The sequence below is a fragment of the Fringilla coelebs genome (assembly GCF_963513975.1).
Source record: "Fringilla coelebs genome assembly, chromosome: 6".
NCBI lineage: Eukaryota > Metazoa > Chordata > Aves > Passeriformes > Fringillidae > Fringilla > Fringilla coelebs.
In genome coordinates, this window is record NC_140034.1 from 43,873,956 (window position 1) to 43,934,903 (window position 60,948).

The window sequence follows — 60,948 nt, forward strand, 5'->3', positions numbered from 1 at the left end:
GATGGAGCACTTTGCCACTTCTTTCTTCATTGCTTCCCTTGGAAAATAACATCTGCACCAGCCTTTTAAGAAATGTGTGTGGGTCTTACACACAGAGATTCTTCAAACAGGTAGGGCAAAAGCCACTTGGTCCCTATTACAAAACGTGCTTTTTCCATTTGAATTGGTGAGAAGCTTATTATGTCTTTGAAAAACTGTTTGCAGTAGTAAAAACTGTGCCTGCAATGCTTTGACTATGTGAAAGCCCCACTGAAATCTGTGGGAGTCACAATGTTCCAGGAAAAGTCAAGTCTCTTCCTGACTCTGTGAAGTTATAAGACATTTCACAATCCCATCCTAGGGAATAGTCTTTGTCTGCTATTTATAATGAAGTTCATTCTCACATGGAAAAGATTTCTGCCAAGATACTTCTTTTATACCTAATTGTTTCAGTGCTGCAAGTCCAGCACTGAATTTAAACTCAGCACAAAAATAAGGATCACTCTCATTACAAATTTTTCTCATGTTTTTTTCTGTGATATAGGTGATCACCATTTCTTTCTCAAAGCACATGGAATTCTAGACTTTATGCCACTTTTAAAAGTAGGAGTAATATAGATTTCTAATTTGTGTTTTCCACCACTCCCAGGGCCACTAGTTTTCTGGCAGTAGACACGCAGAAGAGTAGACTGTTAATCTGAGAAGCTGAGGCATCAGCACATGAACAGATTTATTCTAGTGACTTGCCTGGATTTTCTTTGCTTCCTCGCCTTCCCTTGTGTTATTGCAGCCTTGTTGTAGCAACACAGGAGCAGTCGCACAAATCCCCATAACTATGGGCAATATTGAACCTCCCCCTCTAACATTCACTTCTCTTTCTGTCTTTAAAAAGACTCTGAGCTTTAGTACTGGGCTCAGAAGATTCCTTTTGTGGGCACGTCAAGGTATAACTGTTTCTCATCTCTTTAATTTCCATTCAGCTCTTTTTATTGCTGCATTTGAATTAATTTACAGAAGGATAAATAAGGGCACTTTATAAAAACGTACTGTAATATTATTCTGTTATGAGCCTGAAGACTATCTTGATTTTATTACTGTGACTTTAAAGGCCACAACTAAGATATTTTTCATATTAGCCATTATGATAGGTGCATAGTCGATTGGGAGAGTTCACCTCATCTATAATTCACCATATGAGATTATGTAGAAGCACCTGTTCCCAGCAGAAAGCATTCTTCTCTTATTTTTTTCACTCCAACAATATTGGTGACTTTGAAGGGAAAAGATTTACCCAGTTTCCTTTGCCTAAAGAATGGTTTAGAGAGTGTAGTTTCAAGTACTAAAAAGAACAAAGGATTTACAGTAGTGAAATGTCAAAGAAGGCAGTCGAGCTGCAAATTACTTGTTCAGCTTTGCCATGCTGTTTTTGAAAACGTTGTGTTTTTGCTCATGATTTTCCTGAAGCAATGTATTTGGTGCATATTCCTTCCAAAGTCATCAGTCTTTCTTCCCCCATGGGCACCAAGGCTGTGTCTCCCCCCAGACAACGCACAGACCCGAGGCAGGACTCCTGGGGAAGCTCCCAGTGCCTGCTGCAGGCTCCACAGTGGGTGCCTCCCTCCGTTTTTCCTCCTGGTCACACTTTATGTTCGGTGGAAATCTGCTGCTATGAATGAGTCAAACGCTGCTGATGTCCAGGTCCTGGTAATTCTTTTACTTCTCTCTGAGTGGCCTCCCTGGCACAAGGTTCCAAGGAACTGTCCCTCACAGGTGCCCCATCCCAGAGACATCTCCTCCTGTTTAGGGGAAACCCAGTGACTCCCCACTCACGGCTGATACAAACCTAACAGATAAAGTGGTTATGCAGTTGCAACTAGGAGTCCTGCAAAAAAGCCAGGTTACAAACATTGGAAAAGCCTAGAGCACATGACTGAGCCACTGAGTAGGTCTCTACTAGTCCAGGATGGAAATAACCAACAGCCTAGTGCAAGATTTGGGGAGACAAGAAGGCTTGTGAGGTTTCTCCCTTAACCCAACCTTTGATCTCCTTTCACTTCTAACTCCATCCTGCTGCAGAGCTGATGATCAATGCTAGAGCATCCAGTCCTTCTAGTCTTGTACTCACCATTCAGGAGTCCTGCAGCTGTTTTTAGTGATGCTCTGTGGCACACACCATTGCACAAAGGGAAGCTGTCACAGGCAGCATCACACAACCTGGATTGTCTCGTACCTGTACATTGCTTTGTACATAAATAGTGTAGTCTGCTGGAATTTTTGTATCATTCTATCCCATTAATATTTTCTACAGTTTTTCAAAGACTGTAAGCAAACTGTGCTTGCATATTGATTGTGCAGTCAGTATTGTAGATTATAGCAGTTCCATGTTGGCATTTTGTATGGACTTGTGAGTTCTTGTGTACTACAGGTTGTTCTTCCTACTTAAAGACAACTGCATACACTTCCATCCAATATATCCTGCTCCTTTCTTAAATATATCCGATTTCCTATGATCCAGTATGAGCTCTTGCTTGTAGAATGCATCAGAAAAAGCTGAATATGTATGTATAGTGTTAAATATTGTGTGCTCAACACTGATTTACTTAAGAATAATACAGGTTTTAGGGGTTTATACTTGTTCTCTGGAAACTACAGTGTAGATTGAATTAAATTACCTAGTATCTGTAATTTACAGACACACAAATATTTTCTTAGAATGTTTTGTATGGGATCATATTAGGCAGGGAAATAATCCTTTAAAGGTGATCTATACCTTAGAACAAAAACAGTTTTCTTATGACATTTAGGATCAATGAAATATTTTTGTGTTATGTTTGGTGATGAATTATAGACAAAGCACAAAATGCAAGACACATATAGGAATTTCAAGATGTCCTTAAATGCTGCAGTTCATCATGGAACAATACTATAATAATCTGAGCAATCTTCTAGATTGACTGTCTTGGGCAATCGTCCCTCACTTTTATAATTTTTCCTGATGTTACCTTTGCCAAATCCTGCAGTTCTTCCTTAGGACCTGTTGATGTATAACTGACTGGCTCAGAGTGCAGTTTATAGAAAATAGATCTGGGTAGGCAAAAAAATATGTTGTCAGGCCCCATCCATCTTGCTACAATACAGTGTGTGTGAGTTCAGCCTGTGGAAAAAGTTCAGGATTTTGCCACCTAATTTTGCCTTCTTGGAAAAGGACCAACAGAACCACCATGGGACCAATGTAACTGGGTAGCATCCATAGAAATACCTCCTGTGTTCTTAAGTATTTTTAAGAGAATAACCACTATATTTTTCAACCCAAATGACAGTTACTTCTCATTTTGGTAATTTCTTCCCATTAGGCAAATACCTGTTGGCATTAAGGTCATGGCTATAATAATTTCAACTCAATTAATAAAGAACTGGAGGAATAAAAATAAAATAATTTAAATATTCATAACAACTATGTAACAAACAAACAAAAAAATCTTCTATGGCCTACTAGCTCTTTGACTGTAATTCAAAACAAAAAAAATATTGAATAGGAAGGACTGCTGTCCCAGTGTGACTGATACTGGGTATCTCTTCAGCTATTCAGAAATTGTGGGGCCATGTTATTCTGCTGAGGTTTTGGAGCCTACGTTTCTAGTAGATATATATGTAGGAAGTGTGTTGATATACCCTTGTATTTTGATCTATATCGTATTTTAAATCAGATGTAACAGGTATTAACTTAATAGGAATTGCAGGTAGAATAGTGCCGAGTTACTAATAGGTGTAAAACCTTATTGATACCAGTTTTGACATTTTGTTGAAGCATGATGTCCAGTGCCTCTCTGCACTTAGTGTAGATAATGTAGCTATCAACATGTAATTTCAGTGAAATGGTGTATACAGTATGTGTAGCTGTGCTTTAAATTAATTTAATTGGTTTCTGTGTGTTGAGCCATAGTAGAAAATTAGACTGTGTTTTAAAATTTTGTTCGACTTTCTGTTTTTCATTTGTATCTGGGTTTGTTTCTTTTTGACCATTCAACTGATTAGATTCCACAGCTTAGTAACTACTTTATCTGTCTCTTATGGAGTACCCAGTTTAAGTAACATTCAGGATCGTGTATGCAGCCAGCTCATTGTAAATATGTTAATTTTAGTTTTCAATATCTAACCAGTATGGTGTGTATTAGAAGCTGCATGTGTGTAGTTCCCTGGCAGTGAGTGAAAGTGATCCCAGCATAGATTTGCTGCCTGGTGAATACACTTGTGATGACATAAAGAATTAATGTTCACCTGGAATGATAAGTTTCTGTTCTATTTTCTTCTGGTTTGCTTCAAATGTTTGGACTCTTTATCACCAGAAGCTTAGTAAGTCACCGTTTAAATTGGCACAGTGAATCGGGGAAAGTCCATCTAACAGCATTCCTGCTGGGTGCCTGGGCTGCTCTTGGCTCTGTGCATCATTCAGCCCTTAGTCACCTCACAGCATCACAGGATCCCTCTGAGGCACTTCCAGTCACTCCTTGAGCACAGATGCCAGGAAAGCAGTGCAGTCCCACGGCTGTGCCTGGGCAAGCCTGCAGGCAGCAAGGGGCTGCCCCTTCTCTCCAGAGTGCCTGAGGAGGAACCTCTGCTTCACCCCCCTAGCAGGAACAGTCTCAGAAAGATGAACACACTCATGGGCAATGGGGCTCTGTTTCTTTCATTTACAAAAGTATGTCTGATCATAAAAACAGACACATCAACCATACAATCAGTGGCAAAAATCTTCTGATATCAAAGCTACAGTTCAGATCTATGAGAAAGTAGAGCCCTGCAGCATCAAGAAGCTGATTCATTCCTAGATTCTCTGGACCTGAGTCTTATTAATAGAATCATCCCCTCTAGGCAGAAAGAAATAAAAATTAGGCCCCAAAGCACAGAAACTATCCTGCTTGGTGAGTCCCATTATGAATTGCACACTGGAGTATTCTGTGCTGCCTGCTCATCATCCCTTGCCCCTTCTTTAAGGTGACCAGGCATGAACTGGAATGTTTTGCGATGTTCTATTGTAAAAAGGATTAAAAAGAAGAGGGATAAAGTTGGTCTTTACTCTCAGAAAGTTCTGAGATTTTGAAATTACATACTGTACAGTATCTATAGCACAGTTTGTTTAGAAATTAATAAATGCAGATGGTAAAATTTCTCCCAACCCTGGGCTCTGTTCTTGTATATTGTAGTTGGAATGCCCTGTAGACTGACTCTATTTTTGTAGTTCAGATCCTTTCCTCTTTACAAGGATTGTTAGTCATTTGCTTTTAATGCATTCTTACAGAGTGAACTGATTCCTGTAACTTTCATGTATAAAACAAACTAGACATTCTTTCTATACTGGAAATAGTCATGAATATAATATTTCACTAAGTGTTGTACCTCTTATGTACATATCATCAATAAATGTTGATTCATAATTTTCACAGCTTACATCTGCGACTTTTCATTTCAGCCTGGGCTCAATATGGGAATGCTTTAGGAGTTTGGATAAAGCAGTCTGATGAGAGAGGCTGCCTGTTCTGAGAACTACATGCAGGGTAGAAGATGGACCTGACTTTGCCAAAGAGTTAAAAATCTCACCCCTCACTTTATCCTCCAAATATTTCAGGATGCTGGCTGCAAATGAGCTCATTTTCCACAAAGGCCAGGATTCACTAACTTCAGTTCTTGGCAAGAAAAGAAGTGAAAAGACGTTAGAAGAGTAGGAGGACGCAAATCAATGGCTGCAGTTGCTTTAGAAACCTACTTCCCTCCCCTGGCTGCTAAAAAATAAATCTTTTATTCATAGCCTTTCTAAAAAAAATAATAAACAAAGCCTGTAGCGGAACTTCTGGAGTTCTTTATAAAGAAATCAACAGTATTTAACACATAAATTGAGAGATCTCACGGAGTGAACCGTGGCCCTGTGGAGTGGCAGTTGCCAAGTATGGAGAGAAAGCTCCAAGGCTGCTGCATGCTCGGAATAGCAGGCGCTACGGAAATCGCGCGGCTACCGGTGTGTGATAAAGGCACCGCCGAAACCTCGGCTGCGAGCACCAACAGTCTGCACAACCCTGGGCTTTTTTCTTCTTAATCATCCACTTGAGAAGCTTCCAAAGAAATTCAGGCATGGCAGGAAGTGGCTTTGGCAGTGCCTCAGCTGGCAGTCTGCCCTCTGAGTCAGTAACGAACCAAGTCCTGATGTGGTGCTGGGAGGATCTTTGGGCAAAAAGTAAATCTGAGTTACTGAAAAAGTAAATCTATCTGCTGCCACTTTGATACCAGAGCAAAAGTGTCCTGATCTGGCCTCATCAAGTGTTGTTAATAAATGCATTCTGCTAATGTAAAATTCCTCTCTTGAGTTTTTCCAGGATGCCCATCCCTCACATAGTTCATGTGCACTCTGTACATCCAAATTCCTTCCATAAAAGGAATCTGTCTGCTCTTCTGTTACACATCAGAAGAAAAGTTTAAAATTAAAGGCTCGACACCAACCTGTGTACGTTGCTTTTTTCAAAGCAATGTTTCTGCCAAATTACTTAAAATAACCAACCCATGCAGGAGCCAGTACTGCAATTATATGAAGCTGACCTTTCTGAAAATACACACCCCAAAGGCTGATTCTCTAAGCTCTTGCAAGCTCCTTGTACCCTGTTTCTCCAGGTCCAAGATTATTTCAGGAGTGTGTTTGTGTCTGGAATGTGTTCCTATCTACAGGAAAGAATCTGCTAAAAGGGGATATAAAAACCAGTGAGTTATGAATCATAGACCCGTACTAAGAGATATTTCTGAATCTCCTCTAAGGCATGAAAGAACAACTGAGATAATACTTCGGAGTTGTTAGATAGGAAACAATCTTCTCCTTTGTATTAGATAGTACAGGTGAACAGGACAAGGCTATGAAAGAAACAGGTGGCCCCAACGTACAGCGCTTTAGGAGGAAAACAGCATTAAAAATTACACCCGGTTGGGCTGGGTTATTTGCAGCAAGCACCTGCACTGCAATAATGTACACATACCCCAGCAGGGCTTGGAGCCATTTTGCTTCCAAAGCTGTGCAGAGCCCTGTGCAGGCTCCCAAAGCTGAGGCAGCTTCCCAGGGTGTGCAGGTGATTGCCTGCTCTCACTGTGCAGCCTGCAGTGGAGGCAGGCAGGAAAACAGATTGCCTGCGAGATAAGGGCTTGTGGTCGTGGTGGTTGGGGCAGGCACATTCTGTGGTGATAAACAAGATGTGTCTGTGTGCACAGATAAGTGACAAAACTGACTGCTGCCCTTCAAAACTACAGGAACAAGGTCTGGAGGAGCAAGGCCTCACACTCTTGGTAGGGCTCCTGAAGTACAGGGATGAGCACTTAGAAAAGGAACACAGGGTCTGTTTCACACGGTGCTGTGCTCTTCATTCTCATTTCTGACTGAACTAAAAGTGTTGGCTTTCCATGTGGTCACTTGTAAAACAGATCAATCTCCCATTTGGCGAGTTCTTTCAGTGGGGTGCCTGAAGAGGCTGCATGGATCCCTCCCTCTCCCGTGGTCCCTGGACACCACTCGAGAAATGCTGCTGAGCAGATGTGCGAGGGAGAAAAGGCAGCTGACTCCCAGGGCAGTGAAGGGACAAGAAGGGACCAAGCCAGGAAATGCACTCAAGAATCATTTCAGTGTTTCACTCAGGTTACTGGTGTTATCTAAATTGACTGGATCATTTCAGCTTTGTTTCTGAACAAGGCTTCTCCCATTTTTGACTGGCCAGTAAACAATGGGCAGGTTTGATACCTGTCCTCTTCATGGGTGGAGGGGGGAAGTCAGCCTTCTGAACAAAGGGTAAGTTTGTTTTTAAATCACTGGCTGAACAAACAAACATCCCTACCTTGAGTTCATTTCAGACTCTCACTTGATTAATGAAAGAAAGATTAACTAGAAAATAAACCACCAAAGAACTGCAGGGAAATACCCAAGAACTATAAAGCTAGTGAATCTGAAGACCTACTGCTGGAAAACAAAACCTGCTGAACTGAGGAGGTGTTTGTGAAACAATTTTACAGGAAGACAAACTCCATGTACTTGCACACTAGGTTACAGATGCACAGGCAATGCTTGAACAAAGTGGATCCAAAGAGTAAAAGGAGCCAAAAATTTGAGGATTATATCGCTGGTGGCTGTAGTCCACAGCATGTGCAAGAGCATTCTTCTCTCCCTTGGTGTGCAGTTGTCAGCTGAGATCACTGTGTCTCATGTATGGGGCTCAGCTGTCAGGGACCCACCTTAGATAAACTCAGCTGCACTCTCTCCCATAAACTCTCTCCCTAAGCTAGCTCTGGTAAGGAGCTGCTAGCAATCTGCAGCAGCAGCCCTGAACAGGATGCTTGCTTTTAAAAAAAGTACTTTGATAAAATCTAAATCTAAATCTAAGTATAAATATAAACATAAATATAAATAATATAAATATAGACTCAGACTTTAACCACATTATGGGGCAGAACAGTTTATTACTGTTTCTTATAAGAAAAAATGGAAGTGTGGAATCTCAATTCATGCAAGGGAAAATGTGGTCACTGAAAATTATCTAAGGGGTCTTTTTTTAGATTTATCCAGGAAAGAAAAGCCTTCTGTCCTGCCAGAAGCTAGATGATGCACACAAGTAAATTTAAAGCTAAAACTCAGCTGTACCAATGCCATTTGGTAACAAACATTACCAAACAATTTATACACTTCCACATGAGACTGGCAGTATGGGTGTTAAATCAGACTCCATCCTACCACAACGGCCCAAGGCAAGGCTTTCAGACTCCAGGTACAAAATTTAGAGCCTTCAGACAAGTGGAAAATGCCTTTTGCATCCTCCTCTGGGTTGTTCTGAGAGTCACAAGGACTTCAGGACAAACTCAGCAAACCTAAAAGTTTCTGGATGTAGAGAGTCTCCACTGCCCATGAGCCATGTGCTGATTTACCCCTGCCAGCCTAGGTACCCCTCATCTCAGCTGGGCCTCAGCTTCAGCACCAGCAGAAAGATGCTGCTGACCTAAATTCTAAGTGGGTGCTTGACTGAGCCTTTTCTTTAATTAAAAAAAAAAAATGCTGGAAGCTTTTCTGGTAAATGGACTTAAATTTATCACATCTTGACTTAAACAATCCTGTTTTGATGTAAATTTGCATATCTTTTTTTCCAGTGGGACCATAAATTACTTCTAAGAATTTCATTTTATTACAAAGGGAAAGCTATACTATTAGACACGGAGAATCTTCCCCCACCAAAAAAAAAACCCAACCCAAAACCCACAAAAAAACCACAAAAAAACCCCCAACCAACCAACCAACCAACCAACCAACCAACCAACAGAAAACCCAAAACAAACAAACAAACAAACAAACAAACAAACAAAACCCAAACCAATAAAAACCCCCAAAACATAACAAAAATAAAAAAGGAAATTTGTACAGCTGCATCTTCTATCTGGAATATTAAAACTAACTGAAACAATGTCAGTTTCTGAGAAAGAAAGTAATCTTCTTTTTTGACGGTTTTTGTGGACTTTTTTTGATCCAAAACTTCATAATTTTTAAAATTTTCTTTTAAAGAAAAACTAGAGAAATTCACATCAGTGTTCAGTGCACACCTTTTTGTGGCAGAGAACGTATAAAGGTGGGTCTCATTCCCCCACTTTTTCATCCAAGACACTTTTTCCTGTAGAGTAGGAATAAATAAATTCCTTTTAATAAAAAAAATTTTAAATAAAAAAGTCTGAGACTCCATGAAGGCGTCACTCAGACAAAACCTTTCCATTGGTTGCTGGAACCATCCACACAAAATTGAAAGTCTGTGTTTAAAGCATAGGTAAAGCTTTCACTGCCCGTGCTTTACCTGCACTTTAACAATAATCAACTGTCCTGAGGTCAGGAGAGCTGCTTTGATGGTGGATTCTCTTCTAGAGTTTTCACTTTTAAAAACCCCTCTGCAGCAGCTCACTTGACCAATGTGAGGATCTGTCTCAGTCTTGCCCTTTCAAAACAGGAAGATAAGCAAGGAGCAGAATTGTCCCATCCCACTGAAAGAGGAGTCAGGGAGGATTCCTTGTGATAGATTCCTTGGATGAAAATGATGCTCAAGCAGCAAATACCCCAGAACCATTTATTGATAGAGAAAGGATATGGTTCTGACCAGAGTATGTTAGAAAAGAGACCAGAGAGAGGAAAAGGGAGATGGAGAGAGTCACTGCTTTTGTCTGCCAGAGCTGCTCCCACAGCTCCATTTCCCAGGCATTTTTTCCCAGGCATCCTTGACACCTGGCATGTGCCAGGGCTTTAGCACCTGCAGTGTCCCTGCAGTAATTTTTCACCACATGTGTAATATGTGTTAAGGCACAAATAAACATCAAATCAGTCCCTCTCAGGAATGTTTTTGAAACCTTGCCTTTACTAACCTTACTCCAAAGGGGTGAGACAGAGAAGACAAAAACTGCTCTCTGTGCTGTACAGAACACTGTTACTCATCTTGCCTAAATCTGCCTCTCCTCGTTGCCACAGCTGCTTGTCCCCAGCATGGGGGATGCCACATGCAGCAGGGCATAGCAACAGTGAGAAATAAGCTACCAGGGGAAAATTCAAAATCAGTTTGCAAATGAGGTGGTAGGTGTAGAGGATGACTTGGAGGTGGGGAGGTTCACAGGAAAAGGCTCTTTTTTCCTACTCAGAGTTGTGAAATATTTGAGTGGCACAGTGCTGGGGGTGTTGAAGGTACTTTCCCAGCTGTAGCACAGAAATTTCACTCTCCCTTTACATCCTTTCCCAGAAATTGTGCTCTCCCTTCGTCCTGAACCCCCCAGATTCATGCCCAAAACACCTTTGCACAATTTTTTCCACCCTTAAGGAACAGGAATTTTGTCATCCACTCCCACACAGCTGGAACCACACCCCAAAGAAAAGCCCTTTCCCTGCTACCTTTTGTCCTTTTCCCCTCCACAGAGAAGAAGTAGTCAGAGCCTGTGGTTACCAAAAGGGCTGGTATTTCACTAATCAGAGCTCTTGCAGAGACTCAGAGGCATTAGACCCTTGAACTGTTTAATAAAGCTTAAGAAATAATTATTGTCTAATGGCCTAATATAGCTTAAAATAAACCCATTAACTGCTGACTTATAAAATACCCTGGTGTCTCTGCATGTGGAGGCAGAACACAGTTGTCAGAGGATTTATTTTCTTCATCTACAGAAAGAATAATTAGCACCAGCCCTAACCAGAATGATATGTGCTAAAGAGGCACTTGGCAATTGTCTCCTAAAAATATTCCAGGCAAAATGCTTCAAACTAATTAGTACAGAGGCTGTTGTTGTTGACAAGGGACGCACAAAAAACATCCCTATCATACGAAAAACTGCAAAAGTACAATTTTGGAACTGGTATTGTGGAAGGAGTTTCACATCCACAAAGGTAGACATGACAGCTGCACATCCTTTCTCTGCTTTAATCAAATATTCCTTTTCAGAACTTCAAGGCAATCCAGATGAAACAATCAGCCTGCATTGCTTCATGAAAATATTACATTCCCATAAAACATACAGAGACTCTCTTAAATATGCTTGCTGTTCTAGACAGTATTTCCACTGGTCTGGATCACATTTATTTGTAACTTTTCAAGACAAAGGAATAACAGAAGCTGGTCACAGGCTCCTTAGCATTTTTAGGAGAGATCCTCATTCTTCTCAGGCACCAAGCAAGGACAGACCCAGACACAGTGAGATTTGTCAGTCACAGCTGATTTGTCTGTCAGCACCCATAAGGAAGGGCTGGGTCTTGCTGGGTGCTACACTTTTCAAATCTTGGTTCAGTGAGCCAGGAACAGTCATCAAAATCTTTCTGGGTTGATCTTAAATGGAAGCAAGTTGTTGTAGCTGTTGTCTGCTTCTGGCGTAGAGCTGAGCTCCTCCATCTCCCAGAGGCTCACACAGCATTCACCTCAGCCTGGCTTGGAATTTGCAAGCAGAAAAAATCACAGCATTCAACATGACTATCCAGCTGAAGGCTTCTCTCCCACTAACAGCTGGACTTACATTTCATCCTCAGTGTGGAAGCAGGTTTATTTTGAAAGCTTACTTTAAAGTCCGATGTGTTTTTAGCAATACTATTTCTAGTTACAATTTAGAGATGGCATTTTCTTTAATTCTGATTAATCTGTTAAATAAATATGCAAATATATCAAGTGCTCTATATAAAAATAGATACACACAACAAACAACCCCTCATGATAAAAGCAAGATTAATAAAAATATGTACTGTATTATACATATGAAATGGCCATCTAGTTTCAAAACTATAATGAAACAATTACACATAAGTCACAGGACATAATCTAAAAAGAATCAGCATATATAAAATAATGGCATTGCCTCTTGAGCATCTCTCATTTAAAAATATACAAAGAACCCAACCAGTGTTGCCTGTGCTTTTATATCTACTGACTATAAGATAAATTACGAAGAAGTTTGCGGATTTCTTCATTCAGTATCTGAACAGGGAGATTAATAACGTGCCACAGATGTTTTTGGTTTTTTTTAAAGAGAATTTTAGCCTCCAAGACAGTGAAATACATCCTTCTCACTGAGACCTATATTCAGTTAGGATTTAAAGATTTTTAGTTCTTACTCTGGATCTCCATACTTCGTGGAATGAGTACCTAACACCAGTTTAAACACAGCCTTCAGCAGATCTTTCTGATTTCTCATGACAAATAGAAAAGTGTGCTCAGAAACATTAAACAAAAATCAATGCACTGTTCACAGATGAAGTATCTGACCTGCATAAAGTCAGAAAACATCCTGTGTGTATTTTAAAACATCACCTTGCCTCGGGACTTTTTGCCCAGGTGTAAATTGCCCTGAGCAGATCTGCCAGCAGATACCAGGGCACTTGAGCATTTCCATGAAGCACATGGGAAACTGCTGGAGGGCTGTGACTCAGAAATAGAATCAACAGTCTTGTGCTTTATGTTCCAGTAAGATCAGTGCTAGCTAAAGCCAATATTTAGCCAGCTGAATATTCATCCTCCAAACTGCTTCAGATGGAGAACAAAATATAGCATGCTTCAGCAGAACAGTTTCAAAGACAGGGCTATGGTCACTGAACAGAACTCCTGAACAGCCCTGCTACAGACCATCCCCATCCCACAGCCAGCACAGACCAACATTTCTCCCTGCATTTCCTGGGGGGAGTCCAATTAAAGTTACAATTCTCCCTCCATTCCAATAAGCTTTCATAAAAATGGCACAGACCACTGGTAGTAAATAATTGTTTTCCTGACAATTCAAATCAATATAATGCACAGCATCATAGCTTAATACAAATACTTTACATAACAGACACAAAAGGACACAACAAAAGCATGTAACAATGCAGCTCAGCTACTCTACTATATTACATGGCTGGGAAGAGTTTCCTTTCCATTGCTTTGATCTTTTCTGTAGAAATTGAACTTCTGGTACCAAAAAGCAAGAAAAGTTTCTTTTTGGTGTTTTTAAAATCTGATGGAAAAAATGTAGATTAAACAGAATTCAGAGGAAATGAGCGAGATCATAGAAAAACAGCTTTCAAAATATCAGTAATCTTGGATAATATAATAGTTATAGGGGAAAAAATTCAATAGGCTCAGCATCTCTTTGGTAAAATGGAGCACAATATGGAGACCTATTTTCAGGAATAAAATACTGTCAGCTTGCCTAGTGATCTCAACTGCTTGATTTGTGCATATATGATAGAGCTGGGGTCATTTCCTTTTATTAGTTATCTTAACTAACAGACTCATTAAAAACATGCACAAACTGGGACCAATGAATGAGGTGGGGAGAAGAGCAATGAACACCTCAAAAACCAAAGGATAATTGTACAGGTTGCTAGGATAATAAAGAATAGAAGTTTATTATATTTCAGCTCATATTTTCATGCCTTTATTACCCCTCCTGAGAAGACTTGCTGTATGTCCATAGATATTTAAAAATAGAGATAAATAAATTTTGTCCTTCTGGGTTTCCTTCGTTGCAGACCAAGCCACACATAATTATAAAACGTCACTTTTTGTTTATACTGGCAGATTTTGAATGTACCCACAGCTATGCCTGGCTGGAAGGCATTTCTGAAGGATTCTGCTGTTGCAGACATTGGAGAAGATGCCTTTTGGGTTTAAACTTGATTTTTTTACTCTTGACATTTTTCCTCACTTATTTCTCTACCATGACATGTTTAATACTTTAAATATCTGTAAGATGGAGTGGCTGGATACTTCTTTATGTTCACACAGTGAAGACCTTCCATCTGGGGAATAATGATGTAAACTTGTATGCCTCCTAACACCCGGGACACAGTGAGAGTCCTCTGTGAAGGGACTGGGAACTGAAACATGGCACAAGTCTTGGGGGTGTACTTCAGAAATGTCAAATTTTAAACTCAGACATCATTGCAAAGTGATTAAAAAGAAATAGAACTTATGCTTATGTTCAAAAGACATCAGTAGCACAGTGCATCTGTGAATTCCTGTTCAAGTTCCACATGATTTTGGTTTTCCCAGCCCTGATCTGCTTGGCAGTGTGGTGCCATTACACTCCAGTCTTCATGTCAAACTCGTGATGATTTTGTGTTTCATTAACAGTCAGGAATTCATCACATGCTTGTGTTCGGTCATTTGACTGTTCTTTATGAACCAAGTGCACCATTTCTTGTGATTTACTGATATCTCCATTTAATTCACTTGTCTTCCTGTCCTCCACTGCCCCTTTGCCATTGTTAATCACTAGCTTTTTCTTCTGCCCACATCTAGAAAGAAATAAAAATAAAGTATTATAAATAGAGTATAACAAAAATAATAAAAAACTGAAGGTCAGTATTTAGGAAAAGGTGATTGGAAATTAAACTTGTGTTTAATGCTGACTTATATCATACAAAGCGTACAGTTTCTCCATGTTGCATATTTTATTTTTGAAAGCATCCACCATTATATGCATAAAAATTATCAGGAGCTCACTTATCTAATTTATACTTACTGTTACTTCATGTAGCAATAACATTCATTACTGAAGGCTAGAAGTTTTTTTCTGCCATTTGAATTTATCCACATTTATGAACTTTGTAAATATCCCCACTATGAGGACACATTCCAAATCCAGGCTTGGGACCACGGCTTTGAAAATTCACAAATTCTTAAGCAAGCAGAAAATCTGGATCAAGCTCTCACCTCATTGAACAAGGCAACTGTTTTTTCCTTTGTATTAGCATGCCAAGCTTAGAAGCCAACCAGCAGTAAGGAAATATGGAGAACTATTCTAGCTGCTGTCTGCAGCAGAGCTCCTGGGGATGTTCAGGCAGGAAATAGGTACTGTGCTTTGAAAGGTACACTTGCTGCAGGGCTGCCCAATAAACTTTATATGTAGCTCTGAATCAAACCACACACACACACACACACAATCTCTAAAGAGTCACCAGTCCAAAGCTGCTGCACACTGGTTACCATGGCCTGGGTTTCATTCAGTGCAGTAAAACATCACTACTTACACAGCTGTCAGATTTACTGTTTGGATGGCTCCCTGGCTACACATCCTACTTGTCCACAAACAGCCTTGTGTACAGTGAATATGCAGAGCCCAGCATGCCTAAGAGGGACAATGTGTCTCTGAAGTTGGACTTTTAAGTCCTTTCTTGTTAAATAAAGCATATTTATTCCTGAGGGACTGATTTGGCTGTTCAATTTTACTGAGATGTTTCTGAAATAGCATTTTTTTCATGCCTACTGACTCATAGATGAGGGTTATTTTATCTGAAGTAGCTCAGTTCACTCTGCTAATGTTTCACATACCCTTGGGAATGATTTCCTGCTTTGCAGCCATAAAATGCCAAAAGACACCAGCAAGGAGCTGTGGAGCTCCACAGCCTCTTAAAAGAGCAGCTCAGAGTGTTCTGCAACCAAGAGACTAGGAAAAAATGTGCTCACTGCTTCCTGCACAAAAATCTCCAGATATGATATGATCATTCTGATGAAAAAGGAGTTAAAACCCAACGTTCAAGTAGCAAATAGTTACTCTGTTAAAAAGCTCAATTTTAGCATTCAAGTAGCAAAAAGCTGTTGAAGATAATTGGGAAGACAGACCCTCACAGTGCACACAGACAATTCTTTAATGGTGGAGGATTATTCCTGGCTCATCCTGTGGTTGTTACTGTCTATGTTCATATCACAATTTCCACTCTCTGTGAACACGATTTTCCCATCAATAACTAATAGACAGAGGGTCATCAATTTTCTGTATACAGAAAATTGTACAGTTTCTATATCCAGTTAACTTCCATTTCCAAGACCAGATGGTTCATGGAGCTGCTGACTTCATGTGAGTGGTCCCAGGTGAGTGTGAAGGCTGATGTGTGACCCGTGCAGGACATGGTGACCTGGGTCCCCGCACCACAAGCCACAGAGCTTTGCAGAGGATGCTCTTTCCTGTGGTTTGCTACTCTGCTCCTCTTTGAGAAAGCTTTGGGAGGAGAGAAGTGAGGCAGTGTGTTTTGGAAATGTGAAGGGGTGGCCTTACCTTCTGCGACTGTTGACAGCAATGCACACTGCCAGGATCAATGCGAGCACCACGAGAGCAGCCACAATGATCAGCCAGTCTGCAGGGACAGATGAGGGAGGGTAAGAGAGCGTGTGAATGTATCTCATGGGGTTCTGCCACTCCACAGAACTGCAGAGACACAATCTCTTCTACTTCCTATAAGCTGTCACATTCTTTCCCCAGCTTCCATGAACGTTTGTTTGGTGTACAAAGTCCTTCAGTGCAAATCAAACACATTTTCATCACTCAGCTATGCACAGCCCAGCTCAGATTAAATACCCCATCACTGTTGTCACCTGCAAGCACTTTGGTGGGCATAGGTGAAGAGGAGCTGTTTCACTGATTTACTCCAATGGCAAAAGAAAAAGTTTAGCATGACACACCTACAATCTCAGAAGCAGGATGAGTTTTAGCACATTTTTAGCAAAGCAGGTTTCACAACCTTCCCAGCAGCCTACTTTCTACTACCATTATAGCTCTGCTGCCATTAGACATGGGGGTCCTCTCCCAGGAGCTATGTCCTGTATTTTTATTTTCTTTGTTTGAAACAATCATTCCTTGTTTAACAAGACCCGCACATTTAATTTGCAGCAAATTACCTCTTTTAATCAGTTAATTATTAGTACTCCATGGTGTAAAACTGATAGGCATTCTTTTCGTAGCATGCTTTTCTTATATCTCCCTTCAGCTTTCCCTGCAAATGATGAGTTCTTCAAAAGATGCTTCAAAGGTTACCTTCCCAAAATGTTCTGTGTGCTCTTCTCCATTTTTTTCCTGTGACTAATGCAATGCCTTGAACTGAACACAGAGTTTCACCTCTGGACTTGCTTGGCCTAAGTACAGTGGGATAATTACTTTCTCTGTTCTAAAAACGACTTTACCACTAATAAGTCCCAGAATATATTTGCATTCTTTTGCAGCTGTATCATGGTGTTGGCTTCTTTTTCTTCTGTTTTAGTCTGCACACTCTCTTCTGGAGAGCTTGTTTCAGCTGTTATTTTCACTGAACATTCTCATGGATATGATGCTATGCATATAACTTTACCAAGTTTTACTTGATTTAATTTCAGTTTATAAAAGTTAATTGAATCTTAATCCCATTCCCCAAATGCATGGTTTCTCTCATCTTAATATTGCTGAAAAACTATATGAGTTACAATATGCTCCATCTTTGAAATGCTGAATATTATCTGATCCAGAACAAAGCCTGAACAACTGCATTTGACCTTTATTTTCACCTCTTACTTCAGTTCATATGAAGAGAATTCTGTCCTAGGATTTTTAAAACATTTGACTCGAAAAACCCACCTGGTACACGGGCCGACCTTGGCTGTGAATCTATTGTTGTTGTGGCGGTCTCTCCAGGGGAAGTGGTGGATTCATAATGTCCCTTGTGTGGTCCTTCGTTACCATATCCACTAGAGGTAGAGCCTAAAGAGCAAAAAACCCCAGCCATGAGGCCAAATATGCTGGATGGAAATTTAACAGCAATATACAAAGACTGCAACTTAAACTTAAAATGCAAAAGTCATGCTCTGGAATGTCCATGCTGAAGCAGTTGATGAGTGTTTATACTGAAAGCTATCACACAGACTGTAAGCATGACACTCATCTGAACTATGGCTACCTTTAATATTTTGAGAAGCAAAACTTGGCTTTCCTCTCTTGTCTCCCTCATAGGTTTCAATTCTATTCTGACACAGGATAAAACTGAACACTTAAAACTCCAATGCTGTCATAAAATTGAACAATAGTTCTCTGAATGCTCGTGACTTTGGCAGCTCTAGAGTGGGACTCTAAAAATTAAAAGTATTCTTTCCATAATATAAAAGTGTTTTCTGCAAACTTAGATGTCGATCCTCTTGTCCTTTTCAAAAAGTTGTGTAATTTGGTTCCAAGATGGTATAAGATCTTAAATCAGTCTCTTATATTTTCTAAGCTGGCCATACTGCTTAAAATTTTAGGCAATTACATTCCTGGCCCATGCTATTACCATAAGGGTATCCCAAGTCTAAAATTATCAGCAGACTATAGATACAGTAATTTCATTTGGGACTGCTGCTTCATTATCACTACAAAAAATATATTTCAGATCTCCACCTCTCTGAATTCTTCCAGACTCTAAGAAATCAAACACTAATTCTAATCAGCTGTAAAGTTCTTTTTCTTTATCCCACATTACTACTAATTTCTGTCCAGTATTTCTGATCTCATTTCCTAGTAACAGCTGGGAAATACAAAACTGAGAAGCATGTTTTATTCCCTCTGTGAAGCACAGCCAGCAAGCAGCTCATGAATTTTCCAGATGTTTTTATTATTTTTATTAACTAGAAACTTATTGACTGGTGTGTTGTTTGGTGCTATCTCAAAACAAAGGACAGAGCACAAATGAAGAATCTTGATCTAGCAGCAAAGAAAGCTGACCAAGAGGGACCTACTAACTTGTCTACACTAGGTCTCAGCAGATTTTTGAGCTTTTCCTCCATTTGTGCTCTGTCCTCCACAAAACCCCTTAGAATTCAGACATTTATTAAGATTTGTGTGTTTAGAAACCTGCTGCATTTGCTGCTCCTCTGAGCACTGAGAAGAAGCAGCAAGGGTCAGCTACATTCCCTGCTGTTCTGGCTCTGGGGAGGTGCTTGCAAGTGGCAGGGAGGGAACCTCAAAAGCCCTCTACATTTCATTTTGGTACCATAGCAGATGTTTTTCTTAACAGACAGTTATTTTTTGTGTCCCTTCAGTGGACTGACTCGTTATGCTGTGGACACTTGTACAATTTGTGTGGTCTGACCACAGCTTAAACATTCCTGTAGAAGAACAGCGAGTGAAAAAAAGTGGTACAGTACGTCAAACCATTCATCTGATCAGAGAAGGCTTTAACAATACATTCATGAATCTTTTCCATTCCACTTCACCTGCACTGGGCAGCCTTACAAATGAATGCACCCTTCAATAATCTTTCTGATAACAATGGTGGTGTCTTAGTAATTCCCGTAAACCGTGTTCCTAAAATGCACCAAGAGAAGGTGAATGAAAAGAGGAAGAGTTTGGAGAAAATGGCCTTCTGAGCCTTTGGCCAGGGTACTGACAATATTCCCACTGAGAAAGATATTCCCACTGGAAAAGATTCCAACCTGTTCTTACAGGTTTTATGTGCTCAAAACAGAAAGGTAGCAAACATTTTTTCATAGTGTGTAATGTCTGCACATAAAATTAAGAAGGCAGCTTCAATTAATTGGGTGAATAGGGCCTCTGAAATGAAAGAAATGTGTTTTAGTAGGAAGACATTATTTAAAACAGATTTCCAGTAAAATTCTGACGAATACATAATTTCCATCTATAGTGCTATGTCTATGTCAAAATACTATAACCAGGCAATTTTGTTGGAGTTGAATTTACTGGTTGATACAAAATTATTGAAAAAATAATTAGCCCAAGTTCTACCTCACAATATATTAATTATATTAATGAATTATTAAAACATTTAGCTTTCAAGTGTTTTCTGTATAATGCTGTAAAAATATAGGTACATTATCTTGTTTCTATGCAGTGAATGTCCACAGATTATTGGCGAAATTCTGCTCTGGAATGGTTCCACTAACTTCCAAGAAAATGCATGAAAACAGTGTTTGGATTAGCTGAATTGGGAAAAAATCCCCTTACTGCTAGGATGGTTATTTGTGTGGAAGCTACATTTGGGAATATGGAAAAGTCCCTTCATTTCCCATGTTATTAGCATGTGACCACACATTAAAAAAAAACAAATACCAAAGGCTGTATGTAGTATAATAGGCAAACACTGTTAACTGCACTAACTTCATCAGAAGAATAACCCTTTGAAAAGCAAAGCTGTTCACAAATGAAATGTCAGCTATGGCCCAGTAACAGCTACAACTAATCACTGGAAAGATACCAACAGAACATATAGCTAGGGAAAAAATGGTGTCATAGAGAATTACCTTTCTTTTTTACTTATTCAGCTAATTTAAAAGGTTACAAATGGTGAAAAAGTGACAGATAGCTAAGGGTTACACAGCTGTCATTGGTGCCCAGCAAAACAAAGAAAGACAAAGGCTATCACAAATGTATGGGCAAGAGCAGAAAGTTTTCACTTCTTCATTTCAATACTTGTGTTACCACATTCTGATAACAGAATATAAGAAAAGCTTATTTGCAAAACACTATTTTCAGCCTTTACCTAGTGTTTTTACTAGAAAGAGATACAATTCATGACACTTTATCAGTGGGTTAAAACCAATAACAAAACCCAGAAAGGAAATCATAATATGACAACCATTTACAATTATGCTTAGTACACATTTTTGGACAATAGCCATTGTCCACAATAACAACTTACTGATGGATAAATGAAAATGGTTATAATTCACTATTCTTACTGGTAGTAAGAGGAGTCTGCAAGGGAATAAAACGGTCCTCAATGTCTGAAAAAACTCCAGGTATCCCATGGACATGGAAACCATCTGTGGTGCTTGCTGGTTCCCCTTCCCTTCCAGGTGCAGTGCCAGGTGCCAGTGGCTCCTTGGTCGCTTTCTCTTGGTCAGCATCATCCACGGACTCTGTGACTGCCATGATGGTGGCATGATCAGGGAGAACTCACAAAAACCACCGCCCACATCATTTCCTGGGCCACAGCAAATCTATTACAGATCTCCACCTCCACCAGAAAGCACCTTCACCTTCTTCATGCAAAGCACAGAAGGAGGGGAAAAGACACGAAGCCTCTCCTTCTCCTTCCACACTGTCACTGGCTTCTGAGAGACCCTTAAGCCCCACATCTATGCTCAGCATGTTGGAGCAGGATGCTGGTGGCTACGCAGATCCCAGTGACAGAGGGAAAGGGGAGGCCTTTAGAAGAAGAGACTTGAGCAGCAAGAACCTGACCCTGTAACTCAGGAGTGAGTGGCCTCACCTCTGTCGGTCTGGCCCAGCCATACACAGGGGAAGAGAAGTAAGAAACTGATGGCAGAATTTAAGGGATGTAATTCTTCTGTGAATGCACTGCCCTCACCACTGGGACACCACTGCCCAGTGATAGTGCCACTGCTGAGTTGCAGGATCAAGTCATCTGATTATCCTGCCAGAGCACCTCCACCACACCAGTCATGGTGCCAAAGCATAGGCAGCCTAATTCACTGATGCACAAGAAAGGAAGATGGAGCTGGGGATTCAGAATCACCAAAGTGCATGTCTCGCAGAACATTTGGGAGATCATCCAAAAGCATGCTTCAGCAAAGGTCAGAAACCACCAAGCACACCAGCAGGGAGTCCCTTAGGCCTCGTTCACAGGTCCTATGACAGATTTTTCACTGCAAGTCCACACTAAGAATGAAGATCCCCAGGATGAGAAAGACAGTGAAAGGAGTCATCTTCAGCAGAGATAATGTCTCATTTCACACCAGACATGAGAAATGAGAATGATCCATTATTCTTGCTGGTACCCATCAGAAGAGAGTCATTACCAGCTTTGGTCACGCTGGCTGTGGTCCTGTGGAGGACTTCATCTCCGGGCGTATCCGTGGGATTTGTGATGCCCTCAGTGCCCTGTCCTGGTTCAGCATCTGAAGGCAGAGGTGTTGGAGCTGGCTCTTGGTGGTGGGCACCCTCAGGAGAGGAAGCAGATGTTACCACAAGGCGAGGTGCCCACGCTTCCTGGGTTATATCTTCTGGTGCCAGAGTGCCAGTGGAGGCTGTGACTGTTGTGATGACGGCCAAGTTAACTTCAAAAACATTTTAAAAATGTACCTTACATATTACTCTCTCTTTATTTTTAGTAAACTCTACCTTTTTAATTTATTTGCCTATGTAGACTATGCAGTGAGAAGAAAAACAAAAGAAAACAAAACAAAGCCATAAGCAAAGAATATCCTCTGCATATGACACACTCCTTTTGACTTGTCTCTTCCTTCACTAATATTCACAGTGCAGCCTAAAATACTGGTTTTGAAAATACCTAGTGAACACTGTTTAGAAGTAAGAAAACAGCAATATTATTTTCAGAGTGACTCTAAGAATTCCTGTTGTTACACAGGAATCAGATTAGAATGACTTAATAAATAACATCTGAAAAAATTCCAAAATTTGGGTTTTCGTATTTGCAACTGACCTGTCAAACCTCATAAAGCTTGAAAACAGTGAACTGGGAAACTTTACAGAATCTCATTCATATTTAGAAAACATGAGCAGATGATAGAGAACACAAACTTTTAAATCTACAAACTGCATTTATAATCCACACAATTTGTAGTTTTCATAGCTCTCTGTCAAATCCTAAAGGTTGAGGATTAAATAACCCAGATAAAAATGGATTTAGAGGAAGAAAAGCAAAAGGAGAGCAGCTAATTTTTCTTTAGAATGTCTTGTTTAGAAAATGCAGGAAGAAAAGATGCAAGAAGGTCCAAACAACTACAGTGTGATTAAAAAAATCCTATTGTATTAAATAAAAAAGCAGTATTTTGAATGAGAATAATTTTAAATGGATAACGTGCAGAGTTTGGGAATTTAAGTTAGAACCTTGCAGAACTACATGAACGAACTCCAATAAATTATTTCAAATTTTACAGTATTAAGAGAATATGTTGAAATATTGAGACCAGGAATGACCAGACATGAAAAACAAGCATTTACATTACCAGCCACCCCCAAAAAGCAACAGCCTTCTCAGTTAAAAATACACCTGAGCAAAATCAGGAGACATAAGAAAGACGGCACACAGGAAAAAAAATATTCTTAAGCAGACAGGAATTCTTGTTGGGATATTCAGATGCAACAAAATCATAAGAACATTTGCACTGTAATTTCACAACAAGAATGCACACTTCAAAGATAAGAAAGACAAGGAAAGTCAGTTTCAGAAGAAATAATGTCTCATTTCACACCAGACATGAGAAATGAGTACAATCCATTATTTTTACTGGAACCATCGGAGGAGAGCCATTACCAGCTTTGATCGTAGTGCCTGTGGTCCAGTGGAGAACTTCATCCCCAGGGGCATCCGTGGGATTCATGATGCCTTCAGTGCTCATTTCTGATTCATCATCCCAAGGCAGGAGTGACTGAGTTGGCTCTTTGTGGTGGGCACCATCAGGAGAGGCAACAGCTGCTATGATGGTTTAATAACAGATGATTTAAGCACAGATTATTTAATAGCTGTTAATTCCACATGAGTGCTGCTGTGGCCTTCCCATTACCATCCCATCCAAAGCTCCTGTTCCCCCTAAAGCACTGTTACCCTTTTCTCTCCACAAAAAGGGCAGAGAAGGGAGAGCTTGTCTACAGCATCGCTGCTCTCCCACAGCTTTGGTGAGACATATCCATTTGCTGTTCTTGCCTGCTTTTTTACTTAATCAAAAAGACTCCTGAGGGCAGTGGACCCAGGGAAAGACACAGAGGCAGAAGTCAGAAGCATTCCCTGACCTGCATCCCAGGCTACCTACAGAGTCTCAGCTTCCTTGGCACTGTCACTTGCTGTTACAGCGTGTTTCACATTACAGGCATCAGTGCTGAAATGCTGACAGTCAAGAAGACATGAAGGTCTCTGCTTCTGCCTCCACACTGTCACTGGCTTCTGAGAGACCCACATTTAAGCTCAGCATGTTGGAGCGAGATGTTGGCAAAATACACAGATTCCAGTGGCAGATGGAGAGGAGAGACCTCCACACCATGTTTTTAGAACACTGTTTTGATGTTATAAATACTGTGTGTTGTATGAGAATGCATTGCTGTGTCACGTCAGCTTTATAGATTCCAGCCTCTGATCATTCTAGGAATGAACCAGAGGGATAGAGATTTCAATAAAGATTTCAATAAAGAAAATAACACTCTTTCTCCAAGTGAATATTCACAAATTGAATGGATTAACCTCTTGAGGTAGAAACATGCATAAGTATGGATTCGATGTTATGACAAAGACAGTCTGGCAGTACAAAATAATATAACTTATGTAATGAGCTGGATGCAATTTCACAGCCATGTTTCACTATGGAATGAAAAGCCCTATAAGTGGTGTTGGCAAGTAAAGAACAAATATTTTATAAAACTAAAATTGAAGTTAAAATTGAAATCTTCTGTTTCACCACCATCCAGACAGGGCACAGAGAAAATTAATCACCCTACAGTTTATGAGATTATTTTAAGAGATCAGTAATTACTCCTGTCTACAAGTTCATGGAATATCTTTCCAGGAGAGGCCATCTGAGAGACAGAAGTGATGCAACATAGACAACAGACATTATTACTAGTACCTGTAGTGGAAGAGTCTCTTTCATGATTGCTCTCTCTGGAAGGAGTAACTCTATCCATTACAGCAGGCTCTGTGGCATAATCCTCTCCCCCATCCCAGCGTGGATACACCAGTGGCTCTCGTGCTGAGTCGTTCTGTTTGGCCCCAGGGCTGGGGACCACAGCTGTTATGATGATGGTGAAGCAATTATGAACTCAGTATATAAAGATCCATTTCTCACATTATTCTCCTCTTCAGTTCTTGTCTTTATGACAGGTCCTGATCACATGTCTACTACATTTAATGGCAAAGAGAAGTAAAGTAGATTTGCTTCTCACCCTGGTTTATATTTAGAAAAGCTGCCCACTGTCATCAGTAGGACCAAATCCTTCCTCAAACTGAGCATATGCTTTTCAGAATCAAGGTGTCTTACTGTTTTTCAAAGGTATTTCTCTGAATCTTGCTGTCAGCTTTGTATTGTTGAATATTGCACCAAAATTCACTGATGCAGAATTAAAAACCTCAGACATAAATAACTGCAAGGATATGACCCATCAGTAAGATTTTAATCACATAATTTGAGTATGTTTGCTATATCCAATTTCTTCTCCTCAAAGTTTCACTGTTTCATTAGCTGCAGCATCTCCAGGAAAACACACAAAGAGTAATGCTAGGTCATGGTTCAGGTTTGTGAATGGTGCACACAAGGAGTAAGACAGCAAACAGCTGGAGAATATCTGATCTTGTAGTTAATTAGAAAAACCCCATCCATGTCACCCAGCCTGTAGAATTTTATCACACAATCAAAGCAAAAGAGGACCCAAATTGTGTAAAAAAGCATAAACTTTCCTAGCCCCTTCAACTCAGTAAGGGGGGGAGGAAGCAGGAAATTTGCCACAGTGGGTTACAATTTTAATTGCAATTAGGCCATTATGTATTGCTATAGTGGTGTGGTATAACAGATTATCAGAGACCTGTATTTGATAATCCACAAGAGCAGATGATGACTGTGGTGCATTCACTGTTGGCAGTGCTTAGTACAGGACATGTGTCATTAACTTATAACTTTGGCACGCTCACAGAAACAGAAATTAAAATATATCAATTTTCAGTTACCACCTTTACAGTATAATTTTATCTTTTATATTTCAATTGATTCAACCAATGAAAGAGAGAAGCCTCTCTCTTATTCTACATTATGCTTTGTTTTCTTCCCTTCATATTGCTATAGTTCAAAAGTGGGATGAGCAGACATTTTAGACATTTTTTTTAAGATATAACTGTCATTAACAAAAACTGGGAAAAAAAAATCCCAGGGCCAAGAATGGCTTGCAACAGGGGAGCGAACACAGTTGCCAAAGGAGTGAAAAATGCAGCACACATTACTATTTTTCCATTTAAGCCTTCTCTGTTTCCTTCAGACAAAACCCTGGCAGATAGCTTGTTGAAAGCTTGTGACTGCATGATACACAACACAAAACACAGGAGACAGTTACAGAATTAACCTACTAAAGGTCTTGACATACAAGAAAAATAGAAGAGAAACATCTGGGAAAAGTCTGAAGAACAGACTAATTTAAAAAATAATATCAAAATTGCTGAGGTTTATTCACAGAACCTGTGTTATGGCCTCAGAATGCAAAAATGTTAGTAAAACATCCTAAAACTAAATCTTAAGACAACCCTGAAAATTTACTAAAATGTGTCCTGCAATATTACCTGTAGAAGTTTCCTTTCCAAAATAATTTTCACCTGCAGTAGTAAATTCATGTTCAATACTGGCAGTGGTATTTGCAGGATTTTGTTCTTGACTGATCCCTCCAGAATGAAGGCTGTGTAACAGCGGATGTTGGGTTGATCCTTGATGATTTTCATTTTCACTTGTAACCAGTGCTGGTAAGATTGTGATTGAATCAATAATGATCAAAATACTAAACATCATCATATTATCCTTATCATCACAGTCTACCTAACAAGGGTGTTTGGCTTTTGCGTTTGGCTTTTTCTTGTTGTTGCATATCATGTGAAATGAAAGATGAAAGAAAACAGAAACCCGATCACACAAAAGCATCACCAGGAGCAGCAGAAGATTTAAGTACAGTAGAAAGTATCCCAATGACCAGTGGAAGATAAGATATCCAAGAACCAGAAGAGCTCATAGAAACAACAGCTTGCATCTCTATTTCATATTTATTAATCCAAACTTAACTGTTGAGTTTGTTTGTACTCTGTGTTTTTAAATTAAAACACTGATGAACCTTTTCTTTTGAGTTATCTCAATTGCATAATTACAAAGCTGGCCCTAAGGAAATTGTAATTTCTTCTGAGATTGGATGAATTAAATAAGCAGGTTCATATAAGTAGATAAGCATACTTATTTTGAACTCAACAATAATTAAAGCTCCTACCAATGCAATTAATTAATTGCTTACTCTTTAACTTGCTGTTGTTTACACAGCAGAAGATGCAGTCAGAAATCAGCTGAAGTACCACCACTAAAAGAGATGCTCTAATGAAGGTTTGGAAAAGATACATCAGTAAACCTAAGATAAGCATAAGAACTCAGCTGGAAATATATTTGCCTTAAGTATCAAACATTTCCATGAATGGAATATAAAAGTAAAGCTAAGGTCCTTAATCAGAGCATGCAAAGAATGAGCTGGATGTGTCATACGTGTCATAAGTTACCAGAGAGAGAAACTATGCTATTTCCCAAGAACAGAAAAACTGGAGGAATATTTATCTTCACATTCAGGCAATGACATATTTGTAAAGACAGTGCTCATGCATGTGTAGTTCACTATTTTTAAATTAAACTAAATACATATAGATTGTCTTACAAAAAAAGAGGTAATATTAATCAATGTATGAATACAACTGATCTAACAATACTTCACCACTAAAAGGAAGTTATCACAAAAACCATTTCGGCGTGATTACAGAATCTGTTCTAATGCAAATTGTACAAACTTCTGCTGTTCAAAACAATCTCAGAACCAGAAAAAACCAGAAAAATAGCTTGAGGTTGCATTCTCTAACTTTTGCCTACAGAATTGAACATTTTGGTATCTCAGTTGGCTACTGGCACTAACACTGGTAGCGAAATGTTCACCTCCAGTTCATCTGGAGGTAGTGTATTATCCTTTGTAGGACAATTTATTTATTGGAAACACTAGCTCCCTTTTTTGTCTTTTGTCTTCAGATTTTACAATGGAAATTTTGAAGTGGAAAAAGGAATTTTTTTTCTCAATAAAAGTTACAGTCTGCTCAGATTTATTGCCCACTACTGGCAGGGCAAATTTTGAAATACCAGAGATGCGAAGAGAAGTGGCAAGAAATGAACTTTAGATACATAAGATAGACTTGAAACGACAGATGAATGTTAGAGATGCCACCTTTGAGGGCTCTAGTACAAATAATCTAAAGGTAATGCACTGAACTGATGAACTGAGGCTAATGGTGTGGGAATTACAAACAACTGCACCCTGAGTGTCATACTTCACTGAATTATATCAGAAATCTGAGTATTATCGGAAATGTTTGATTGCTTTACCCCTGCTAGCAGAGCTAGGATACTGCTCCTCTTCATCTGTAAAGGTGGGGTTCCAATGGCCTTGTGTGGTGACTTCCAGAAGTGTTTCGTGTTGTGAGTCCACAGCTGTTGGGACAATGGAGGATTCAATGCTGACAATGCTCTAAATCTGCTGTCCTTGTGATGGAAAATTGAACTTCTTTCATAGCCTAGCTGTAGTCTCTTTACTCTTCTTATCAAATCCCTTCACATCAAAGCAGTTGCTCTTTTCTTTGCATTCGACAGATGCAAAGCTTCCCAAGAAAAATGGGAAAAACAAGCAGCAGAAGAACAATGTACAGTAGAAGCAATGCAAAACCATTAGAGCAGTTGTAGGAATTTAAGCTCATGTTTTAAGAATGATGCTGGACCTAAGGAACATGGCAGGTATCTCAATACACATAAAACATGCTTGCTAAGTACCCAAGAAGTACTCAAGAAGTACCATGTTAGAATATCCACCACTGAGCAAAAAAAGTGACGGTCAGCAAAACCATGAGAGCCCCTTGACAAGCACCAGGAAGCCAATATTAGTCAAGAAATTTATAATACAATTAAAAAGATCAAACAGAACTTCTACAAGAGTCTGTGACCAGAGACTGGATAGACTTTCACCCATGGATCATGCAGACACCTCTAGGCTGTCAAAGGTAGGGAATGCAGTACACCTGTGGGACAAGCTACCAATGCAGAGTCCCAAAGATAAATAAACACCAAAACTATCCAAAGCATAGGAAGAAACATAAGAAATCCCAAAGCAAGATGAATTCCTGATTTTGCATTTTCTACTGAAAATGGAAACCACTGCTGAAAAAATGCAAATACTGCACTATCTTCAAAAAAATAAAAGACTAATGAACAGTGACTGCTGATTAAATAAGAGCACAGACAACAGACACATTAAGATGTACTTAAATTAAATAAAATTACAGAAATAGAACAGATTCATCTCTTTGTACAAGTAAGAGCATTAGAGTATAGTCATGAACAGCAACATCTATGCTAAAAAAACCCCCAGGCCTGGGCCCATCCCCTGGTCATAAAGACAAGTAGCAGTTTGTGCACTTCAGTGACACACAGCATTTAGCTTTGACCTTCATATGTAATGTTTTTCTGGTTTTCAGACATAATTATTTCACCTATGGACGGCTTTTGAATTAAAGAAGAGTTCTCAGATGATCACTGTAGAACTATTCATATGAGGAAAATAGGGCTATTTATTAAAATATCTCAGTGGTAATACTGGATGATGCCTAGACATCTGAGGTCACAAAACAAATGAGATGATGTTAGAGGACTGCATGTGTGCATAAGGTAGCAAACACAAGACTTGTTGTGTATTGTTGACAGATCCCAATGAAAAAGGGACTTAGGGTTTGGCCTTTCCAAATTGTTCCTGAGCATCTTCAACAGAGAGGAAGTCTGCTACTTAATAGAGGTATATTATATATACCACGAACTAGAATTATTTTAGCACATAAATAATTAGTAGAAGGAAAGATAAACTTTTTTTTTTTGAAAACCATGAGTAAATGCAAACATTTGAACAAACATGAAACTGAGATACTAATATTAAGTAGTGAAAGAATGGACATTTTATGCTAGGAACCTGAGATAATTTTCCAGTCACAAAAGAGGTATTTCTGAAGGGAACAGCTGATGAAGAGATCATCCAATTTTCACAAAATATATGTGTGACAAAAAAGTAGGAGAATCAGGCAAGACAGGAAAATGGGAAAGAAACAATCCAAAGACACCAGAAGTTCCTTACTCGTACTCGGAGCAGTCTCGTCCTTGGCCACACTCCTGCCCCAGCCTGGAAACATTGTGGGATACACAATCTCCTCAGAAGAGTCCTCATCATCTGAATCACTGCCACTGGAGGTCACACCTGCTGTGATGATGTTAAATCTGCCATGAAGCCCCAACCCACAAGGCCTTCTGCTGGTGGCACTTCAGCTTTCCTGCCTCCCAAACTCACAGCCTTACAATCACAGAGGAGAATTTACAGCCCCCTGCTTCCACAGCTGCTCCTGGCCTTTTCACTCACAAGGGGTTCTCCCCTCTGCCATGGTCCTGCTGAAGCTGCCCCTCCACAGCTCTTGGATACATTTGGGGACCCTTTCCATGCTCACAGCTTATAGCAGGTAGAGCAGAGCACTGGCTTGGAAAACCTTTCCTTCCTCTCCCTTACAAGTCCTTCTCATTGGAACAGCCTGCTCCTAAACTGCTTCCAAACAGGAAGAAAGACAGCCCCAGGTGCAAGCTTTACACAAGGACTCCCACACTCCTCCCTTTCAGAAGGGCAGAATGGCTCCATGGCACATGGACAGTGTGCACAGCTGCTCTATTGCCACCACGTCCACAGTCTGGGACAGGGAGCCTGGGACTTTGCTTCTCCTACTTCCAGTGTGGTGCAATGATCAGCAGTGAGAAATGCCACACGTCCATCCCCCTTTCCACTGAGAGTCTGTGCACCTTGCAGCCCTGCTCTCTGGTAATTCAGCCCCTAATCCAAGCAGCCTCTGAGCATGGCATTCTTTACCCCTGGTTGCTGGCGTGGGTTCTTGCGTCTTCTCTGCAGGGTTCGACCACCACCAGTTGTCTGGGAACGGATTCCACCAAGCTTGGCTGGTGGTTTTCTCCAGGTTGTCCTGATGAGGCCCTGGAGCTGTCAGGACATGGCTCATGTAACCAAGATCTTGTCATTACTTCTTGAGAAGCAGCTGTTCCTCCAGCAAAGTCCAGTCCACCAGCAGCAGCACCTTGAGCACGCTCATGCCCAGAGATGGGGGTGAGAGCAGGGCGAATGTATGAACCCGTGGGGTCATTACATTCCTCCAATGCCAAGCCAGATGCAAGCATCTCTGGCAGTCCCAGGAAGGAGCATGCTCCCTTGAGGGCAGCCACCAAAAAGCCCTGGGGGGCTTTTCACCCCTCCACGTTCCATAAGGTTAATGAGCTCCTCACAGGCTCTGACAGCAGGAGAGAGTAGATAGTCTTTGAAATAGAGCCCAGAATGAGGAACATCCACCAAGACGACATAAAATCACTTACAAAACATGAAAGAAGTACCCATGATAGGCAAAAGGGATACCCAGAGATAAGCACACCCAGAGAAGCAAACTGGTCTTCTGTGACAAGCCCATGAAGCCAATGCTGCCAAGGACCTGAGCTCAGAACCGAGGCCATTCCTCCCAAAAGACTCATGCAATCCCCTTGACCTGATGCTGGCAGCTAAATGCACACCAGAAACACCTTTCAGACTAGGCATCAGTACAGCATGGAGAGATAGGAGCAGCTTTACTTCTATCCTGTTACCAATGCACATCCTATCCTCAGAACATAGTATATCAAATAGCAGGCTACCTAGATTTATGCCCAGTATTTACAGATGGAAAGAGATTTCTGCTTAGAAAAACTGCAGGAATCTACAGGCTTTTCATGTACCATGCTGGGCAAGTGAACTGATTGTTGGCAGATAAAGAGAAATAATCATGCCACTTTGAGGAGGTTGGGAATTCCCTCCAAATGAAATCAGTTCTTGACTCACAAGAAGTCACAAGAAAAATCCACAAGTCAAATGAAAAGGAAGACAACAATTCAGGAAACAAGAGAAGGTGGTGCTTATAACTATATGGAACCCAAACGTACTAAACTGTGCATTTTTACATCATGGGAGATGTGTTTGAAAAAGAGCTGATGGGATCATCCAATTTTCAAACAATATATGTGCACCTAAGGAGGAGGAGTACCAGGTAAGACAGGATAAAGAACAAACCAACCAACAACACCAGAAGTTCCTTACTCGTACTCGGAGCAGTCTCGTCCTTGGCCACACTCCTGCCCCAGCCTGGAAACATTGTGGGATACACAATCTCCTCAGAAGAGTCTTCATCATCTGAATCACTGCCACTGGAGGTCACACCTGCTGTGATGATGTTAAATCTGCCATGAAGCCCTAACCCACAAGGCCTTCTGCTGGTGGCACTTCAGCTTTCCTGCCTCCCAAAATCACAGCCTTACAATCACAGAGGAGAATTTACAGCCCCGTGCTTCCACAGCTGCTCCTGTTCTTTTCACTCACAAGGGGTTCTCCCCTCTGCCGTGGCCCTGCTGAAGCTGCCCTTCCACAGCTCTTGGATACATTTGTGGACCATTTCCATGCTCACAGCATATAGCAGGCAGAGCAGAGCACTGGCTTGGAAACCCTTTCCTTCCTCTCCCCTGCAAGTCCTTCTCATGGGAACAGCCTGCTCCTAAACTGCTTCCAAACAGGAAGAAAGACAGCCCCAGGTGCATGCTTTACACAAGGACTCCCACACTCCTCCCTTTCAGACGGGCAGAATGGCTCCATGGAACATGGACAGTGTGCACAGCTGCTCTATTGCCACCACGTCCACAGTCTGGGACAGGGAGCCTGGGACTTTGCTTCTCCTACTTTGAGTGTGGTGCAATGAATAGCAGTGAGAAATGCCACACATCCATCCCCCTTTCCACTGAGAGTCTGTGCACCTTGCAGCCCTGCTCCCTGGTAATTCAGCCCCTAATCCAAGCAGCCTCTGAGCATGGCATTCTTTACCCCTGGTTGCTGGCGTGGGTTCTTGCGTCTTCTCTCCAGGATTCGACCACAACCAGTTGTCTGGGAACGGATTCCACCAAGCCTGGGTGGTGGTTTTCTCCAGGTTGTCCTGATGAGGCCCTGGAGCTGTCAGGACATGGCTCATGTAACCAAGATCTTGGCATTACTTCTTGAGAAGCAGCTGTTCCTCCAGCAAAGTCCAGTCCACCAGCAGCAGCAGCACCTTGAGCACGCTCATGCCCAGAGATGGGGGTGAGAGCAGGGCGAATGTATGAACCCGTGGGGTCATTACATCCCTCCAATGCCAAGCCAGATGCAAGCACCTCTGGCAGTCCCAGGAAGGAGCATGCTCCCTTGAGAGCAGCCACCAAAAAGCCCTGGGGGGCTTTTCACCCCTCCACGTTCCATAAGGTTAATGAGCTCCTCACAGGCTCTGACAGCAGGAGAGAGTAGATAGTCTTTGAAATAGAGCCCAGAATGAGGAACATCCACCAAGACAACCAAAAACCAAAATATGAAAGAAGTATCCACAAAGCCAATGCAGCCAAGAACCTGAGCTCAGAACTGAGGACCTTCAAAGGGCACATGCACTCCCCTTGTCTTGACACTGGCCGCTAATTTTACAGCACGACCATTTTCCAGGTAGGCATTAGCATATCACAGGGAGAGAGGCGCAGCTTTAGTCCTATCATATTACCAATCCACAACATTTCCTCAGAACACAGTTTATCAAATATTAAATTCTACAGGTTTGTGATAGATATTTCTGAATGGAAAGATGTTTCTGCTTCAAAAAATTACAGGAATCTACAGGTTTTTCTTCCACTGTGCATCCAAATAGGTATTGGTATGCAAAAAGATATAAATGAGTAGGAAAAAAAATCAGTCAGTTACTGTTCATGTAGGTAGCTCATTAATTAATAAGAGTGCTACATCTGAGTCATGGCACACCTAAAGCTGAATCATAATTTGCTATTAACAAATTGTAAAACCTGTTTGGGCAAGGAGAGAAAGTCAATGGTAAAGTGTTGATGTTGTATTAATCTGGCCCGTTAACTTGATGGAGCATACCACCAGTGATGTCCAAATCCAGAGAAAAAATGAATGTGTATCATCTGAAGAACAAGGAGCTGTGCAAATTGCTCATTTGAAATCATTGCACAGAATTCTTTAGATTAGGCTAGATATCTTAAAAAAAAAAAATTAAAACTTTACAAATTAATTCTAGTACAGTGGAGAGCCACCAATTTTGTTTCTCATTTTAATACACTACAGAATTAGAAAGATAGATAGATTTTCAGCCATCTATCTGAAGATATATGACAAATACTTTTATTTACTTATTTCTTAATTTTCTACTTCACTGTCTGTGGGATTTTTCTCTGGGAGATTAAATTATGGCCAGGATATTCCACTGAGGCTGCTATACAAACTAAGTAACAGATATTGGCACATGGCTTTATTCCTTCTTTGTTGGGCTGCTCTCCATGTCACTTTCTGTGCTACTGAACATTTGATGACTTTTTAGAGAGATGCACAGGTCATACTTTATGTCTTTCTAAAAGGAATGCTAGGTTACTGATTCATTTATAATGCAGTAAAAATAAAGTAAATGAGTTAAACACTTCTGTGTTAAAGTAAGGTTGCTGGGTAACAGCCAAAGCTCTCAGAAAAGCCCAGGAGCATTACTTTCATAATATTTTTTTTTTCTCCAGAGAACCAGTTTATCAATCCTAACCCTGTAAACAAACATGCCAATGCTATCACTTCTGTGATACACATTTCTCATTCTTGACACATTTTATCACAGTGCTCTATAGTTTCTTTGATCCTTTCAGATGTTAAACATCTCCAGTTTTCCCTCTGTAAAACAGTCTTGCCCATGAGACACAACTGCTAGCAAGAGGAAGGGACATACATATTTAGGACCAATACATTTGATAACCAAGTATTAAAATGAAAACAGAAAGCTTTCCTGTACAGAAACAACACACAGGTTTTTGCAGTGGGTACAGAAACACCAGCACAAGGAAACATTAAGTCACGTGTGCACACAAAAGCAAACATATAGGAAGGAAAAATCACCACCACAGTCAACCAAACTCCCCACTATTACCAGGTGGGATTTTCTGAAAACTCCCCCCTTACAGGCAACATTTTGTAACAAAAGCTTTCACTGGAAACAAGCACGAGAAAATTCTCTCCTTTTTTTAAAGGTTGGGGGCAAAATCAACCTGATATTCCTTTTTCTATCTACATACTTATAGGGTGTTACTAATCTCCACGTCTTCTGAGAAAAGATGTTTAATAATTTATGTATTTTAGCAAAGCTTTTGCTAACCGTAATGCATACAATCCTTCTTCCTCTAAATACAGTGACAAGGGCACCATTTCTCCAAGTCACTCAGACCATTTGACCAACTATCAGCAACCAACAGACAATCAAGCAGCATGGATTCCCCTGATGGGGAAAAAAAATTTAAAAAGCCAGTGGGAAGAAACTTTCATTTCTATCAGTTTGATCTTTACTACAACAAGCCTCTGTAGATTTCCTCTGTATAATTAAAATGTTCTCCCTTTAGGTTTACTATATTTTCTGAGGCAAAGATCTTTATCACTCTAACCATAAGAACTAGTGTGAACATATGTACATTATTTCCACTTTAAAATGTGGAAGAGGACTTCAAAAGCTTTTTATTTATTGTAGCTGCTGTGCGCTACATATTTGATAAAAACATCACAAGCAGTTTTTCCAACTCAGTAAAGCAATTTAAGGACAAAGAAGACAAGATGGCTACAGTTCTTTTGGGTCCTCAAAGACTGTGGAGTCACCACAGACCCCAATTTTTTCTTAAGCATATTGCCAACAGCAAGGATGAAATTCGTTTTTTCAGTACACAAATGGCTTGGTAGTTGGAGCTAACATAGAAAACACTACCTTGGTTAGCAAGGCCATGGTTTTTGACATGGATTATCTACATTCACAGCCACAAAGGTTGTACTAATTTGTGATTCCTCATAAAGTGATAAACCAGCTGTGAGAAACCCAAAACAGCAGTCTTTCTGAGCTTAGGTACAAGCATTGCAGCAAACATACTGTAAATGATTTTGCCCCCCTTGTCTCAGAGAGTGAAGCTCATTTCCCACTGAACCAGTCTAGAAAGTAGTCTATTTCAATGTCTTTCCAATTTTTGAGGTGTTGTATACTTCACCACTTACCAGAAGGCCCCTCTGGAAGAAGAAAGCAGTTTTAATGTGATCTATGTGTAATGTATTTATTATGAAACATAAATCTTACTGGTACTTGGAGGATATTGTCCGTCATCTCCTTCATGGAAATCACCAGCCACTGTCCCAAAAGAGATGTCAGGGGATAAAGATGGAAATCCATCATCTGTATGGTGATGGATAAACCATTACTATTCCATAAGCTCAGTTGCAATACAGTACTCATAAGTTCATCAACTATTCCACCCTGCAAGCTTCATTCCTTCATTTACTGGTCCAAGGGAGAAGAAAGATGCAGACCCCACAGAAGCTTATCTCACTAACACAGTAAGGATATCAGCCAAAACAGATCATTTGAAGAGGAAATGTATTACTGTGATAATGGACATTCTGGCATTGATCTGTTTATGTGATACAAGACCTCATTGTACCTGTGCAACATGAGGACAGGGATTCTAGAGCAATGAGTGAAGTTATTAATATTCCTCTCTGCTGAGATATATTCTGAGGTTTAGTCCAAAAATCTAGACTATGCATGCAAGCAGAGGTGGTAACAGTTGTAACAGCAACCACCAGAAATATACTGCACACACCCTGGGGAATGTGGGGAATGTTTCTGATCCTAGTTCCTTAGCAAGTCAATCTTAGGATTTACCTTTCATGGTGCTAGCTACATGTCAAAACAAGCATAACATGCCATGAGTACACCACCAATGAAAAGTAATTTTATAATCCTAATGCTCTTGTTTTTTTTTAAATTAATTTCGGTATGTATTGAGGATAGTGATGCAAAATACTGGTATCCTTCACTGGTAATTTGATAAAAAGCCTGTAGTCACACAGTAAGCTTTACTGTACTTAGAGGATGACTTGTACTCCTAATGTTCAATGGGAGCAAGTCTTTCAGACCTCTGATAATTTCAGTCACATGAGCAACATAAAAATATTAAATAAAATAAGTAGAAAAGAACACAGCATTTGTATTTGGCAGGGCCCCATGAAATTAGTGCCAACCTACTGTCCTTACCATAGTCTTTTCCAGTAATTCCTTTTTCACCTCCTCCAAAAGAATGATCTGGCAGCTGTGAGACCGGAGTAGGACTACCATCATATGAGGGGCTGGACCTGCTGATGGAGGCATCTATGGGAGCTGTCTCATGAGCTGATCCACTCCCTGCATTTTCATCATCCACCCCGGAGGTGGAGGACTCTCCGCCGGTGTGCCGCGTGCCGTCCGCGTTATAGCGGGAGCCGTCTGCGTTGTCAATGACTGCGGAAACGGAATGAAACAAATTCATGTCAAGGAGCTGCACAGCTATAAGAAAGTGTCATGCCTAGGGATTGACACCAGTTCACCCGTTTTTGCCCTCCTGTGTAACCTAGATAATACATCACTAAAATATGTCTAATGCATATATGCCGATTTATGTATTTTTTTGCATTTGTAGGGCCCGACTCGCATCACTTATTTTTTATCAAACTACTTGATTTTAACATAATTTCTTGGTATTTGTAAAGTCAATCAGAATTTAGAGTTGGAAGATACAATTTATTATGAGCTTTTTTTCAGCTTCCAGCAGCTTTTCTAACAGCTCAAATCAGATGTATGATGGTTGCAGTCTTAAGCAAATTCCTTTATGTCAAAGGGATGTTAGCAGCTCTGAGGTGCCAAAAATGTCAAATACCTATATAAAAACTGTTTGGTACCCTGAAATAAACCAAACTCCATAGGCTTTAGGGGAAGACACGTGACTAGTTGCTTTAATTTCTACTGAACATCTCTTAGCTTCTTTTTCTTATGTTTTGCTTGCTTTTTTAATATTACTGATTGTTTATGTAAAAATAAGATAACCAGTTGCTAAACATTGAGCAAGTGCATGTCTTTCTAATCAGTACAGTACCTGTTTCATCCTGATTACTGAGTAAGGAAGTATCTATTTTTACAACTGGCTCACATGATTTTTCCTCTGTTTCTGTGAAAGAAGGAAAATAAAAAGTATTAATTTGAAAAAACTGGATTAAAAAATCACGTGTATGCCTATATCAATTATACATAGTGACAAAACATCAGCTTCAGATGAGGAGGGCTGAAAACAAATTTCCAAACAAATGTTTGGATGTACCACCACTGATGTACCACCTTCCCAGGTGGGGCACTTCAAGATTGTTGCGTCAGCTAACAACGAGACTCTCCATTTCCATAACCATTCCAGAAGATGTCTGCAATCAATGCCAGTTAAAACAGCCTCATGGCACAGTTTCAATGCAGTCAGACCCACTGTCATTGTGGCAGTGGCAGCTCTAAACTTTTTTAGCTGGCAAGACTCCGTCCCCTCCACGGAGGGCTCGGCAGAGGCAGCGTGTGCCCTGCTCTGGTGAGCACTGCTGCTCCCGTGGGCTGAAGTGCCCCCCTTGGGGCTCTGTACCTGCTCATACTGCTGAGAGGGAGCAATACTTGGGAGCAGTTATAAAGATCTGGAGGGGATGGATATCACCATTGTAGTCATCTGTGAGTGACAGGCAATGGCAACTCACATGATACCATGCCAATGCAGAGATTTTTAATTATATCACTACCAAGAACAAAATAAAAAAAAATCACTGTGTTCAAATCAACGATGAACTTTTCCTACAACTTTCTGTAAGAACTCTCTGCTTCAACTACAAATGTCACAATCTACTGAAATTCAAGATCCTTGAGGTTGGTTTAGATTTTATTTTCAAACAGAGTGTCACAAACTGTATACACATATATTGTCACAAACTGTATACACTTTCCTAATAATTTGCTATAATATCTCCAACTATTAAAAAGTTTAAAACCTTAGATGAAAATGATCTGCTGCTGGCACATGTTGCTGTCCAGCTGCCTCATATCTAAATGGAGATTTGCCTGAGCAAATACTGAATGAGTCTGCAAATGGGAGCAGCAGCCACGTCCGTGGGCTGGGATGGCCATCGCAGGCTTTGGAGCTGCTGCAGGTGGCAGCCACTCCCAAAACACAACAAACTGCTCTTGGCTGTAAAGCTCATGTCTGCATGAACAGAAGAGCTGAATGCAGTGGCTGACAACAGTTATGCCTTTCAGATTCACTGCTGCAGTGGTTCACTTCACTAAGCAGTTATAATGAACTGTTCTGAAGCTGCAGAGTTTGTCCCCAGGCCAGAAATATGATTTAGTTCCAAACACACTGATAACAAAATTGTCACTGCTGACATGACAGATACATTTCTAGAGGCTGACAAAATGTATTTCTTCTCAGCTGAAAACCAGGCTATGTTTATTATATAAACCCTCATCCCAGTACCTTAAATAGGAGATTACATATGTTATTTTTAGCTAATCTGTTTCTAAAATGCATCATAAAATCATCTCCTTACCTGTTGCATTGTAACAGTATGCATCATACCGAGCAGATGTATTTGCTGAAAGTTTGTAAATGCCAGTGTTATTTGCTGCACAAAGATGATAAGGATTGATCCGTGGGATAACAATATGCCCCACCACGAAACCATACCTGTGAAGAACAGAGGTAAATAAACCATATTACTTACTATAGCAGATGTCAACTCAAACATTAAGAAACCATTATTTTTTTAAAGGTGCATGCATTTATTCATACCGTTTTGCTGCTTTTTTGTTTCTTTTTCATTTGAGTGCTCCTTTCTCACGTGCAGCTACATCAGTCTCCCATCACTCAACATCATTTTGTGTTTAATTTTTAGACCTAAACCCATTTAAATTAAATATGCATCTAATTAGCTAGCTAGGGTGATCAGTTCCAGAGCATGGGAATGAAAGGGGGGGAGGTGAGTGCACTTTTTGTTCAGTGTGATTTTGTATTACCTGACACTAAATTCCCATTCTTTGGGATTCACATTTTCATTGCTTTGACATAACACACAGAAACATTTCACACAGAAATGTTGAGGGCTCAAGTTACAGTACCTGAGAAAGTTTAAAGAATGATTGCAATACACATCATTATCTGCCAAAACTGATGGCCTAGTAAAAAATTCAAATACAAGAATCATTCATCCACAAATTCTTACTGTATCTTTCACTTGAACAGTGTGATTATTGTGCACAGAGCTCACATAATTCAGTGAAAACTGTGGTTACATAAGGTACAATACATGATTACTGTTTTGCAATCCTGTAACACCTGATTGACTTCAATGTATTTAACTGGAGATGTGATGGAATGGTAACAAGAACTGGAGTTTGGTTTGGGTTTTGCTTTACTTCTTGAGAGGAATCATTTATCAGGGAGGAGTAAATGTCACAGCTTTGCAGTTTTTTATCTAGGAACATCATTGGAGTTTCACATCTAATGGGCAGATACATGCAATTCTGAAACTCTTGTAGGTGGAATTATAAATTACTCACACTCCCAACTAAGCTTATAATGCTGACACTTTACAAACCAATATTGACCTAATTGTGTTATGTTCTGTTGATTCATCTTATTCACACATATTTGGATGGTTATATGCAGCATATTTTCCCTCTCCTAATCACATTTAATAAGAGCTAAAGCTTACTGACAAAGAATATTTCTAGCACAAGATCAACAAATGAAAGTAACAGGGTGGGAGGGTTGGCCAGAAGGAAGGGAGGAAGAAATGCTATCTACATGGCTTACATGTCCAAATCTGTCCTCTGGCAAATTGTGAATTAGGGAATTGTAACATTAATTAAAAATTACATCTTCCCCTGGGGAAAAAAACCCAACTTCTTTCAATTGCCTTCATATTTTCACTTTAGAAAATACCATCCATAGTTTAGAATACTCCCAATTGCTTGCATGGAAATCTCTACCAATACACGTTATTTAGGATGAGAGGCTGGACACGAGCCAGCAGTGCCTGCTTGCACCCAGAGAGCCAAACACATCCTGGGCTGTGCCCCAGGCAGCAGGGGCAGCATGCCAAGGGAGGAGATTCCCCCTCTCTGCTCTGTTTTCCTGAGACCCCACCTGAAGTGCTGTGTCCAGCTCTGGGGTCCCCATCACAAGAAGGACATGGACCTATTGGAGTCCAGAGGAGGGTCATGAAGGTGGTCAGAGGGATGAAGCACCTCTGCTATGAGGAAACACTGAGAAAATTGTGATTGTTCAGCCTCACATATTTTTATTCACTTATTTTTTTTGAATTAAAAGTTTTCTGTAACTTCTCGTCCCTAGATCTAGTTATTTTTTGAGAAACTAGGGAGTCTGTATCATCCACATTTGTTGCCCTATACATCATTAATTACAGCAGTAATTAGGTCACTTGACAACGTGATTTTGGGATTTTTAATAACTACTTTAGCTTTCATCTGAAACATCTCTATTCACAGATTACAAGAACACACTAGTACTGGGGCCATTTTTTCACTGAGATGTCAAGAGTTCACCCCTCACAGTACCACCTGTTGCTTTTTACTGTTCCTTGGCAAGACTGAGTTCCATACACTTCACACACCATCCTCAGCCTTTGACCTCACACTGGGTCTTTACTTTCCACATACTTATGCTACCAATTGTTCAGTGACACATTAGGATCTGAACATCTTCCTAATTAGCTTATTATGCTGTCAATCTTTTTTTATCTCTATATTTTATCTGTGTGAGGTTGTGATTTCTTTAAAAAAATAAATGGTAAAAACTACATGCATCAAGGACTTATTACTGGACTCAGAGCAAACATACACATGCACAAAGATGTTTTGTTCATTATAACTTATTCAGCTAACCATAGCATCTACAATAAGCCAAATGTAGTTACAACACCAGTGGTGTCATGATATACTATGTTTTCAAGAGTTTCTTTACCTGCAAGTTTCAAATCCAAGCTCATGAGCTTTCTTCAGCTGCTCTAGTGTTGCCAAGGTACTGTTGAGAGCTCTGCAGAGTTCAACTGCTTCAGATCGTGTGAGACTGTAGCGACCATTTTTTTCAACATGAAAAACTCCTCCATATCTGCAACTTACATTGAATTCTGTCATCAAAAGAAAAGAAAGAGAATGGTTAAAAATGTGTACCTAATGCTTCACTGAAGACCTGGAAATTATTTATTTTCAAGTACAATGCTTTCAAAGCAAACCCACAAGAAGTAACAGGTACCAATTCATTCAGAAAAAGTGCTGCTACTTTCCATCACCTTTTTCATACTTTCACTCTTTGGGCTGAGGCACGAGCCAAATCTCCAGCCTTCCCAAAAACAGCAATACAACATGTTTTTGTAGGGTATCTAGGACAATTAACGTACCATTAACACTAATGTGCAGAAGAAAGGGTTAATAATAATAATATCAATACAAAAGAGAATAATGGTGTGCGTAGAGAGAAACGGGGAAACAGCAGGACACTTCAAAGCAATGTCAATTAATTTTGCTTCTCCCCCACCTTTCCCTCAACAGAAAAAAAGCAGTTGCAACTCCAGACAAGAATGACAACTGCGAAGCACACTTCATAGCAGTAGCTATTATTTCCAGTGCAAAGAGGAGCATGACTCATTTTTATCTTAATTTTAATGGAAGTTCCATGTGCAAGAAAGGGAAAAATAGACCAGTCTTCTCCAATATTAAAAGGGTGTGTCCTTACTGCCTATTTGAAAAAAAAAAAAGATGACATATAAAAACTGTTTTTCTAAAAGACACGAAATGCAATTCATGCACATTCGCATTGACACATAATAAATAATGAGCAAAACAATGAGTTATAAATAACTTTCCTAAAGTGATTTTTGCTTGACAGTCTATTTTGTTCTATAGCATAAATGTGAAAGCAAATTATAGTATTCAAGACATGCACTCTTTCTTTATTTGCTTTTGTTCATTCATAAATCAATGTTATTCTGTGTACAGGGTATCTACTCAGTGTAAACCTCAAGGAACTTTCTTTTCCATAGCTCACAGGAAACACTCAAGGAGATAAAATACCAGATTAAAGGCAAGCTGGGTCATGCATGAGAGGACAACCACTATTCACAGCATAGGCAGGAGTCCAATAGTATGGATGCTTGCTCGTCCAAAGGAGCTCAAAAGCTGTGCATCCAATCTTGAATGCTTGCACCATAGGCAACAGAATTAATCATTATCATTACTTGGAGAGCCTTCCCACAAAATGAACGGGAAAAAAAAACTCTTCTCCAACAATTCTACCTTCCCCAGTATATTGGCTGACCAAAAAAAAAAATTAATTTAGACAAAATCAATTAGTATTTCCGAGCTAACAGTCTTGCTGATTATAGTTCTTTGTATTTTTAATATTTTGTTGTCATATGTCATTAAAAAACTTATGGCCCTTCTGCCACTCCTTGACTACTGCTAGGATGGAGCTGCTCTCACATCTGCCATGCAAGCGACTTCTACTTTGGCTCCAAAATATTTCATATTCAAAGCCTGAAAGTGTCTTGGAAGTTGTCCAGGCAGTAGATGTATTAAGCATAAATGACCTAGACAAGAAAAAAATTTCTCTTTAGTTTTCCTTTCTTGATTCTCTCTTCGTAAAACATACTCTGTGAGGCCCAAGACTTAATGTTAAATATAGGGATAAGATCATAAAGTTGTACTTGAGTACTTTAAAGTAACATGCTCAGTGATTTTGGAGATAAATTTTCTTGCAGCATCAACATCTTTCCTGATAATTTTAGGCTAATTTCTGAAAAGTTTTTACTGCGAAAGCAGATAGCACATACACTTGCTTTGGGTTCCATTTGATTGCAGTTAATCCTAGATTCACTGAATTATAAAGTGAAGTTTGCTTTTGTTTAGAGTGAGTTGATTTAGCTATCATCAAACCTCAGCCTATTCCTGGTTTTAAACACTACAATTTTTCCTCCATTACCGCTCTGATATTCACCCATAGTCAGAATTCCACTTAGAGAGTCAATTACTTAGAGTTCTGCTGTTAAAAAAATAGGCTCACTTACACAGATAGGCTTAATGGAACTACACATGGGCTGCATGCCCACACATGTGTACATTTTCCATGGAAATGCTCAGCCTGAGTAGACCCTGCGCAGCAGGACACTGCTGGGAAGTTCCAGGCTGACTGCACGTGTGCTGCCCAGCTGCGGAGAAAAGCCCAGCAAAGCTCCCAGGAAGCCTTGCTTGTGCAGCATGAGGAGATCACGTGGATATCCAGGAAACCCCAGGCAAAAATGTGGCAATCCAGTTCTCAAAACTGGGTTTGAGGCCATCCAATTCGTTGGCACTGCGCCCTGAAGTAATGCTGAGACAGCATCTTTGTCTTCACTTTGATGATATCTACTACGCCTACTATCCCAAAAGTACCACTGCTGTAGCAGAGACACTCTCATGAAGAGCTGAGTATGGAAAAAGGACCAAAGCAGTACCCAAAACTCACATGGAATTTCACAGTTTAAGAAAATTGTGTCAATTCAGCATCTACTCTTTGAAGGCAGTAATTACCACATTTTAAAAGTGACAAAACGCAAACCCAGAGCTATCAGGGAATGCAGCATTTTTACTGTATAGTCTCAGATTTTAACGTTCACACAATGGGGATCCTTAACTGAATTAACAAAAAAAATTCTAATCACACCAATAAATACCATATCAAAAACAAATGATGGATCTAAACTAAATTTAAAGCTTAATATCTTTTTTTCCCCATGCTGAGGTATATAGATTAATTTTGAATTAAGGAAGAAACAAGACTGTAAACTTAAATCAAAACACATATTTCTCCTTTTTCATAGGGCAGGAAGGTCAAATCCATTAATTTAATAATGATGTTACTTAGCTGGCTGTAACACACTTATGCAAAAGATGGATTTTTATTGTGTTCCAAGAGCCAAGGCAACGTAAAACTCATTCTGTGTGACAAACTACTCCTGATCCTTTCAACATTTTTGAAGCTTCAAAGGGGCTGACTCAGAGTGGACTCACAGTGAAATCACCAACAGCACGCAAACTTTCCCTCCTTCCCCCTCCTAGAGCTGTCTGGCTTTGGGGCCTGACAGGACACCATCCTTCCTTTTTTCCTTCATTCACGTGATTTGCTACAGCTGTTTAATAATAGCTCTTGAAGAACGCAAATGGTAGGAAATACGTCTGAATTGTCATGATCATTGATCTCACCCAGACCATGAGACTGGGTGACACAAACCAAAGCCATGGAGTGCTCCTGTCTGTGCTGAGCTTTGGGAGCATGGAAAGCATAAACTTCCACATTTCTCCCCGTCCTTGCTGGGATTTCTGGTGCCTTCTCTCAAGCAGCTGCATGCGAAACTTTCTCTGCTATCCTCATTCACATATTTAAACCAGGTTCAATCAATCTTTGTCAGCCAAAATCACTAACTTTGGTTCCCCAGACAATTTGCTAGCTAGAGCCCACTGGTGGGGTGGAATCGCCTCACACAGACTAAAGAGCATTGTCCTGTCAGAGAAGTGTGAGTTACACCCTGATAATTAATAGGATAGGCTTGTTAGAAACTGTCACTGTAAGAAACCAGGTGCAATTTCCATTTCCACCCTGATTCTGCAACCCTTATGTATAATGAGTAACACTGACTCACGTTAACTCTTCCCACTGGAATTAATTTTCCATGAAGATTTTGGTATTCTGTATGCCTCATGCACTACACCCCAGTTTTCATTGTTATCAAGACACCACCTGGGGGTTTCCTTCTCAAGGTGGGCACTGTCTTTTATTGGAGGGGAAAAAAAAGAGCAGCAGTTCTTTTAGTAGCTGCAGAGATAGATCAAAGCAAACCAAGTGGAAGATCAGCGAACAGCCTGCCCACCGCAGCAAAAACGAGTGTAAGGCTTGTACGTGCTAACAGACTTCTCGGTAAAACCGCACGCCGAGTTGCATGGCAACCGGGAAATGTTGGGGGGATGTTTTGGTGGGGATTTTCCTTTTCAGTTGGTGGTTCAAGATGATTGATAGCTCACCAGGATGTGCTAAACTGGGGCTGACAACAGGGACAGAACTAGAGGTTTGACAGTGCATATAGTTTTCATTCTCTTTGTTTTAATAGAGACAGGATTTACATTTACTGTAAGAACTTGGATCTAGATATATTAAACTGATTTCTAGCTCTAGGCAGATGTACATGTGTAATTATTTCCTTATAATCACAGATTATTGAATTTTGTACTGACACTTCTGAACAGGAGCAACCACCAGTTTAGCACTGATACCTACATTATGAATATTATCACCTGCTTTAAATGCATGCTAGTAATGAAGTAGCAAAAAGTAACATACTGGAAACAGATTAAAATATATTTTAAATAAGATCCTAGTCATTACTTTTCCTCTTCAGGCAAATCTATGAATTGAGCCATATGGGTTCTAAAATCTGAGGAGATCTGGACAATCCAGATCTTGTCTCTCAGTTCAGACCTATCTCTAGTTATGCCTGGTTTTCTAATCGTTTCTCAAAAAAACTATTTCATGGCTAAATAAGAATGCATATTTTATTTCTGACTTGAGGAAATGGCCTCTGAATGCAAAATTTCATATGGGATGGATTCATAAAACATTTCAGGATCCAAAACATTTTGTCAATGTATATATTACGTAAGTCTGATTACTGCCATTTTGACATCTGTGAGAACTGGAAATGTACAAACAATATTATTCAGGGATTACCTAATACACTACAACACACATGGACCTGGAAAGCATTATTTGCTGAGTATTCTACCTTTTTTTTAGTCTATTAGAAAAAAAACTTCACGGAAAAACCATGCAGCCCAGGCAACTGTAACAGGATACAGAGGCCTTTACCTTTATGTCAGGAGTTGGACTAAAGCCCAAGTCAGTGATGAAAACCACTGGATAGCTGTTTGCTAGGTTATGTAAAATGATTCATTAATCCCAGCCACAGTCACTAATAGACACGTGTCGACATCATTAAAACACACCTATACTTGAATCCCTCGGGGCTTGATGAGGAAAGGAAAACTGTGCTGGGAAAATAGGACTCAAAACTGGGATGACTACACACTGATCAAAATTCAGAAGTCAAATTTGCAAGATCCACATGAATGAAGCTAGCAGTCCTTTACCATCCCAACACAAAAGCGCCAAGGATCAAGCCACACGTATCATCGTTAAGTCTGGCTGGTTTTGTGTTCCTCCAGTCATGATATTCTGGTTCTGCTAACCAACATTCTCCAAGGAAAGCAGAGAAACAAATCTAGAAATAGACCACCGGTGCCATAAGCAAGGCTCTTCCAAATACTGACAGTGAATATAGGTCTTCATAGATTCTTGGGAGTTGTCTGATTAAATACTTTCCTTGGAGTATTGCCAAGCTGTGAAACCTACAATGATTTATAGGAAATACATTTCCAGAGTGAGTAGCAATAAATCTTATTTTTGGTTTTCAAAGTATCCCTTGTGGATACTTAAATAAAGCAAAATAAGGAGTTTGTTTTTCAGTTTGAAATTACCCTTAATTCTGAAATTAAAATAATTCATTTGCACAAAATAAAATAAACACTTGAGAAAGGTAGGTTTAAATGTTTACATGGCTGCAATACATGTAGATGGTTTAAGGAACTCAGAAAAATGTTTCCCTCAGAGATTTTAAAAATGTCATATTTTCATTTCAGTTTGGCATAGAAAAATGTTCTAAGCCTTGAAAATTGTAATGGGAGAGAAAACCCCCACATAATTATAACTCTAGTAGATATGTGATATTCAGGGAGGGAAAAAATCTCTGCACACCTGGCTTTTGAAAGACAGCAATGTCCAGGAAAACACTTTAAAAGGGATTTACCTGCATGCTTGCAAGGCGTTCCTGCTATAAATAGAGACAACGTATTCTTAGTAGTTGGGTGTGGTGACAAGAAAGTGAAGATGACTCTCCATAGATCCAGAGGTGTAAAGTCAGAACTTTCTTTGAAGTTGTGCCTAAGCTGTTCCTACTACCCAGTTATATTTGGGTACCTAGTAATTCAGTCTAAAAAAGCAAATTAGAGTGTAGCTTTCTCACTTTCCTGTGTGCTGCTAACTGCATGAAAAGTCATGAGACAGCCATGCTAACCTTGAGGTCCAAGTGGGCTGACGTGGATCTCTGCAGCAAAAAATAAATGTGGCTGGACATATGCACAGGGGCCAGAGCGGGATACAGTGCTGTGGGAAGTTCTCCTTTCTCCAACAAAAATTAGCAAGTATTCCTTGCATCTCTGTCTAACTTCTGAGAGTGCCCACTGGAAATGGGATGTGAGACAAAGCTCAAGCTGCTGGCTTTCTTCTAAACTGTTTTTCCTAATGAATCTGCCCACCGATCATCACAGCCACTGTCTCTGCATCTGTTTGCTGATGGACCAAATTCTCCAGTCTCTTAACTGACAGCTCTCCTGGCTGGGGCTTTAAAACAATGGGTGTGGGGGTAGTGCTATTAATAAATCAAGCATTCACAGAGTCACTCAAAATGCAAGTAAGTACAAGAAATATGCTTCAGTCCTCAGCAGTTGCTGTAGGAAGAAAAGAATCTGCTAATGCATCTTCCAATCATACTTTATCTACGTGGCAACTGTTGCTCTGGTAAACATCCTGAGTGAGCCTATACTGTGTCATCACTTATGATAAACCTCCTTGCTGCTGACATTAATATTAGTCTTTTTGTAATAGTCTCACCCAATAGGGAGCTGAAAGTTTTCAGACTCCAACAGAACATGGTACAGCTGCATAGCACCTCAGGGGAAAAATTGCAGGCAGTGATATCATAGTCTGCAATTAGTTATCTGATATGCCCCCCTCGAAATGATGAAAACATAATCAACATTGCCGATACGAGGAGAGCTCCAGGCTGTACAGTGAGTAGTCTGACCCCAAAGGCTGAGTAACAAGGGCTGTGAGGAGAATCAGTTGGGATCAGTTCCATGCAGCCCAGGTGAAGAAACACATGAAACAAAGCTGGAGAATAATAGCTGGAGTCTGATTTTCACTGTTAGACCGATTTAGTTTTTTGGGATAAAAGCAGGTGACACACGCAGAGGGACTCATCAGACAGATCCCCAGCCTGAAGCCCAAAGACCTTACTGGAGTCCAAAGACCTTACTCCTATTCGCTGCTCTGTCACTCATCCAGTCAAAGAAAGGAACCTCAGGAATCTTTTCCAAAGCTCTGAAAACCAGCCAGTTAAAACAAAGATAACGTTACTCTGGTAGACATACCAAAGAAAGGAAGGCTGCTCAGAATATGCCTCACAATGTAGGACACGATCTGTAGGAGTCAAAGGAAAAGTTCTTATGCAAATTTCTGATGATGGAAGAGAATATTTTCACATTCACTACTCCCTTTGTTTTTCCCTTAATACAAGAATGACAGGGATCTCATAGCCTGTAACCAGATTGCCTAGGCCAGCAGGCAACTTCTCTTGGAATTTTTGGTGGCAAAATATTTCCATTTTCTGGAGTCTTTGTGGCTCTATTCACACATATACTAGGGTTTCAAGAATCTTGAGTTTTCTACTGAAAATGCTGAGTAGCGAGTAACTTTCCTAAGATGTATTCAGGTTATTCATACACAAAGCTACATGAGCAGTTAAATTTCTTTAATAATTCTTATAGTCTTAGTTATGAATCTTTTTGAACTGGTTTCATAAAAAGGTACATTTAATAACTAGAGTTTGCAGTAAATATTAAGATGTGCACAATGCTGTTGCTATCACAAATATGGTGGGAATAGTGATATTTTTCCTATTAAAAAAAAAGTTTATTTAAATTTAACAATTCATGACAGGCAGTGAAGATTCTCTTGCTGGAGGGAAGAATGGGAAAGAGGCACTGGCAGTGTGCCAATGATATTCTTGATACTCTGTGATTTCAAATACTACATTAAATCCTACATATATTTAGGCAGTGGAGATACATAAAGGCAATATACACTATTGTGTGAATGTAATCATCCTCAAATAGTAAAGCATCATTGTTTCCCAAAAGTGAATCATTGTGAAGCCAGTGATTTTGTCGTGATGCTCATTGACTCTAGTAATTAGTTTTCATGAGATATAGCTGGATTTTACAAGAAGATCCAGAGCTAAATCCACATTTGAATGGTAAATGATACAGTGGCAGACCTCAGCTCAGGTACAGTGAGTTCTACAACACTGGATTAATTTTGAGCAAGAGCCAATTCAAACATCAGTTTGGGAATATGCTTAATAAATACAAAACTTGAGGCAGTTACTAATTAATAAAGCACCACAATATTTTTCCTCCCACCAAGGACATTACTTGAAGCAAAATTCATCAAGTGGTTTATCAAGAGCACTAGACAAAGCATCCATCCAGGACATAAGAGTACAGGCTAGGAGAAAAACTCATTGAAAGCAGTCCTGATGAGAAGAACTTGGGATTTGTCATGGATGAAAAGCTGGACATGAGCCACCTGTGTGTGCTCCCAGCCCAAAACACCAACAGCATCCTGAGCTGCATCCAAGGGAACATGGCCAGCAGGGCAAAGAAGTGATTCTTCCCCTCTACTCTGCCCTGGTAAGACCCCACCTGGAGTGCTGCATCCAGCTCTGGGGTCCCCAACATAAGGACATGGACCTTTCAGAGCAAGTCCAGATGAGGGTCATGAAAATAGCTGGAGAGCTGGAGCACATCTACAAAGAGAGGCTGAGAGAGCTGGGATTCTTCAACCCATGGAAGAGAAGGCACTGAGGAGGCTTCACTACAGCCTTGCAGTACTTAAAGGTTTTTTTTTTAAAGAGGGAGAGTTTTTGCACAGGCAGATGGTGATAGAACAAGGGGGAGCAGCATTAAACTAAAAGAGAAAAGGTTTCGATTTTATGTTAGGAATAGGTTCCATATTGTGATGGGGGGAGGCACTGGAAAAGGCTGCCCAGGGAAGCTCCACCCCTGGGAGCATTCAAAACCAGGTTAGATGGAGCCCTGAGCAACCTCATTTAGAGGGGGGCATCTCTGCCCATGGCAGGGGTTGGAATGAGGCAATTTTTAAAGTCTCTTCCAACCCAAGCCATACTGTGATGTCTTAGAAACAGCAGAAGTAGTCGATGCAGTGAGAAACCACTTTTCCAGGTGATTTGCTACCAATCACTGTGCTTAGATCCTCTTGTCTTCCTTGAACAGCCTAAAAGCATGTCTTAGACACACCTTGCTATAACAAACTGCTGATTGACCTGACTCATAAAACTACTTTCTCTGGACGGGTGGGAGGTATCGGGCTACTTCCCAATATAGAAATCAATTCAAGATACCAAACCCAGTAAGTTAAAAAGTAAAAGATAAATATCAATTAGTCATGTTGCCATGACTATCCCTGTGGATATATTTGTATCACATCAGGGGTGGAAAAATGGTGTCAATACATTGCCTTGCAATTGCTGTGAGTCAACTGGGATGTGATTGTGACTGTGTTGATAAAATGGCATGACCTGAGCACTATGAGTAATAAAGTCAGACAGAAGACTAATACTGTTAAGAAATTTAGTGTAGGTCCACAAAATGTTGTTTGTACTGATATCTTGGGAGGCTACCTAGAACAGAGGCTAGACAGTGTTAAAGGAATAAAGTAGGTATTTATTAAAAGGCCTTCAAAGGATACACCTTGGGCACTCCAAAAGCCTGGCTGTGGCTACACCCCAGATGAACAACAGCTCATGAGTTTTCTCACTTTTATAAGTTTTGGTCCATTTACATGTTGGGGTTAATTGTCCAATTACAGCTTCAGGTTATGAAGTCCATCCTCCCAGATTGCTCTCCTCAGTTTGCTGTTGTTTGTGCTTTTGGGGCCTGAAGCTGTAACTGTGTCCTTGGTTCTCGGGCTGGAAAAGGATTGTTTTGTCTGGCAAAACTGTGAGGAGAACTTGCTGACACTTTATATGAAGTTCAGAGTCATATACTAATGCAGTACAGAATCTGCAAAACATGAAAGCTAAAACTTAAGGCATCAGTATGGGTGTTTGAAAAATTAGGAGAACACTCTTACTCATAAGGGGTATTTTCTCGCACATATAGTTTGGCTGAAGGAAGGATTGCACAACCAGACTCAGTGATGGATTGCCAAACAGTAACTGAAGAGAGTTTCCTATTTTTACGGTAACAGTTTTCAGAGAATGCTCTTTCAGAGAATCCTCTGTGTTCTTGTTCACTTCCTATCCAGTAGAATAATATTTGCACAAGAACGTTTTTCTTACAATTAATCATAATACTTCTTTTATCTTAAATAGCCCTGTATGTGAAATGATACCTGCTTTCTGAAACTGAGGCAAAAGAGGGACTGATCTTGTTGATGGGACAAGGGGCTGGGACTTTGGAGAAGATGTTCTATTTCAGCTATATTTCTGTCTCTCTGTTGTCCTACCTGTGAAGTGGGGATAAAAACACTGACTTCCCATGGGCTACAAAAATTACACATCAGTATTTTCTGCTGGCAGCATGTTTGCCAGTTCACTTCCTTCTCATTAGTTGGGAATATTATTTCTCTGTCAAATACTACTATACCTATACTTCAAATTTGAAGTTCTATGGTAATTTAAATACATTCAGCCTGACTCCAGCTCTGCTGAAGGTGTTGATGAAATCCACCAGATAAGGAAGCTCCTTTTGACCAAATGTTGTAATATTTACGTAAACTCTGTGCAATGGAAGGGAAAAAAAAAAAGAACAGAACAAATTTCAACAGAGACACCATCTATTTCCGAAGTGATACATTGAGAAAGCCTAAGACATGAGAAAGCAAATCTGTTTCAAGAATTCTTCTACAATAGTCAGAAGAATCCAGCAGATGAAAAACAGAAGGAATACATCTCAGACATGTGCTGGTGTTGAAACATTTGAATGTTTAAGGTACTGTAGGATATAATGAGGAGAGACCACTTCTTTTTGTTAATAATGTCTACCTTGAGCTTTGAAGATGTGGATGTGTATCAAGTAAATTTTACCAATTAATACTTTTGTAGTTTATTAACAGATATAAACCTTGCTGGGCCCAAGACTTTCAGTGCTGTGGCTACGTTTTTAAGGGGCTTGTGATAACACAGAAGTAATTGAAGCAAATAACATTGTTTATATTTAATTTTGAAGGGTAGCCTCGTCAGGCATAGAGAGCTTTTTTAGCTTTTCCTCATTTTCTCAGCAAAAGAAGTTGATTAAAGAGTTTATTTATTTTCAAACACAAAATTTTGGATAGAAATTCTACTGTTCTTTAAGGGCACTATAGAAAAATCTTACCAATCTTGCACTATTCTTAATGCAATATATTATTATGCTGCACCAATGTACAATAGGTCTGGTCCCCACTGGCATATATATAAGTAATAGGAGTTGTTAAGAAATATAAAAGAAGAAGAAAAATTATCTCCAGCTCCAGAAGGAAACACAAACTACCTGTTATATGTACTACCTGAATTAAATGAGCTCCCATCAAAGCATTATGGGAAAGCAAATTCAGATTTAGTCATTGGTCTTAATAATCTCTTGCTCACAGGATAGGTCTCCTCCTGGAAAACTGAACAACTGGGCATCTTCTAACCCACATGAAAACACTGTCTAGTGTATATGCCTGGAGATGCCCTTGAAAATCACCTGAAAAACTGTGCTGATCTTACTCTTCTGTGATCTTCACTGTTTTAAAAAAACAGATAATGCTGTGCTCTGTCCAGTGTGAGCACAAACAATATCACTAGTGGATAATGTGTGAGACTTGGCAGGTCAAGTGTATGCTGAGAAAATAAAACAAAACTACTGTAATCTTTTCCCACCCAAAAAGCAGCCAGGAAATTAAGCCATAAGAATAAAAGGAGAAAAAAAAAAAAGAAAAAAAATTAATAGACAGTTGTAGAAATGTCACACAAAAATCATCACAGACACTCTTAGAAGTGCTCTGCAATATTTTACACCACAACAGGGAGCAAATGGATCCAGGGTTTTACTGAGGCAAGCCACAACTGCAGGAAAGAAACTTTTCTCTAGGCAGTCACCATGGGAATGTGTCTCACATGCTCAAAATGTCTGGCAGTTGCTGCTTTTAATGCAGGAATTGTCAAGGGGATAAGTGCTTCTCTAAAACCTTAGCTGTGCCCACTCAGTATGAACTGGAACCACCAAGTATCTCTTCTCAGTAGGCTATAAAGTGATTTGGTTACATGGTGGAAAAGAGGAGTTTAAAAGTTTAGAGCTCAATAGGCAATCTCAAGGAGGGCATTTTTACTTTCTGTGCTAGGAGAGATTGTGCTCCTCACAAGACAAAGTTACTCTGACTAGTGCAATGGAAGAGTGGTATTTTGTTAATACCAATCTTCCAAAGTCACTGGACACTCCACCCTATAGCAGAGCATCCCAGAGGATCAAGCTTTAAGTAGGAACATCTCCAAAATCTCAATAAAACAGTTGATATTTATCACTAGGAAGTATTGCTTCAAACAGGAGCAAAACTTGACTAAATTTAAGATGCTATTCTTCAGCTAAGTATTAAATAAATTTTCGAGTACTTGAACCTAAAGAAGTGTTCATTCTGACAGCAGGGCAAAAGATGTAAGTCAGTTCTCAGTTGGCAAACAGCTTCAAACATCACTGATCATAAAAAGATAAGCATGGAATAAGAACTCTTTAAGGAAACTCTACTTTGCATTTGCTGTTGTCTAACAGGAAACAATTGCTATTGAACTCTAAAAGGCTGCCAGTCCTCAGTGCATATAAAGATAGCAAACACACAAGTAAACAGGATAAAACTGCCAGAGCAATCAAGTTTTATCTGATTTTTACAGCACTGCTATTGGTGAAATTGATTAAAAGAAAATATGTATTATTTCACTTCCATGTTCTAAGGGTTCCTTTATGTCAAATTTATGAGAACAGAGAACGAAAGCTTACATTTATAAATATGAAGACTCATTAGCAAAATAAGCTTTTTTTCTACATTTACACACCCGTGTAAATGATGGAAAAGGGAAAGGACGTGTAAATAATGAAGGACACCTCATCAAGCAGGAGGAGGAATAAGGAAGTGAGTGAAAGATGCGTTCAGGCCGCACCCTCGGTGTCTCCATTATGAATGGATCACGTTTCTTTATAATTGGCAAATCCTACTTTTCCTTGAACCAGCCTGGCTAGCTACTCCATCTTCCTTGTGCAGTAGCTTCACCCAGAGCACCAGGATGGAGCTGGGAAGAGCTGGCTGTCCTTAGCAGTGGTGACACGTTGTGTCAGTCCCAGTTCCGCACAGGCACACTTTGTCTCGGAGATGTCAAAGAGCAGGTGAAGCGCTCCCATCAGAGCCAGCCCTCCTACACTGCTGAACCACCGCCTGCACGGGCTGCAGGAGGAGCACAGTGCAGCCTGCTCAGTCTGGTTCCAGTGGGCATGTGGGCTTCGAGCACTCCCTGCGAGCAGCCGCAGCCTCGCTGCCCTGGCACGCACTATCCATCCCGCTGGAAGCTGTGTTCCCTCGGAGAGCCTGCCAGCTCAGGGCTGATGTTCAACTCTTACACACCAGCCTGGCCAGCAGCCTGCCTGCCTGCTGCCTGTGCTCACATCTGCTCACAGGGCTCTGGGCACCCAGAGAACATCCAGCGAGCTCCAGTTAACCTCTCACTTCTGTATGGGAAATCTACAAGAAACCATTCATTACAGCTACCCACACACGCCACACCCTGCTTCTTTACAGACACCTATCCATTAACAAAAATAACAATAAAAAAGCCCCCTAGGGAAATGTACTTCAGAGAACCTGTTTTGCTAACATGCTGTCACTGTGAGACATACATAATTAACAAAAGCTATGCCATGGCAGTATTTTTTTACTATTACACGTTCTGTCAGAGGCAGCATCTTATTTACGAAAGCAGGTATTTAGTACAACATTAATAGTGAAGTTGAGGATTGCAGGCTAATGCTCTGTTCCTAGGCAGCTGACAGTATGTACCCTGGCAATCTCTTTCACAGCCCTCTCGCACTGCTTTTGGAACAGTATCATTAGCAGAGAGATGAAGTTTTAACACAGCTGTGTTTTTTTTTTAAGACACAACAGAGCCTCTTAGAGTTTCCAGCTACTAAGCTACATCAATCATCAACAGAAAAGAGAGAGAAAAAAAAAAAAAAAGTGAAGCAAAGTATTTTCAAACTCCAAATGTAAGTAGAATTCAGGTCTTCTCTTTGATTTTTACTTTGAATTAGCATACCCTGCTTGTGCCTTCATGTTTTGAGCAGCTAAAACTGTAGGTTATTCTTCAACTCCTTTTAGGGTTTTTTGGGGTGTTTTTTTCCTAATGTTTCACAATATGAGAATTGAAGGTTATTGTACCAAAATAAGACAGCTGCATTATATAAAGTTGCCAGCGCTGTCATGTAGAGGAACTGGAAAGTCCCAAAGCCTCTGCTTACAAAAGAAAGTTCAATTATGCTCCTAATTGAAAGCACAGACTCAAAAAATGACTGCAGGTTTCGTTAGGCAGGAAACAGTCACAGAGGTTTGAACTTTAAGTCGCAATTAGCTGAACTTTCTGTCTGACTGGAAAGATTCTCCAAGGAAAACCCCTCTTTTCCTCAGTTGCCACTTCACATTACTGCCGGCAGACTCATTCATAGGATGAGCTCTGCCGCCCTTGGGCGGGGGCAGCTCCGGCAGCCGCAGCAAGGGAGGGAAATCACAGCCAGCTGCTACTGATATTACCGCCGAGGCACTGCGGGGAGGAAATGATAAACACACAGCACTGACACAATCCTCTCCGCCACTGCTATTAGCAGCACCCATCACGGCCACTGATAATTACAGAGTCTGATAGCTTTGAAATTATTATTACCTCTCTGGGAGGGAGAGATGGCTGGCTGTTAAGAGATGATGGACTCCTGGAAAATGACCAGCAGCTACACCAAACTGGCTTCCCACCCACAGTCGTGGGTAACACACAGAGAATGGTCCAAACCACCAGGTTTATCACACAGAAACCCTGACAGGTAAAGGCAAAGGACAAACTAGACTGTGTATGTGTTCTGCTTTCTAGTTTCCATTTCTCTGTTTGAAGAATTCAGTTTAATGCTGACAAATTGAATCAGCATGCTCCCAGATGCCAGCTGATTCTAAAATACGATGTGTTTTGAACACCATCAACTGTTCAGTGCAATGTTGCCTTGTTTTCAAAGTAGGCAAGATTACTGTGATGGGTCATGTTTGTTTCACAATTATCCTCTCTGTGAAGTTATATTTCACAAATAACTATATACATTTAGCCTTGGTCCTGGAGAAAACAATTTTAGAGGTGAGTTTTGCAGAACTCCTTGCCTTGCTCTCTCACATAGTATTCTCTTTAAAATAAAAGACCAAACAGTGATATATGAAGGGGAGAATTCTCATCTTCCATATTGACAGTATTTTCAAACACTTACCCCTTAGTTCTTGAACAAAACTGTGATGCAAGAGGACCAGAAAGCAAATGGAGAAGCCTTTTTACAGCCTTTGGAATATTAAAAACTTCCAAATTCCTTGACTGATTTACCATCTCCTTATCAACTACATTCAGAACCAGTATTATCAAATATTATCACATCTTTTCAACAGGTATTTTAGGAGTAATGAGCTCATGATTCTCTCTGGTGTTTTTCTATCAGCATGTCGCGATGTCTCCAACTCCTGGCACATTCTTGATACAGTCAAACCTCATGCATGTTTAGGTGATAAATGAATAACTGCAATATTCCCACTATCTTCAACTCAGGCCTATAAAAGTCATGGGAACTCTTCTGGAAAGAAAGATACACCACATATGGATGAACATTTTGTTTAACCTTGGCTAGGGCTACCAGTGGCTTTAAAAGCATTAACTTTAAAAAGTTCTTCCTCAATTGTACGATGCTATCTGTCCTCATCAAGCCTTTTTCTGACTTCCTATTTTCAAGGTAATGGCTCTTCATTGTGGTGAGCACCAGTACCTAAGGAATCTTCAAACCTTTCTCCAAAGACTGCAGAACAATCCCCTGCCATGCTTCGCTGGTTCTGTGCGTGTGAGGGTTTCCAGGACAGCTCCACAACCCTTCCACTAAACAATGATGGAAAGTTCAAGTGAACTCTTAATAAAGTCTAGTTACTTTGCAGCTTTGGGAAACTGCCAAGATACACACTGTAAGGACTGACTGAGAATAAACTAGCACAAAGAGCTTCTTCAGACTGCTTTATTTACAAATTTACAGGATAGATATGCAAACCAAGGGGCAGGCAGGTCTCTTCCTCTGTGACTGACCAGCAGCTGCTGGAGCCCTGTCTCAGAGCCTTACCTTGGAATGGGGCTCTGGCAACCTCTCCAGTGCTAACAGGCAAGCTCCTTCCTCCCAAGGGCAGACTCATTCTCCCTCTTTCCATTTCACCCTTACCACTACTACTTCTCTTCCAGTTTCTTCCAAGTTTGGGGGTCAAAATTCTAGGATTTGTTTTGTGTTAATCAAGGAAAACTTTGAGAAAAATATTTCTACAAATCCATAATGCTTGCAGGAGAAAATCTCCTCTGAAAACATCATTAACCAAGATGTCAGCATCTATATACTCTGGGATCCAGACTCCTTAGACAAGTCATGTCAACACCAAGAGTGAGAAACATATCAGTGACAGTATGGTCACAACACCACAGAAATCAGGATGAGTAAGTTTTTCAGCTTCCTCTGTCTCTCATTTTTCCTTCTGAAATCACATTAAGAGTAATGTGGTCCTCTTTAATTCCATAAAATTCTGTACTAAAAGAATCAAAATTCCAGTTCAGGAGTTTCCCAACAGCAATAGCCAGCAGTCTATGATACACAGCAAAATCACTGGCTAAAAATAGAGAACAACACCACCAACTGCTGTTTTGAAATCATTACTGACTACAAAGTCATGCTGGAATGTACTGTATACCAACTCAAATATACTGTAGCTATATTCTAATACCTTACTAAGCCAGTAAAGAAACTTCCCTGGAGGGCATATGTGAAGTTTGACACACTTTTTGTAACTATGCTGAGGGCTCAATAATGGGGCTTTCCGTCTCCCATAAAAACACATTCCTCCCAGAGTCAGTGCAGACCTGGCTCTCTAGGACACTCCAGGACTCTCCATGGAAGTAAAAATCAGCCATAAGCAGCTGTTCTGCAGTTATAGTATTTATACAGTGCACAGACGCGGACCAAGCCAAGGATTTAAACACGTCTTAGACATGCCTTACTTGCCTACAGTAGCCCTGCCCTTTCTCTTAAGGCTTTGTCTATATACCTGATCTTAGCAAGAGGATTTTGCTACAAGGGACACACGATTTTAGAAAGAAAAGCAATGAGGCTGCTTCAGCTATCACAGAAGCGTTGGGAACTTGTTCCCCCTGACACACCCATCCCCAGCCTGGCAGAGCTGCAACCATTAACAGAGCTATCCCCTGCTGCTCAAGCAAATGAGACACATATTTACTATACACACAGACACACACAGAGCCCTTGGGTGACAATGGCCATGAAAAATGCATTTTGTTAGACTCTGGAACTGATGAGTACAAAAACAATATAGAAGCACAACTGTTATCCCTAACCACAAAATACCTCAAGGCAGTTGCAGTCACGGTGAGAGTCTGCTAAAAGTATGAACATTCCCCTAAAACATGGTTGAGCCTGCACCACGTAAAATTTCAAAAGCTTCTTGTCACTTCGGACATAAATGTTTTACTTTTTCCTCTGTATTAACCTTAGATTTTTAAATACAAATATTAGAAGCAAATAACCAAGCTGCAGGAAGGTAAGTGATACACAACTGAACTTTGTCACTTCTAACCCCCTTTGTTCCAAAAGCTCATCAGTCAGCCCTAGAGAGACCTTAGAAAGTCAGAAGCAAGCATGCTTGGCATAAAAGCTCTCCAAATTTCAGCAGAAATCCCTGCAGTTTTTCTCCTGTTCAGCAAGGCTGTGCCCAAATGCAGTTTGTTTCAGCCGCTGGTGAGCTGATGTAAACTCCAGAATGCAGCTGTAAGCTGGGGGGGGCTCACCCCCTTCCTTCCACCCCCCCCATCCCCCTTTTCACTACAGTTTGAAGGGGAGCTGGGAGAGCAAACTGTGCTTGGAACCGCAGTCACATTGTCGAACTGAGCTTCACCAGAGCCATTCAGAATTCCCTAATGTAGTTCTGTTCCTAGTTTAAACTCCATTCTTTAATGTTCTGCAATTCAGTTTTTACAGATTCAGAATTGCCCTTTACAAGCAATACACAGCTTTCCGTGATTGTACAGACCAGCACAACTGAGATTACACTTCTAAAACATCTCTGATAACGCTTGAAGTAATAAAAGTTTATAGATGCAAGAAAGCTGTTAGCTATCTAGCAGAAGCACACTTGCTGTCTGAAGCATTAATTTAACAATCATAAGCGTTTTCATTCATAAAAACCTTACCTGTTTCTGCTAGACAGAACTTCAGCAGACATAATCCAAATACTGTCCATAAGGAGAAGTTGGCCATTGTTTTCTTGGAACTGTTTTGCAAAATCCAAAGATCCTGGCAAGCTGCAGAAAGAAGAAAAGCCCCGACGCTTGTTAAGCCTGCAGTCAATGAGTCTGAAGTTTGCTGCACTTTTTATTCAGATTCAAAGGAACTGAAGTAATGACATAACTGGGAGGGGGAAGCTCCATCAAAAGTCACACCCATATTGCAACAAAAGTTACCCAGCAGCAGAAGAAGGGGGGGGGGAAGGAGAGCTAGGACTGACTAAGCAGGCACACTTGAGTTTTAAAGAGCCACTAAACCTTCTCTTCTTACACCAGTTTAGTCAAAAGTTATACTTAGTGTGCTCGTAGGAAAATTTGTGTAATCTCTCTAGAGCTCTCTCAGAAATGCAC

The 60,948-nt window shown here is 40.2% G+C and overlaps 1 protein-coding gene across 1 annotated transcript; it reads right to left on the reverse strand.

The window, feature by feature from the left end:
- Nucleotides 1-11,477: 11,477 nt before the first annotated feature.
- Nucleotides 11,478-60,639, reverse strand: CD44 (CD44 molecule (IN blood group)). The gene is made up of 19 exons (XM_084207273.1): nt 60,505-60,639; nt 41,985-42,150; nt 39,550-39,686; nt 38,070-38,141; nt 37,196-37,438; nt 36,239-36,334; nt 32,941-33,066; nt 32,167-32,289; nt 30,904-31,029; nt 30,130-30,252; nt 28,341-28,445; nt 26,507-26,680; nt 24,810-24,971; nt 23,507-23,668; nt 22,029-22,286; nt 20,946-21,131; nt 17,857-17,979; nt 16,528-16,606; nt 11,478-14,767 (listed from the first exon to the last, which is right to left on the reverse strand). Exons 1-19 carry the CDS (start codon nt 60,569-60,571, stop codon nt 14,551-14,553), a joined length of 2,745 nt encoding a protein of 914 aa, XP_084063399.1. The 5' UTR covers nt 60,572-60,639; the 3' UTR covers nt 11,478-14,550.
- Nucleotides 60,640-60,948: the final 309 nt, after the last annotated feature.

Bases quoted from the DNA above. Each gene is read 5' to 3' on its own strand.
- CD44 (XM_084207273.1), bottom strand. From the start codon at position 60,571: ATGGCCAACTTCTCCTTATGGACAGTATTTGGATTATGTCTGCTGAAG. The intron at 38,142-39,549 runs GTAAGGAGATGA...CTTCTTTCACAG, and splicing joins ATACTGTTACAATGCAACAG to AAACAGAGGAAAAATCATGT. The intron at 24,972-26,506 runs GTAATATTGCAG...TCATCATAACAG, and splicing joins TGGAAAGGAAACTTCTACAG to CTGTGGTCCCCAGCCCTGGG.